The sequence below is a fragment of the Monodelphis domestica genome, chromosome 5, assembly GCF_027887165.1.
Source record: "Monodelphis domestica isolate mMonDom1 chromosome 5, mMonDom1.pri, whole genome shotgun sequence".
Lineage (NCBI taxonomy): Eukaryota > Metazoa > Chordata > Mammalia > Didelphimorphia > Didelphidae > Monodelphis > Monodelphis domestica.
The window spans coordinates 283,500,606-283,572,694 of record NC_077231.1 but is presented as its reverse complement, the minus strand read 5'-3'; the positions used below and the strand labels follow the sequence as shown (position 1 = coordinate 283,572,694).

General features: G+C 42.8%; 1 protein-coding gene across 1 annotated transcript; it reads left to right on the top strand.

The window, feature by feature from the left end:
* Positions 1-17,523: 17,523 nt before the first annotated feature.
* SLC6A20 (solute carrier family 6 member 20) lies at positions 17,524-69,160 on the top strand. Its single transcript, XM_016426425.2, has 11 exons — positions 17,524-17,957; positions 31,894-32,034; positions 37,219-37,310; positions 46,658-46,885; positions 50,504-50,614; positions 52,052-52,293; positions 53,947-54,109; positions 55,364-55,568; positions 57,285-57,444; positions 61,928-62,093; positions 63,985-69,160. Exons 1-11 carry the CDS (start codon positions 17,828-17,830, stop codon positions 64,129-64,131), a joined length of 1,785 nt encoding a protein of 594 aa, XP_016281911.1. The 5' UTR covers positions 17,524-17,827; the 3' UTR covers positions 64,132-69,160.
* Positions 69,161-72,089: the final 2,929 nt, after the last annotated feature.

Sequence of the window (72,089 nt, the reverse complement as noted above, 5' to 3'; positions counted from 1 at the left end):
TTCTGCCTCATGTGAATCTTAAAACTGCTCAGACTCTACTTCAGAAGATTTGATTAAGCTATTCCCTATTTTTAATAATGGAGGTACTTGGTCAGGAATGTATTGAGAACTTTTAAAATTACTCCATCCTATTCAGACAGTGCCTTAGGGGAAGATAAAGTTGAAAACTCCTGATTGAACAATGAAAAGTCCCTAACTCATACTTATAGTGAAGCTAAAACCTTAAACTAGGTCTATTTTTAGATCTAATACAAAAGGGTGCTAAGTACCTATAAAGGTTAAATTAATCACAAAAAGGTCAAGCAACTTACAAAAAGCAAGCTTAACAAAAGAGGTGTGAAGTACTCAGAGTGATTTAATCTAACCAGAGAAGGTGAGAACAAAAGAAGATGAGAACTAAGAATGGGCAGTCCTGGGAAAAAACATCTACTGTGATTGGTAGACATGAAAATTTAGGGGAGGCGACATAAGAGAAAATTTCTTTAAAAGCAGAATTCAGTTCAGTTTGGAGTTAGTTCAGTTTGGTAGTTGGAGTTCGGAGAGTTTTTGGATTGGAAGTTAGTTGGAGTTGGAGTTCTGAGGTTTGGAGCTTGCTTGAAGACGATCTTGTGGTGAGTGATAAAGATTGACTCGCTCTCCCTTAGGCTCAGGCCTAGGCCATTTGGCCTAGGCCCTTTCTACTATTCTCTCTCTCTCTCTCTCTCTCTCTCTCTCTCTCTCTCTCTCTCTCTCTCTCTCTCTCTCTCTCTCTCTCTCTCTCTCTCTCCTTCCCTTAATTCCTTCATTTGTATTAATTAAAATCTCCATAAAACCCAGCTGACTTGGGTATTTTCATATTTGGGAAGTTTCCCATGGCGACCACTTAAATTTAGATTTTAATCAAGACACTAAAAATTATCTTTACAGTTTGGCCGAAACTTTTACAGTTTTGGCAATTCACAATCTTGGCAAACCACATTTTCACGGTTACACTTGGAATACACAGTACTGATTCTAAGACAGGAGGTTTTTTTTTTTTTTTCTGGACAGCCAGATGATAGCATTTTGTTATCAGCACATTATTGAATCAGAGGGAAAGGCTAAGGGGCTGGTGAGGGCAGAAAGTAATTCCAGAGGATGAAACTCTAAGGTTCAGACAAAGACCTAGGACATAGCAGAGGAGAGGAGCAAGCTTGGGGTTTCTGAAATACTCAAGCCCCCAAACGCTGGAGTTGGGCATACCTGAAAAATGATGAAACGTGGCCACATAATATATATTTTTGCTATTATTGTGAGTGCATATATATTTAAATAGATAGGGTAATAGCTAACATTTATATAACCCCTGCTATGTCTTAGACACTGTGCTGAGGACTTTACAAATATGATCTCATCTGAGTTTCACAACAACCCTGTGAAGTACGTTCTATTATTATTAACCCAATTTTATAGGTGGGGGAACAGAAGTTAAGAGACTTGTCTAAGGTCAACCATCTAGTTTCAGAGGCTAAGTTTGAACTCAGGTCTTCCTGACTCTGAGTTCATGTTCTATCAGCTATACCACCTCACCTATCTTTCTTCTGAGGAGATGCTTAATAGATGTTCAATGATGGTCCAAGACAACTCTGAAGTTACTCAGGATGAAAAGTGCCATCTCCCTCCAGAGAGAGAATCAAAGGAATCTCAATGCAAAGTCAAGCATGCCATTGTTCATTTTATTTTCTTCCTGAGTTTTCCTTTGATATGAGTCTTCCTTCGTATGATGAATATGGAAATATGTTTTCATGATCCCATGCATGTACAACCTAGATTAAATAGCTTACCATCTCCAGGGAGGGATGGAGGAAGAGAATGTAGAACTCAAAGTGTTAGAAAAATGTACATGTAATTGGGAAAATTAAAATAATAAATATTAATTTAAATTAACATTTAATTAAATTAATATATTAAATAAAATTAAAATTAGATATCATGGAACTAAAAAAATAAAATAAAATATCATTCAACTAAAAAGTGTTGAAAGGAGGAATGTACAAATCCCAGGTTTCTGAGGGAGGCTGTTCCTAAAGTCAAAGGCATCGTTTTCTCAATTGATGGAGAGACCCACTCTGTTCCCCCTCATGTTTAAGCGCTTCTTCCTGTTTGTTGGTAAGCCTTCTTGTGGGCTAGATTGCTCTTGGAATAAAGTCCTTCATGCCCTGGAGGTTAGTGATGATGCATCGGGATCCTTTCTGGAAAGAAGTCAGCCCTAGTATCCAGCACTGACAATTGACCAACCCCCAACCAAAGGTAGCCTTGGCCACTCCTTGGCCATTCCTCCCCGCCATGTTCTCTTTGGACTCTCATCATTTATCATCAGACCTCTATAAGGAGAAGGTCTATTCTAATTGTCAGAGAAACTCTGGTAAACAGGGCAAGGGGTGGGAGGGATATCTGTTGTATTTTAATTTAATATCCACGATTTTTTATTTTTTTGTTTGAGATTGTATTTTTATAAAAATCCAAGATATTGATTTTGTTCGAGAAAAGATCTTCAAGGAAGAAGCTTGCTAACTCCTAAATCCAGAGAATGAACTCTTGCAGAAAGATGCCAAAAAATTCTATACTACATCAAGAAGATCAAGAATGAACTTTGGATATGGTTGATTGAACTGAAGTTTGATAGAACATTTATTGTAAATGTACACTTTTATGCCAAAAGGGGCTGCCCCTAATTTGGCTTTCTGTCAATGCGCCTAGCAAAACATTGGTTTTTCTTTCTTTCTTTTCTATTCCTCCCTCACTACTCTAATTTCCTCTTAGAAAAGTGAATATTGTATATATCTACAGTTAGAAGTGCATTTAGGACTATAAGATGATTATGTTAAATGATCAATGGGGAGACTAGTCTCCCAATGATCATGGGGGGGGGATTGTGAATCTTAAAAATTCTCAGACCCTACTTCAGAACACTTGGTTAAGACCATTCCCTATTTTAAACAATGAAGGGACTTAGTCAGGAATGTGAGAACTCTACTCCACCCATACTTAAGCATACTTTAGGGGAAGATAAAGTTGTAAACTCTTTACTGAACAATGAAAAGTACTTAACTCATACTTATAGTGAGGCAAAATCACTTAAGCTAAATCTACTTTTAGATCTAATACAAAAAGGTGTTAAGTACCTATGAAGGTCAGGCAACTTGCAAACTTGCAAGGGGCAAAGAGGTGTGAACTCACGCAGAAGTTTTAGTCTACCCAGAGAAGTTGAAAACTAAAGGTGTGAATTAAGAAAGTCCTTTGGAAAAATGTCTACTGTGATTGTTAGATGTGAGAATTTAGGGAAGTGACATAGGAGAAAATTCTCTTTAAAAGGAGCTCAAAAGAGGTCTCCAAAAAGATTCAGTTTGCCAAAGCTGAATTGGAGCTCAGACTTGGGTCTCTCTGAACACTAGAATCTTGCTTGGGACAAATCTTGTGGTGAGTGGATTAAAGACTGACTGATCTCTCTCTTAGGGCTTGAGCCTAGGCTGGCCTAGGCTAACCTGGGCTGGCTTAGCCCTTTTCTCATTATTTCCTCTTACTCTCTCTCTCTCTCTTTCATTAATTCCTTATTTGTATTAATTAAAATCTCCATAAAATCCCAGCTGACTTGGATATATTTCATATTTGGGAATTTTTCCCTGGCTACCACTTTATTTTTTATTTAACTCAAGAAAATGTCTTGAAACCATATTTCCACGGTCACAGTTTAAGTCAACCACTCTTTTATCTGTAACAGTTTATACCTCCACTCTTTTAAATGCCATACTGTGCAAAGGTCACCAGGCAGAAATGACTGTGTTTGCTGCATGACTATCATCTTGGGGGATTTGACTCTCACCCCCTGAAAGGAGGATCAGATCTTCCATCTATTAACTACATCAATGAGAAAGAAATACATGTGAATCATCTCTTGGGCTCCCTTCTTTGGTGGAGCCTTTCGGCTCACAAAGCTCTTTCCTCTCACTACGAATGTCTGAATTATTAGCCCTGCTGCTCTCTATCATTATAGCCACAAAGCTAATGATGAATGAATGAAATAAAATGTATTAGACATTTGCCATGGGCTAATCCCAGTTTGATGTGAGAGGGAGGCAGCAGGTGACACAATGGTTAGAGTGGACCTAGAGTCAGAAAGACCTGAGTTGAGTTAACCTTTGTCTGCCTCAGTTTCCTCAACTGTAAAATGGGGATATTCAATCATAGCATTTACTTCCCAGGGGTGTGGTGATGATCAAATGAGATAGTAATTGTAAAGTGCTTAAAAGAGTGCCTGGCACACAGTAGGCACTATTTAATTGCTAGAATGTATTACTAGGGAAAACGAGGGGGCTTCACTAAACTAGACATCAGTCTCCCAAAGCAAGAATTCTGGAGCTGAAAGTGTTAAGACCTCAGGGGCATGGTCTCTGGTCTCTGGTCATACTTATCCATCCTTTCTCTGAACTCCACAATACTTAGTCAATCAACAATCATCTATGAAGGCAGAGGATAGAAGTGTTACACTCAGACCGAGGCTCAGCCCTGTCTGCTGATCTCGTCTGGGGTTCCATGAGGTACTATTCACTCCTTCATTCCTCTCTGGGCTTTGCTCTTCACTCTGGATTTCTTTCTCCACCATTTCTCACCCTGGAAGACTCTTCTGTCCCTTTAGCTTTATTCTTACTGGTCAGTTCCTCCCAGAACCCCCATGCCTAAACCAGCCATGTTTATACCTTCATTCCTCTCTCAAACTCAATTCCAACTCTGAACTTCTTTCTCCAGCAAGTTCTTGCTTGGATGCCTTTTCCTCCCTCCCTGTAAAAAAATAAATAAAATATCATTCAGCTAAAAAATGTGGAAAAGAGGAATGCACGAGTTCCAGGTTTCAGAGGGAGGCTGTTCCTAAAGCCAAAGGCATTGTTTTCTCAATTGATGGAGAGACCCACTCTGTTCCCCCTCATGTTTAAGGGCTTCTTCCTGTTTGTTGGCAAGCCTTCTTGTGGGCTAGATTGCTCTTGGAAGAAAGTCCTTTGTGCCTGTCAGATTCCTTTTTGTGTTATTGTCCTCCATTAGAATGTTAGCTCCTTTGAGGATAGGGATTGTCTTTTTTTCTCCCTCTTGTACACTATTTGTATTCAAACACTACTATTCAATGAATGCTTGACTATTTTCTCCCACCTTGAGGTTGGTTAGCATAGAAAAGAAACCTGTAGATGTGGTAAAGACTAAACATCTCCTAGCCCCTTGGTAAAGGGGAACCATAAGTTATACTACAATGCTGTGTGAAATTAAGAGAGGCATGTTCAAATCCTGGCTGATACCACATTGAACCTCAGTTTCATCAGCTGTAAAATGGAAGGAATGATATTTATACTACCTGTCTCCTAAGATTGTTGTTGTTGCATAAAGCACTTTATCAAGTTTATAGCACAATATAATAAAACATGACTTTGTTATTAATATTCTATCTCCCACCTCCATATCTTTGCACAGTCTGTTCCCCTTGCCTAGAACAAGCCTCTTCTTCTCTGCCATTTAGAATCCCTTGCCTCCCGATAAAAGACTCTCTGCCCTTTGATCCAGCCATAGCACTGCTTGGTTTGTACCCCAAAGAGACAATCAGTAAAAAGACAAGTACAAGAATATTCATAGCTGCGCTCTGTGGTGGCCAAAAATTGGAAAATGAGGGGATGCTCTTCAATTGGGGAATGGCTGAACAAATTGTGGTATCTGATTGTTATGGGATATTATTGTGCTAAAAGGAATGATAAAGTGGAGGAATTCCATGGAGACTGGAACAACCTCCAGGAAGTGATGCAGAGTGAGAGGAGCAGAACCAGGAGAACACTGTGCACAGAGACTGATACACTGTGGTACAATCGAACATAATGGACTTCTCCATTAGTGGCAATGCAGTGATCCTGAACAATCTGCAGAGATCTAGGAGAAAAAACACTATCCACAAGCAGAAGATAAACTGTGGGAGTAAAAACACAGGAAAAACAACTGCTTGACTACAGGGGTTAAGGGGATATGATTGAGGAGAGACTCTAAATGAACACTCTAATGCAAATACCAACAACATGAAATGGGTTCAAATCAAGGACACGTGTGATACCCAGTGGAATCTCGAGTTGGCTACGGGAGAGGTGGGGAGGGGGGAGGAAAAGAAAATGATCATTGTTTCCAATGAATAATGTTTGAAAATGACCAAATAAAATAATGTTAAAAAAAAAAAGAATCCCTTGCCTCCTACAGTGCTTATCTTGAGCTCTCCTTCCTAAATGGTACCTCTCTTGGCACCCCTAGATGCTACCCCCCCACCCAATGAACTTGCCTTTGTTGTTGCTAATCCTTCATTTTTGAAGAGGATTGCAAGGATGATGTCTAGTCTTTCTCTTGAACTGGATTGAAGTGAGCCAGAGTTTCACAAAGCCATCAGCCTCATTCCCTCTTCCAGAGTCAGCAAAGTTCAGTGGTGGGACAAAAGTCAGGATACTTGGTGATGGCCCAGACTGCAGCAGGTGACATGGGTGCCTTTGATGTCTGACCAAGCACTGAGCACTCCACGGCACTTGATTTAGCCACCATCATAGCACTGGAACAAATTGTTCTCATTCTCCCATTATGCTGGAGAAAGGCTTTACGTGCTCAGGGTGGACATCCCCCTAACTCACCTGTTGGGTACTCTCAACCTGGTTTAACCTGTCTGCCAGAACAACTTTACTGGGACGTGGCCACTGCATATGGGATGGTCAGGGAAGACAGGGAATATGAACATCTCTGGCTCGATGGCAGGCCAAGCATTGTTCAGGTCTGCTTGTCCATCTTTGTTGTCTACCTGCCACTCAAATCCCAGTTGTGACTCCATCAGTTAACATATGTACTTTGTATATATTTTTATGTATATGTGTCATTTTCCCCAATGGAATCAAGCTCCTTAAAGTCAAGATAATTTTGTCTTTGTATCTCAAGGATATAACACAATAGCGGGCATATGGTAGGTGCATAATAAATACCTATTGAAATTGCATCCAATAATTTAAGAGAGCATTTAAGCCCATGAGTGTATTTTCTCTTCCTTCCTTCCTTCCTTCCTTCCTTCCTTCCTTCCTTCCTTCCTTCCTTCCTTCCTTCCTTCCTTCCTTCCTTCCTTCCTTCCTTCCTTCCTCCCTCCCTCCCTCCCTCCCTCTCTTCCTCTCTTCCTCTCTTTCTCTCTTTCTCTCTCTCTTTCTTTCTTTCTTTCTTTCTTTCTTTCTTTCTTTCTTTCTTTCTTTCTTTCTTTCTTCTTCTTTCTTTCTTTCTTTCTCTCTCTCTTTCTTTCTCTCCCTCTCTTTCTTTCTCTCTTTCTTTCTCTCCTTCTTTCTTTCTTTCTCTCCCTCTCTTTCTTTCTTTCTTTCTTTCTTTCTTTCTTTCTTTCTTTCTTTCTTTCTTTCTTTCTTTCTTTCTTTCTTTCTTTCTTTCTTTCTTTCTTTCTTTCTTTCTTTCTTTCTTTCTTTCTTTCTTTCTTTCTTTCTTTCTTTCTTTCTTTCTTTCTCTCTTTCTCTCTCTCTTTCTTTCTTTCTTTCTTTCTTTCTCTCTTTCTTTCTCTCTCTCTTTCTTTCTCTCTCTCTTTCTTTCTTTCTTTCTTTCTTTCTTTCTTTCTTTCTTTCTTTCTTTCTCTCTCTCTTTCTTTCTCTCCCTCTCTTTCTTTCTCTCTTTCTTTCTCTCCTTCTTTCTTTCTTTCTCTCCCTCTCTTTCTTTCTTTCTTTCTTTCTTTCTTTCTTTCTTTCTTTCTTTCTTTCTTTCTTTCTTTCTTTCTTTCTTTCTTTCTTTCTTTCTTTCTTTCTTTCTTTCTTTCTTTCTTTCTTTCTTTCTTTCTTTCTTTCTTTCTTTCTTTCTTTCTTTCTTTCTTTCTTTCTCTCTCTCTTTCTCTCTCTCTCTCTCTCTCTCTCTCTTTCTTTCTTTCTTTCTTTCTTTCTTTCTTTCTTTCTTTCTTTCTTTCTTTCTTTCTTTCTCTCTTTCTTTCTCTCTCTCTCTCTTTCTTTCTTTCTTTCTTTCTTTCTTTCTCTCTCTCTTTCTTTCTCTCTCTCTCTCTCTCTCTCTTTCTTTCTTTCTTTCTTTCTTTCTTTCTTTCTTTCTTTCTTTCTTTCTTTCTTTCTTTCTTTCTTTCTTTCTTTCTTTCTTTCTTTCTTAGTATCCATGTGGATTCTAAGACAAAAGAGTGGTAAGGGCTTGGTAATTGGGGTTAAGTGACTTGCCCAAGGTCATACAGCTGGGAAGTATCTGACATCAGGTCCTCCTGACTTCAAGCCTGGTGCTTTATCCATTATGCTACCTAGTTGCCCACCTTGAAGCCCATTCGTATTTTTTAGGAAAGATGATGCTTATAGTATCTATGGGCTATCTCTGCCTTAGGACTTGTATTCTGAAGTAGATATGAGGGTATTGGGGAGCACAAATTGATGATATCAAGAAAGGCTTTCTGAGTGTCCATGTGGGACTTTTGCCAGAGACAGCACACACACACACACACACACACACACACACACACACACACACACACACACACACACCTTACCTCAATAAGACTGAATGGGGGCTCAAGATGAGAACATTGCAACTAGTAAAACTAAGCAGATTTCCTCCAAAATTATACTAATTGCATTAAACCTGACATTGTCTCCAGGGTTAACCATCCCAGTGATCCTTCTATAGAAGGGCCCTAGTTTGTTGATGTCCCCTTCAGTACTGGTGACACACAATCATGGCAACTTACCATCTTGTCAGCTTTGTGGGACCGCATGCTCCATTGTAGACTTATGTGGAGATTCAAGTCTTCCAGAATCCCTATGTCCTTTCCATATAAACTAGTGTTACAGTTTACAGTTAGGACTGAAAGGGAATTAGAGGCTGCCAGTGTAGACACGCCTCCTCCCTTCTCCATCAATGCCGTGTGTTTACCAAACTAAAGGATAGGAGTTTAGACTTGGTCTTCTTATTTCACTTTCTATCACAATCTTTTCAGATGCTGATTCTGTAAGCCAATATATTTGCTAACCCTTCCAGTCTACTGGCTGCTGTCCATCTGGTAAATATGCCTTACTCCAGTCACTGACAAAAAGGGGAGGAAATGTTGGGAGAGAAAGTCAAGAAATCACTTTAAAAGAAATAATCAAAATTGTAAAATGCACTTTTAAAAAATGGTCCTCCAGAGATGTGTGTGTGTGATCAGAGGGAGAGGAAGAAGTGGAGATAGATTTTATCCCACCTGCTCATCTCGCTAAGGTCATTTGTCCTTTCCCCCTCTATGAATGTGAATCTGGATGGACCAAAATTGAGCATAACCATCCAGAACTGTCATTAATCACTAAACCAGTTCATTCTCCAAGATCTCCCCCTAGAGGCCAGTTTCCAACATATCTTCTTGTCTAGCTCATCTGTGATGGAGCTCAGAACAGATGCAGAAATGGTGAATTGGAGGGTCCAGAGATGTGGAATCCAGGGTGGGGTGGGGGGAAATGAAACAACTGGATAGGAGATGGGGCTGGAATCTGGGACGTGGCATGCCCCTAACTGCCCCAGTGTAACGATAACTTTGGTTGGGCACAAATATTACCTTCTAAAAGTCTTTTATTGGGCATCAAAAGCTCTTGACAACCTGGTTTCCACCTACCTTTCCACCCGTATTATGACCTTTCCTATACCCTCTGGTCCAGCTAAACTGATCTCCTTGCAGTTCCTCACACCTGAAATCCCATCCTGCATCTTGGTTAGAATGCTCTAATTCCTTACAACTGCCTCTTAGAATTCCTAGTCTCTTGGCTTTCCTAATAGAAGGATTAAGAGGACAGTAGGGGGAATGGAAGGAGAGAGAGGGAAATGGGGAGAGTGAAGAGATTCTTCTTCCCTTCTCTTTTCTGGGAGACAGGTAGCCACATCTTGTCCCCCTGACAAAGGGAATTTGTCTCCTCAGAGAAAAGTTCTGGGAGATGGAGGACAAGAACTGGAGAAATTAGCTTTGGTAAGATGACCCGCCACCTCCTCTTTGGTCCCAGCTATTGTTGAGAGGCAGGATGGATTCTTCTACTTCTGGTCTCCTTAGGGATACCCACTGTCACTTCCCTATCAAGGAGAGATGTTCCTTGGGTTAGGCAGTTTGGGTCACTGGGATCCTGAGCTAATCTTCACCTTTTGGGGAGAGATGTTATTCTCCCCAAATCTTTTATCCCCTTTCCTCATATCAGAAACTAGCTAGACCTAATTCTAAAGTAGTAAACAATTTATTTGGGTTCACATAGGGAAGAAGAGGTTGGTGTGTCAGGCAAGGAAAGTGGGGGAGCAGGAAACCCTAACACTTGTCCCCTCTGGCAGACTGCCTCCCCAATTTCTCAGGGTTCAGGGCTGAGTGCCTTGACCCCTCTTCCGGCCAGCTGCTGATTGATCCCTATTCCTCAGCTAACTAGTTTTTAATTCAGGAGTCCAGGAATAGGTCAGGGAGAGAGAGAAATCTCAGAGAAAGATCTGTATGGCTCTAGCCAGATCCAAAACCCCCCTTGAGAATTCACGCAGCTATTCTTGAAGTCTTAGTGGAGATATTTTTGGGTCCTAGAAAGAATAACAGGTACCAAAGGGATGGGCTCTTTCTCAACTTCCAGGAAAACCACCTTCCTCCTTCACCTTCCAGGCTGGAAGACCCTTGATAGTTGGCTTCAGAGTTCTAACCCCTTTGGAACTCCCAGGCTTCTCTCTCTGCCCCTCCTCCATTGCTCTTCAGCTGATCTCTCCTTCAGTCTGGCTTCTCATTGCAACCCCCTCTTTCTTACATTACTCTTTCTCCCCCAATTTACACTGCAATTAGTAGGTCGTATCTCCATAGGAAAGATGGCTACCTTTAGTTCTAAGAATAAATCTGTAGATAACTACTTTTAATGCTATAAGCTCATGAGTTCCCATGAGCTTGTATCCCATTAAAGACCCTGTAGTATGCTCATTTAGCTCTTAGATACTCAACATGTATGAGAAGAAAGGGAGCTACAAAGCATTTTCTTTCCCCTTCCCTTCTAACCAAGAGCTTATTCTTCCAGCCTTCCCATAGAATCCATGGAGAGAAGGGAGGAACAAATTTCAGACACAAAATGGTACCCGTAGAGGGATCGCCTGGACATGGTTCTCAGGACAGAAGGGTCTCAAGAAGACTTTCTTCAACAAAGAAGACTCAATTTGGAGAGTGGTCTTGGCGATGAATGAATTGCTCTGCTGCTTAGCTAGGCTACCTCCTGGAAGGGCACAGCATCTCTTCTGCTAGACTCCATGGGCATATTGTTTGATGATCAAGCTGCAGTCTTCACCTCCTCTAGCTCGACTAGATATTACTGTACTCTTTCTTTTCTTTCTATGAACCCTTACCTTTTGTCTTAAAATCTTTGTTGCTTACCTTTCTTGTATTTGTGTTGCATCTGGGATTTTTGAAAAGCAATAATATTTTCAGGTCAGTTTTCTTTATAGAAATATTTCAAACATCTTCCTTTAAACCCTCACCCTCTGTCTTAGAATCCATAGGAATTATAGGTTCTAAGTCAGAAGGGCTTTTTACCCACTGTGTTCCCTACATGCCCCAACTATACCCTGTCCACTGTGGTATTATAGTGTATCTTCATAAAGAGAAAGTCTGTTAGTCTAGGATCAACAGAGCCATATTTAAATCCCTCAGGGCCTCATCTCTGTGGCTCCCACATCCCAGGAAGGGTTCTGGTCTCTCTCATTTGATGCTTCCTCCTGGTTCAGAGTCAGATCCCGTTAGTGGCGGACTCCACTCTTTCTAATATTGACCAGGCAGTTAAGATTTCCCTCCTTTATGGTAGGGTCTCAGGAGCTAGGGCCAATTCCTTGTCTTTACTATCCCATTCATAAAAAGCCTCCTTTCCAAGCTTCACTGATACCTGGAAGGGCCTCACCTTCAGGTTTTGTTGTCTCTGTCTGCTCCTTTGACCTTTGAATCTGCTAAAGCTCAAATTGGGGCTCAACTTAAGCACTCTATTCAACATGAGATGATTCCTCCGTTACTAGTGCCTCTTCTCCCCACCATGCATATATTTTATTATTGATTATATCTGATATTGTATTTATATGTGTAAGAAACAGTATGGCAGAATGAAGACCAATGACTGAGTCTGCCTTGGAACCAATATATAGTATTGATTCTAAGGGGGGAGGTAAGAGTTTAAAAAAAAACTAAGTGACTTAGTGGATAGAGTGCCAGATGAGAGGTTCAAATCCAACCTCAGACTCTTCCTAGCTGTGTGTCCCGGGGCAAATCACTTAACCCCAATTTTCTGCCTTGGAACTAATATTTAGTATAGATTCCAAGACAGAAGGGAAGGGCTTAAAAAGAAAAAAAGACCATAAAGAAGATGGTCAGAGAATCCAGACTGAAGTGAAACATGGGTAGGGCTGAGATTGGAGCTGGTAAGATGACTTCTGAATCTCTATTTTTTTGTTCCCTGATTGGATCAATTGCATCCGCCATCTATTTTATGGCAAAATATGTTACTGCATTGAATACTGCCAAATGACAAATTAAGCCACTGAATGACTTCATTCAGACTCCAGGGATGAGAAGAAAGGTTTCATCCTGGACTATCTGGATTATCATGGAATGTCTAGCTTTGACCTTGGCTTCTTACTCCCACCAACTGCCTCTGATGCTAAGATCATCCTCTCTTCTCCACATGGAGAAAAGAATGGACTGTTGTGGATGAGGAATGCCAGATAGCTTGAATAATGTGTAGAGTATGTAGTAGAGTATTGTGACATCTATTGGTGCCAGATGATGAAGGGCTTTGAATGTCAAATAATAGAAATAAGTAAATTAAAAATAAATATTTCAAATAATGAAATAGTATTTCATCCTAGAGGCAATAAAAAGCCATTGAAGCTTCTAGAGTAGGATAGTAACATGGTTGAACCTATACTTTAAGAATATCAGTTTGCTGGTTGTGTGGAAGATTGGCTGGAAGATTGTATGCAGGGGGACCAAATGAGACGCTATTCAAAAAATCCAAAGGTCTAAGCTAGGGTGGTGAATGTTAGTGGTGAATGGAAAGGAGGAGGAGGAATGTAAGGGATGCTGTGGAGGTAGAAAGTAAATCATGGCAATTGCTAGGGTAAATATCCAGAGAAACAGATGTGTTGGGTGGGATTTTGGGAAGAATGGTTCTTTGACTGTTATTCAAAATTAGTGTGAGATCAAATTACTATCATAGACAAGAAAGAGGTGAGAGGGAAGAGGAGGAAGCAAGGGAGGGAGGAAGAGAATTTAGAACTCAAATTTTCAGAAAATAAATGTTAAAAATTGTTTTTGCATGTAATTGGGGAAATATTGTATTTTTTAAAAAACTAGAGGATGAACAGCTGGCATGGACATGCCAAAAACCATGTCCTATAATTCCTTATAGCATCATCTTATATAGAAAGAGCACCAATTCTAGAGTAAGAGGACCTGGGTTCAGATTCTACCCTTGCAACTTATTGCCTGAATGACCTTGGGCAAGTAATTCACTTCTCTTTACCTCAGTTTCCTCCTTTGCAAAATGATGGAGTCAAACTAGATGTCCTCTGAAATTTCCTTCTGGCTTTTGATCTGTGATCTTCTGGCCTTTGTGCCTGCTAAAAAGTGTTCTGGTAATGGTATATTAAAAACCAAACACTATTGTTATGATTAAATTTTTTTGAGATTGATTGTGGTTAAGAAATATCAGTTTATTGGTTATATAAGTTTATTGATTAAGTCAGCATCATAACCATTAAAGTGACATAGGTCATTGGCCATCTCAATGACCAGAGACCCTGAAGCTTGGTCAGGAAGATCAATAAATACACTTTTAGGAACTCATTATTGAGCCCCTCTCTTGAACATCCCAAGACATCTGTAAATGGTGAATAGCTAATGAGGAGACGGTCCATTAAACTATCCATATCTCCCTATTGCCATATCATGGGAATCACATACACAGGAAAAGAACCCTTTTTCTCTTCATTTATTAACCACTCTTGTTAAAAAGAAAGACATTCTTTGGGATTCCTAAGCACAAAGAAAAGGCAAAAAAGCAGTAGACTGCATGGAAAGTCTGACCCAGAATTCAAGCACAGGAATAGACAGAAATTCTCACTGATCCATATATAGAAATGTATATAATCTATAAAAAATAAATTCTCACACTATGTAGTGTGTAAAAGAAGAGGGATCTGGACACATCATGGCTAATAGTGCCACTCCTTGGGATGACACATCCCAGATCCTGCAAAGCTCAGCTCATGGGCCACCTCCTACAAGAGGTCTTGTGTGTGTGTGTGTGTGTGTGTGTGTGTGTTCATTTCTTTTCAATTAACAAGCATTTTTTTACTCCTCCCACCTCCTTCCCATCACTGAAAGAAAAATAAAATCCTTGTAATAAGCATACACAGGGAAGCAAAATCAAGTGGCCCATTGGCCAAGTCCAAGAACATATGTTTGGAACTGCATTTGAAGTCTATCTATCTGGAGGCTGTTTGAGTCTGTTCTGATGTCCTCTTCATCCCCACTCACAGAGGGCTTCTCAGTACTGGAATTACCTTGCATTGTTTGCATATGCAAGTGTACAGGTAAGTTTCCATGCCCCTTGAAGAGAAGGACTACTTTTTTTTTGTCTTTGGTCTTTAACGCCCCAAAGATAGTCTTTGACCTAGTAGACACTTAACACAATGCTGACTGATTGATACATCAAAAGGATCAGATGAATTACTCCTTTAAAAACTCCAGTGATTCTTATCTGTTGATCCAGTGACTAACCTTGTACCCTAGAACTACAATTCCCAGCACCCCACTCTTCTCCTCACGTTATGTGCTGATGTAGGGAGGATATAAATTTGGTATAGCTCTGCCTCTTGCTCTCTTCTCTTCCTGTTGTGGCTTTGGTGGAGCAGGCAAGAAAATTTAGTCACGTGGTCTTATTTGTACTTCTAGTGATTATTAATAAACTTTATAAAATATAATCCTTGGAGTTACTGGACATTAATTTAAATCTTACAACTTAGACCAGAGACAGAATTCAAATGATTCACCACTTAACTGTTACCTTTGACTCATGGCTACTATAAATAGGATACTTTGAGTTACATTAGATTAGATAATGCATTTATTAAGTTTACTAGCTGAATTTAGAGAATATACATTCAAGGGGAAAAAAAGGGTGCTGGATATTTTCCATGCCCCAGAATTATATATAGTAGGAGCAAAGGCAATGTCTCACCTTCTGTATCTCTGCTAGAAATTAGACAATCCAGATAAACTTGGCTTTTTAGACTGGAATCTGCTTGTCTATCCTTTATGAGGTCTGTTTACCCTAGTTATTATACATTATTGCTGTGTTGGCAAACCTATGGCACGCATGCCAGAGGGAGCTGCTCTTTTTCCCCTCTCTGCTGCACCTGAGGACATTCTTCACTTCACCTGTTCCTCTGCCCAGCAGTTCAATGGGAGCACTTCCTCCCTCCCCTGTCTGGGATAAGGGGGTGGCTCATATGTGCTATGAGGGTGTAGCTTGGGCACTCAGTCTCTAAAAGGTTTGCCATCCCTGCATTAGTGCTTACTAGTTCTGTCCTTTAAGGAAATCCTTGTATGAGGGTTGGGGTTTTCCCCCTTGTTTTTAATTTGGAAGGAGGTAATAAGGGGAGGAATGGGGTGATTATTGCAATGCCCCATTCTGCCCTTCCCCCAAAAAGGAGAAGAGTCAGGCCATTGAAATATTTTAATTTTTTATTTTTTTAAACTCATACTTTCTATCTGATGTTGATGGTTCCAAGGCAATAAGGGTTAAGCAACCAGGGTTAAATGACTTGCCCAGGTCACACAGCTAGGAAGTGTCTGAGGCCAGATTTGAACCTAGAATCTCCCATTCCTAGGCCTGACTCTCTATCCACTAAGCCACCTAGATGCCCCTTTTGAAACATTTTAAACAAGTGCTCAGAGAAGCACAGAAGTTCAGAAGAAGCATAGATAAGAGGGACAGTTTTGAAAGTAATGGACTGAATTTATTACCTATTGTCTTTTTTCCTCATCTGAAAAATAAAGCAATTGTAAGAAATGATCAGTATGAGAAATTTTTAAAGCATGTAATATGGTACAAGGTTTTCTAAAAATTCACTTTTTGTCATCTGCTTTGCATAAGGATCTATTCATTTTTATAGGTGTTGTTAAATTAGAAATTAAAAAAAAAACAATAGCTTGAGTATGAAAACCTCAATTCATAAACCAGGAAGTAAAAATTCACATGACAAAAGTGACTTCAGCAGCAGCTGCCTACATTTACATCAAATTTTATTTCCAGGTCACTGGAAGCATCAGATTTGTAAGGTGGAGGGGACTTGGATGCCACACTGAGCAATCTCCTCTCTGGAAACAAGAGAATGAGCTGTCGTAGAAGAGATACTGGCTAGCTTTGGAGATAGAAAACTAGGTTTGAATTTGTAGTTCTCCTACTTGGTAATGGGTAGATAATAAACTGGTAATTAACCTGTTCTTTGAGGATGTCCCCAAAGTCTTAGTGCAGCTTTAAGCTCTGGACATTTTGTATAGCACTTTGTAATCTGAAAAGAGCTTACTTATTTCATTTGAACAATGCAATGAATCTGAGGTCTAGAGGAAAAGTACAATCTCCCCACCCCTTTTGCAGATGTGAAAACTGAGGCTCAGGAGAGTTAAAATAAGTTGTCTGTAGTCACATAACTACTAAAATGTCAGAGACACGTAGTGTACCCAGATCTCCAGGACACTAGGTCGAATACTCTAGCCACCATGCCTTCTACCCATGAGTGCTCAAACAAATTGCTTATCTCTTCTCTTTGGACTTCAGTTTCCTCATTTGTAAAATAAGTGGCTTGGACAATGGGATCTCTAAATTTCATTCTAACTTGAGATCCTGTGAAGCTTCATCCCTAGAAAGAGGAAGTGATAGAGGCATGAAAATGGTTAAGCCTTTTAAAAAGTGCTATAGAAATGCTAATTATCATTATTATCATGTATTCGTTATTACTATTATTCTGACCAAATAGGGTTGCTGTAAGGGAAGTACTTTGTAAACCTTAATAGCTATTGGAAGAAGTTCTGGGCTTGTCTCCTTTTCCTTTGGTGCTGGGTGCCATCTGGCCTTCAGTTTCCGCATCTCTAAAATGGGTGCAATAGTCCCTGGATTCTTGGCACTCTGCTCCTCCCGCGGAAGGGACATGTCTCCCCAAAAGCCCTTTCCGTGCCATGAAATGCCATAGAAATGCAAGCCCCAAGAGAGGGCACAGCTGCCTGCTCTCCTTTGGGCCAGGGAGCGGGAGCCTGGAAGGAGAAGGAACTTCCCAGAGCTGCATTTCCTCTTGCCTATCTGCATTGCCTTCTGGCCCCAGTTAAAGAGGCCAATGAACAAGCCAAACTCCAAGTGGAAGGTTTTTTCTGGGACAAAGTTGGGGCGGCGGGGGTGGGGGTAAGGGTAGAGGGGTAAAGAAAACTAGCCCTTCCGCCCAAGTGTCCCTTTTATAGCATTGGCGGAGCGGCCCGGGTGGGGTGCGGGTCTATAATCTATTTACCAGCATTCCTACTACAGTGTGTGCCCGTTAATAAGATTAGTAATTAAAATGCTTGATAACAATTGGCAAGTGTGCTTCCCTCTCTCTGTAGTGGGCTGGGCTCGCGGCAGTCTCTGGCTGGGCTGGAAGAGCTCTTGAGATAACAACGAAGGCACACAGACAGGCTCCCAGGAACCCAGGCACCCGCCGACACCACCGCTTGGGAGTCTCTGGGAAGCCTCGGGAGCCCATAGGCAGTGCGCTGGGAGCCGCGATGGTGGAAATGGAGAAAGCCAGACCTGTGTGGAACAACCCCTTACAGTTTGTGTTCGCCTGTATTTCCTATGCAGTGGGACTAGGGAACGTCTGGAGGTTTCCCTATTTGTGTCAAATGTACGGAGGGGGTAAGTAAGTGCGATTTTCGCTACTCCGTTCTCCGTTGGAAGGATCCAGAAATATTCAGCCTAGTCTTCTTTCTGCATCTCTGGGCTGGATTGTCCCTACTGCTGTTCTGTAGTCCCAGAAGAAGTATTACTCCTCCGCCCCCCTTCCCGATAGCTCGAGGTCCTTCTCGCCTTTCCCGTTTGTCCTTTAAGGTCCCCAAATAAACTTAGAGCAAAGAAGCGCTCGCCTACGTTCCCATTCCTTGCAGCTAAACTATGAGCAAGAGAAAGGAGGAAAAGGGAGTCTGAACTAGCTTCTCCCAATGCAACGGACATTCCCCCAAGCTCCCCACTGGAAGGACCAAGTGCCTGGTATTTGGGAGCCGGGGCTGCCGCAGTCGGGACTTGGGGATATCTATAGCTATAGCTATATCTATATATATCGTCTCTCTCTATCGATTTAAGGAGCTGATTGAATAGGGAGCCGATATTTCAATGACGACGATCCTGGAGGAACCCTTACTCTCCCGAGTATAGCCTTAGCTGCTAAGTTGCCTTGTCTGTTTTGAAACTTGGCCCCCAGCCTCCAGGACCCTGGCCAGCGGGCACTACAGCCTGCTGCCGATCTGGGGAAAGGAAAAGAAATTGCCCTGATCGCAATCCAGTTTTTTTTTCCAATTCAGTAGAGGCTGGGAGTTTGGGGGCGCTTTGGAGGTCTAGAACACTGAGAAGACCGAGATTCTCGGGCTCCTGGCCTCCATCTCCCCTCTTCTCCTTGCCCTGGTGTAACTCGAGAAGCCAGTGCACCTGCTCCCCTGTGAGGGACTGTTGTCGTGTTCAGCTATTTCATTGAACAACTCATCTTAAACCGGAACATTTTTCAGAATGAAGGCAAGGAATCGAAAACGCAACTCTATACTTTTAGATTTTAAAATCCCGATAAAAGCAGATATTTAGGAGATCGTAGGGCATATTGGACAGGATGCTAGATTTGAAGTTAAAAGGCATGGGTTCAAAACCTCCCTTTGACACTGATCATCTGTGTGGCCTTGGGCAAGTCATAAATGCCCCTGATCCTCAATCTTCTCATCTGAAAAGTGAGAATTTGGACCAGATTGGGGATTCTTAATCTGGGGGCCATAGGCTCTTAGTTTCAGGGCATCTGTGAACTCAGATGGGAAAGAATTACATCTTTGTTTTCATTTCCCTTTGTTTTCCTTTGTAATCCTGTGTGTTTTGTTTTATTTTATGCTGTTTAAGAATAGCATAAGAAGAACTCCATTGGCTGGGCTAGACTGCCAAAAAGATCCAGGAGTTAAACAAGATCTGGAAATCCTAAACTAGATGAGCTCTGAGGTCCCTTCCAGTCTACATCTATGACCCTGTGATTCGCTGCCAAGATATGTAGACCCAGGGTCCCAGAATACCAAAAGCTCTTAAGATCCCATCTCAAAATCAGATTTCCCCTCCCTTCTGGTCTTACTCTCCACCTCTCCCACATCACCAAGATGGCTAAACAGCCACATGATGTGGTTATTAGAACCAACAGGATGTGACAAACTACCTCCTTTTTCCCTAAACGTTCTGTTCCTGGAATCTGTGGGTGAATGAGCCCAGGGAGATATGGCCCCATTGGCCCATATTCATGAGGCACTGCAGTAAAATTCTGATTAAGGATGGAAATGTTACCAAGGAAAATTCAAGACCTTGTGGCCCCTGAGAAAGCACCCAAGATAGTTTGGTTTTCACATCCTGCAAAGTATTTCACCATCGTTGATTTGCAGGTGAAGGTAATCTAAACCTAGGGAAATAGTCCAAGGATCAATCTCAACTCGTAAATGAAAGGGGATTACCTGGCCTTTGTGAAAGCAATTAGTTCTCACATAGCTTTGAAAGGAGATTAATATAGAATTGATGAACTTGTACCACTAAATAGGGAGTTAGGAGATCTAGATTTGAATCCTGACCCACATGCTGTGTGACTTTAGGTAAATCATCCAACTTCTCTGTGTCTTTTTAAAAATCAGCTATAGAATGAAAGAGGCACACTAGTTCTCCAACATACCTTCCAGCTCAAATACTCTTCATTCTGGAGGGAGGAGGGGAGGGAACTGAAGAAGTAGGATCACTCCTCAGTACAAAGTCTAAGGCTCTGTCATCCAGCACCTTCTAAGATGTTAACTTTTTATCATGCATAATTTTTAGCTATCCTTCAAGCACCACTCCCTCCATCAGCCTTATCTGATCCTCCCTGGACACACCCCACTTCAGTCTTGAACTCTTGCTCTCTAGTCTCTCTTCTGTCTCTGATTTCTCTATAGTGATCATATTTTTTTTTAAACCCTTACCTTCTGTCTTAGAATCAATACTGTGTATTGGTTCCAAGGCAGAAGAGTGGTAAGGGCTGGGCAATGGGGGTCAAGTGACTTGCCCAGAGTCACACAGCTGGGAAGTGTCTGAGGCCAGATTTGAACCTAGGACCTCCCATCTCTAGGCCTGACTCTCAATCCACTGAGCTACCCAGCTGCCCCCTAGTGATCATATTCTAATGTGTATCACCTGCCTTTGTTTACATCCGCCTATTAGAAGGAAAACTCCTAGAAGGCCAGGACCTTGCCTGGATTCATCTCGGTATCTCCAGCACTTAGCACAATGTGCTGTGTATTTGCTGTGGTTGTTGTTGAGTCACTTCAGTTGTGTTAATTCTTTGTGAGCCCATTCTGGGTTTTCCCAGCAGAGATACTGGAGTGGTCTACCATTTCCTTCTCCAGTTCATTTTATGGATGAGGAAACTGAGACAAACAGGGTTCAGTGACCAATGTTCAATGGCCTTGAATTTGCTGGCTTCACTATAAGATCTAAAGTTGTTGCCAGGTTTACATGGATCCAATTATTTCCCCCCTTTGCATATAAATCTCTTCCACTTCCTATTTTTAACTAAAATGAAGGTAATAATTCTTGCAGTACCTATGGTACAGTGAAAAGAGTAATGGTTCTAGAGTCAGAGATCCTGGGTTCAAATTCCATTTGTGATGCTTATTATTTGTGTGATGTGAGTTGCTTCACATGCCTGAGCCTCAATTTTCTCATTTTTAAAATGGGAGGGTGGGAATAGATGACCTCTGGGGTCTCTCCTAATCCTGGATCTATGATCTCATGAAGCTTGACTTCCCTCATAGATGTGAGTCATCATAATTGTTATTCCTGGTCTTCCTACCATGTAATTAAATAATGATCAAATAGTTCCTTTGCCTCCAGAAGTAGCCACAGGATAAATAGGAAACTGGATTTTGAAGTTCGGAAGAGCTGGGTGAAATTTTTCCTTCAGACACATAGTAGCTGGATGATGTTCAGCATGTCTTCTAACCCCTCAGAGTCTTGGTTTCCTCAATGTGAAAGAATCGTCATATGTTCCTGGACAGTCTATGCTATAAGGATGTTTTGAGGATCAAATGAGAAAATATATGTAAAATGCTTTGTGAACAAACCATAAAGAATCATATAAATTGGATAGAGCAGGGGGTTTTAAACTGGAGTCCATGGATACATTTGGGGAGCTGGCAATTTGTTTTAAAATATTTTAACAATTGCATTTCAATATAGTTTCCTTTGAAATCCTTTGTATTTTGCTTTATGCATTTAAAAATATTAAAGGGTCTGTAGGCTTCACAGGGGCAGCTAGGTGGTTCAGTGGATAGAGAGGACATTGGGCTTGGAATCAGGAAGACTGGTTTTCCTGAGTTCAGATCTAGAGTCAGACACTTACTAACTGTGTGATCCTGGGCAAGTCACTTAAGCCCATTGGTTTCAATTTCCTCATGTGAACAAAGAGCTGGAGAAAGAAATGGCAGATCACTCCAATGCCTCTACCCAGAATACTCCAAATGGGGTCACAGAGAGATGGACACCCCTGAAAAATGCCTGAATGACCAAAAACTTCTTCATGAGTCTGCTGAAGGCATCCATGACCAAAAAAAAAAAAAATTAAGGACCCCCAGAACTAGGTCTGGATCTATAACTTCCCTGATGTGAGGAACTTCTCTCTCTGATAATACAGGTTAGTGTTTCTCTGCTCTCTCTGCTCTCAGAGAGCTGCCCAGATCACCAACAGGTTCAGGGCTCATACATCAGATTGGATTTGAACCTAGAACTTCCTAGTTCCAAGATTTGCTCTTCCCACAGCATCAGGTTGCCTAAGTAATGATGAGCTATTATCATTACTACAGCTTCACACCCAGAGAATAAATAACCCCACTTTCCCCCCAAAAGCATGTGTGAGTCCACCAGAAGAGAGATTGATCGGGGGACCTTGAAGGTCCTGGCAAGAAGCTGCCTTCCCCCATTACTGCCCTCCAAACAAAGGACTTGTTTATGAACCCCACAGCCAGGACATAATTCCCAGAATAACATGGATTAGAGCTCAGAGTCCATTTTGGGGGCTTTCCATGTCTTACTGTGAAGACTGTTCCTTTGCAGCCCTTCTGAGAGCCTAGCACAGTGGAAGGAATGTTAATTCGGAAGATTAAACTCCAAATAAAGAACATCAGTGTGACCCCAAGTAATCAACTGGCCAGGGCTTCAGCAAATCCCTTTTTGGTCAGGTCAGCAGGTCCCCAGGGCCTCTGCAGAGGACATTTCCCAAGGAAGCCATGCTGGAGCTGTCCATGCCGGAGCTGGTTCTGGCCGCTTTACCACTTCTCTGCAGGAGGTAGGGGATGAGGGATGTCTCTAACCCTCTAGACCAGAGGGTTTTAACCTGGGGGCTCTGGGGAGATTTCAGGGCACCATGAAGAGATGGGGGGAATGGTGTATTTATTGGCAACCGCTTTTGGTTTCCTTCATAATCTAATGATTTTTATTTTAGGACTTTAAAACATTGTACTGAAGGGGTCCCATGGTGCACACCCTCAGAGGAAGCACTATAGGACTGAGGGCTAGAAGAATCCTGATGTTCATCCAGACCAACCCCTTCATTTTAAAGATGGGGAAACTGAGGCTCAGAGATCAAAAGTGATTTTCTTTGCACCAAGCAGTCAGACTCTTACTCTATCTCGTCTGCCTCCCAATCCTATACTTTTTCTACCCTATGTGATGAAGCATGCCTTTACGGATGAGTGAATATAGTATATATGCTCTTGTCTCTGAGGATGTGGCCTACAGTTTGATCTATAAAAATGCACAAAGGGCAATTAGGTAGCACAGTGGATAGAACACCAAGCCTGGAGTCAGAAAGATCTGAGTTCAAATCTGGCCTCAGACACTTCCTAGTTGTGTGACCCTGGGCAAGTCACTTAACCCCAATTGCCTAGCCCTTATTGCTCTACTGTCTTAGAATTGAAACTAAGACAGAAGGTAATGGCTTTAAAAAAGAAAATGTGTGTGTGTGTGTGTGTGTGTGAGGGGGGAAGTGGGGGGAGAAAACAGAGAGGTGATGGAACATAGAGACCTGGGACATAGCAGGTGCTTTATAGTGGAGAGAATTATTATTATTATTATTATTGCTGTTGTTGTTAGTCCTTTTGCTACCAATAAAGGATGGATGAGCCCTATGTCTCTCTCTCTCTTCTCTGTCTTTTTTCTATCTCTCTTTCTCTGCCTCTCTCTCCCCTTTCTTCTCCCCTTCTCTCTCTGACTGTTTTTCTCTATATGTCTCTTTCTCTCTGACTCTGTCTCTAATTCTGTCTTTCCTCCTCCCTATGCTGGGTAGATCACTGGACCTGAAGTTAGGAAAGTTCAAAGTTGCCAAGTTCAACCCTGCCCTCAAACACTTACTAGCTGTATGACTCTGGGCAAGTCACTTAACCTCTGCCTGCCTCATTTTCCTCATCTGTAAAGTGAGGATAATAAAAGCACCTGTATCTCAAGGTTGTTGGGAAGAACAAATGAAAGGAGAATTGTCAAGTGCCAAGCAGGTGCCCTGTAGTGGAGAGCATCATTGTTACTGCTGTTGTTGTTCGTCCTCTTGCTACTAGTAAAGGGTGGGTGACCACTTGTAGTGCCGAAGAGGCTTTAAGTCCCTGAGGGGTTGGGTTAGATCATGGCATCTCTCTGAAGCTCCTTCAATTGAGATAGTGTGAGCCCAGAAGAGAAATATTGCTGTGGGTTAATTTGTGACAACTTCCTGGTGGAAAATCCTGAAGGAAGTGTTAGTACACACTTGTGTACATACAGCCTTACTGTTACATCAGAGGGAATGAGGTCTCTAGCTACCTCTAAATAGATAGTGTAGGTAGTACTAGGTGGAGTGTTGGACTCATAGAAAGGAAGACCTGAATTTTAATCCAAGGAAGACCTGAATTTTAATCCTGCCATCAGGCACATGTGTCTCTGGGCCAGTCAATTAAATGACCTGTGCCTCAGTTTCCTCATTGTAAAATAAGAGAGTTGAACTCTCCAAGATCCCTTCCATCTCTAAATCTATGGTCATCTTGACCACCTGTGACTAAAGAGAAAGACTTCCTAGAGAAGCCCATGATGGAGAAGGGAGAATGAGGTGGGAATGTAGGAGGGGTATCAATCTTGACTTTTCTGGTGATTTCTGTCTCTAGACGTGGTGTTCTATGGAATTTAATATCAGATTGACATGTGAAGGTCCCTGAAGCATCCTTTGGGTCATTCTGTGGTTTGAAATCTGTGGAGGGGGGCAGTGAGATAGCACAGTGGACAGAGAGACAGGCCTAGAGATGGGAAGACCTGGGTTCAAATTTGGCCTCAGACACTTCCTAGCTGTGTGACCTTGGGCAAGTCACTTACCTCCAATTTACTAGCCCTTGCCCCTCCTCTGTCTTAGAATTGATACTAAGATAAGAAGTAAGTTAAAAAAGAAAAAGAAGTCTATGGCAGGGATCTAAATCTGGTTTAGAGTCAGTGACTCAGTTTATCCACATAGACTGACCCTGCACTCATCCTTTCACCACAGCACACACACACAATCACACACTGGTTCTGAATAATTCAACCCATTCTCAGAATCACCTCTAGGGCTGTGCAGGCTGGGTCCAGTCAGAATCTGGGGGCTCTCCTACCCCCACTTCGAACTCCGTGAAATCTAGTTAATGTGAACACCTTGAAGGAGGCAAGAAAGGGAGGGGATGTCACAAAAGAGTGACAAGCAGTCTGGCAGAAATGGAGGAAGGGAATGGGGGATTCTTCACCCCACCATGAATGCTATCTTCTCCCTGGAGCTGTTGCTGCCTTCCTTTGTCACTCCACCTGCCTGCCCTCCCCTCCTGTAGTAGTAAGGGGTCCCTCAAAGCAGGAAGCCCATGGGGACTGATGCTGGTGCAATAAGCCACCAAGTTGGGAGTCAGAAGGTCTTCAAATCTGGGCTTTGCCATTATCTAGCTCGGGACCCGGGGCAAATTGCTTCCTTCTCCGAGGATCAGTTTCCTCAACTGTAAAAAATATAAGGGGTAAAAAATTTCTACTGCATCTATCTCAAAGGGTTGGTGGGAGAAAGAGTTCTGTTCAGCTTTAGAGCATTAGAGAAAGAGGAGGCGTCATCGGTCACCCTCCAGGGACAGTTCTATCTGGACCAAACTAATTACAGTAAGGGATGCTACCTCAGCCCCGAAGAGGATCTTACTATCTCATAAAGAGAATGGAGTTTCCACCTGAATTCTGCCACTGGCAGCCCTCTATTGGACATGGATCCCTGGATCCAGCCTCAGTTCCAGCACCATCTCTTTCCTGAGGACTAGGGTATTCTTTTTGTCATTATTACCACCCCCTTTCCCTGCCCCAAATCACCAAGTTCTTAATCAAAGGATCATAGACTCTGATCTAGTCCAACCCTGTCATTTTACAGATGAGGAAACTTGATACCACAGTGAAATGGTTTGTGTCTAAGGCCACACAGAGAGGAAGTGCTAGACAGAATTTGAATCCAAGACCTCTGATTTCAAACTCAATATTCTTTCCATTGCACCTCGCTGACTTTATTTTCATGTACCCTGTATTTCCTTATCTATGAAGATGCTTGATTCCCCAAGCAGAATCTAAATTTCCTTGACAGCAAGGACTGGTTCGCTTTGGTATTTATATCCCCAGTGCCTGACACATAGGAAGAAGCACTGAATAAATGCTTAAGTCACTGATTAATTTGTGTTAGCCCTTGGAAGGAAAGATGGTATTCTCAAAATGGGATAGAGGGATGTTGCATATACTCAGAATCCAATAATCCCACAGTTCATTTGGGCACTAAGAGGCATGTCCTGACTGCCGGGACTTTTAAAGGAATGGGAATGGGGAGAACTAAACTAAGGTGAGGTGACTGGGGCTTTGACTCAGGGCACTAAAAATTAAAGTCTTTCAGTAACATAAAAATAATAGAACTTGGCATCTAATTGTTGTTCAGGCATTTTTTTTCAGTCCCATCCAACTCTTCATGATCCCATTTGGGGTTTTCTCAATAAAAATAGTAGAGTGGTTGGCCATTTCCTTCTCCAGATCATTTTACCATTGAGGAACTGAGGCAAAAAGGATTAAGCGACTTGCTTAGGGTCACACAGTTTATAAGTGCATGAGGCTAGATTTAAAGATGAGTCTTTCTTTCTCCAAGCCCAGGGACTCCTCTAATTAGCTGCCCTCTAATCAGCAAAATTAGTTAAAACCATAAACTCCATGAGCTTTTTTTCTACTGACAGCTATTTCCCCCAGGGGTTGCACCCCACCTGAGCTCCTCAACAGCCCTGCTATGTCCCCACCCCGTTGTGATTTGTGCCTCTTGTTCCAGGCACAAAAAGTACTAGTTGCAGCTTTCAGCATGGGGTAACAGTGACCTGTAACCTCTGGACACTCCCTGGTGGCAGACAGCTTTGGAAGCCAGCCATGTGCTTGGTGGACATTGTCCAGCTCTTCATGTCCCCCCACCCCCTCCTCAGTTGCTAGCTGAGAGACTCTCACTTTCATTTCCTTGGCCCCAGTCTCCTTTCCTGGCCTGGGGCAAAAGTTCCATCAAGCCTGTTGGAATCAAAACCAAAATGTTTCTGTGAACGTAAGAACAAGCCTCCTGTCAACCACCACCTGGCACCCGCAGCATGGTGGGTTCATGGGGTCAGGACATGCCACTGGCCTTTCCACTTTCACCCTCTCTCCCTTCCTGTGCCCAGGCTCAGCTGCCATCTCTGGGGTCATCTCCTTCACAAAGTCATCTTTTCACCTACGAATTCCTCTTTAAACTATTGTGCGAATGTGCCCCGGGAAGGACACAAGAACCAGCCCAACTGCAAATAAAAGGCACATAATAAAAGCCATTTAGAAGAAATAACTCTTGACAACAATCTAAAGGGAGAGGAAATGCCAGTGTGAACCCAAGTATATGTAAATCATATTATTTTTTACTAGATCTGTGATCTCATCTGTATTAGGACTTCCCAGAGAGGAAAGTACATCTATTGATGCACATCTATGCCCCCTCTGTTGTTGTTCGGTCATGTCCAACTTTTCATGACTCCTTTTGAGCTCTTCTCAGCAAAGATCCTAGAGTAGTTTGCCATTGTCTTCTCAAGCTCATTTTACAGATGAAGAAACTGAGGCCAATAGGGTGAAGTGACTTGCTTAGGACCACATAGAGAGCAAAGGTCTAAGGCTGCATATGAACTCCAGTCTTCCTGACTCCAGTCCCAGAATTCTATTCTTTTCCAACTAACTGTAGAATAAAATTTTGATGACTATTTTCTGATATTTTGCTTTTCAGATTCTCTCCCTCCCTTCCCCCTTCTCCAGGTGGCAAATAGTCTGATATAGGTTATACCAGTGCTTTCCCATTTCCCATTTCCATATTCCTCATGCTGTGAAAAAAGACACATAACACACAAACAATAAAAAAAAAAAGACCTCATGAATGAAATAAAGTAGAGCATGCTTTGATCTGCAGTCAGATTCTAGCAATTCCTTATTTGACCCTGGGCAGCATCTTTTATCATGAATCCCTTGGGATTATTTTGGAACCTTGCTTAGCTGATAATAGTTTAATCTTTTACAGTTGATCATCATATAATATTTCTGTTATTGTATGCAGTGTTCTCCCAGTTTGGCTCACTTTACTTTACATCATTTCATAAGTGTTTCCAGGTTTTTCTGAATTCATCCTGTTTGTCATTTTTTTATGGTGCAATGGTATTCCATTACAACCACATGCCACAGCTTGTTCAGCCATTCCCCAACTGATGGATATACCCTCAGTTTCCAATTCTTTGCCACTACAAAATAAAAAAAAGCTGCTAAAAAGATGTTTGTACACAAAGATCCGTTTCCCTTATCTCTGATCTCTTTACGGTATAGACAAGTAGTAAGCATTGCTAAGGCAAAGGGTATGCAAAGTTCTGGCATGGTTCCATAATGCTCCTTAGAATGGTTGTATCAGTTCACAGTTCCACCAATGGTAAATTAGTGTCCCAACTTTTTCACATCCCCTCCAACATTTATCATTTTCCTTTTTCTAGCCATGTTAGCCAATCTGCTAGGTATTAAATAGTATTTAAGAGTTGTTTTAATTTGCATTTCTCTAGTCAATAGTGATTTGGAGCATTTTTTCATTTGACTATGTATAGTTTTCATTTCTTCATCTGAGAACTGCCTGTTCATATCCTTGGATCATTTATCAATTGGAGAATGCTTTGTATTCTTGTAAACTTGACTCAATTGTGTTTATATTTGAGAAATGAGACCTTTTTGTAAGAGATATTTGCTAAAACAATGTTTTCCTCAATTTGTTGTTTCCCTTCGAATCTCAGTTGCATTGATTTTGTTTGTACAAAACCTTTCAAAATTATCCATTTCATTTTTTTGTGATGCTTTCTCTGTCCTGTATCCATAAGTCTGACAAGTAAACTTTTTCATGTTCCTCTAATTTGTTTTTGGTGTCACCCATTATGTCTAGATCAGGCATCCATTTTAACTTTCTTTTTTTATGGTGTGAGATGTTGACCTATGCCTAGTTTCTGCTATACTATTTCCCAGTTTCCCAAGTAGTTTTTGTCAAATAGTGAGTTCTTCTCCCCCAAAGGTTGGATCTTTGGGTTTATTGAACACTAAGTTACTATGATCATTAACCACTGTATGTTGATGATCTAACCCATTCCATTGATCTATCACTCTATTTCTTAGCCAGTACTAGATTGTTTTGATGATTACCACTTCATAATATAGTTTAAGATCTCTATCCTTTTAAAGAATTGGCTATGGCACTGAGAAGTTAGATCATTTGCTGGTTTAATAATAAAATTATAACTTAATTTAAAATAATCAGAGATTCTATGTGAACTAAAATCTAATTCCAAAGACAAGTCTCTAACCACCAGGAAATTCTGTCATTACTTTATGTTCTTTAATAAAAGGGAATATTTTAGAAGAAAACCCATTACTTCCATGCCTGAAGGATTGAGAAGTTTGGTTGCTCAAATGGCACATCTCTTAAGGTCTATACAGCTCACCTGATGGCAACAAGCCCATTGTGATTATATAGCAGGTTGCATGCTGTATTATTTGCAAAACTATTTGATGACAACATACACTGGTGGTCCTCAGACTTTTTGATCTCAAGACTCCTTTATGATCTTAAAGATTATTGAGCACCCCAAAGAGTTTTTGTTTTGATGGGCTATTATCTGGCAATATTTATCATATTTGAAATTATAACCAATTAAATTTGGAAAATTTTATTAATTAATTTTTAATAATAGTAAACCAACTACATGGTAACATAAACGATTTTTTAATGGAAAATGGACACATTTTCTAGAGCAAAGATGATGAAAAGAGTGGCATTGTCTTACATGTTTTTAGAAGTATCTTTAATGTTTAGTTTAATAGGCAACTGGATTCTCATATATACCTCTGTATTCAATCTGTTTTGAAATGGAGTTTCATGTTTGAAGAAAGCTGGACCTCACATAGATGTGTAGTTGAAAAAGGGAGAAAGCAAAGAATATATTAGTATCATTATAAACATATCTATTAGTATATTTTTGCTGTTATTCAGTCATTTCAGTTGTGTTCCACTCTCCATGACCCCATGGGGTTTTCTTGGCAAAGATACTGGAGTTATTTGCCATTTCATTCTCCAGCTCATATTACAGATGTGGAAACTGAGGCAAAAAGGGTTAAGTGATTTGCCTAGCTTCACCCAGCTAGTAAGTGTCTGAGACTGAATTTGAATTCAGGAAGATGAGTCTTCCTGACTCTAGGTCTGGCACTCTATTCACTCTGCCACCTATCTGCCATATTAGTTCGTATAATATGTAGTTGAAAAAGAAAGAAGGCAAATGGTATATTAGTATTATGAGTTTTGACCTTGCAGACTCTATGAAAGGGCTTTGGAGATCCCAAAGGATTCAGGGACTGAACTAAGGTTAGGGGCAGCTAAGTGATTCAATGGATAGAAAGCCAAGCCTGGAGAGGGGAGACCCTGAATTTAAATCAGATGCTTCTTAGCTGTGTGATCCTGGGTAACTCACTTAACCCCACTTGCTTATTCTTCTCAATTCTTGATCAATCAGTTGACTCTAAGACAAGGTAAGGGTTAAAAAAACCCTGAGACTATCCACACTACTGCACCCAGAGTAACACTGGTACTCGGTCATAACTAGAATATTTTCATGTAGGACAAAAATAGGTGAGGGGTGGAGAGTGCTCAGAGGATAGTCTGACGTGTATACGTTTTGGAGAGCTGACCATCTGACTCTTCTGTTCAAAACCTTGGGAAGGAAGTAGAAGAAGAGAGCAGGTAGAAAGTAGAGGAGTCAGGATTTGAACCCACGTTCTCTGACCACAGAGCTAGTGCTCTTTCTATTATATACCATATCACTCCAGCGTGGATTGACCCATCTACTTTCTCCCTGGGTCCCACTTTGTGACTGTGGACACACATTTGTGAAACGGTTTATTAGTTGAGGACAATTAATTGGTCAACAATCTGTAAACATTTATTAAGCATCTACTCTATGCCAAGCACTGGGCTAAGTACTGAGAAGAGAAAGAAGGGCAAAGGCAAAGTTTCTGCCCTCAAAAAGCTTAATTCTAATTGGGGAGATGACATGTCAACATCCATGTACTAACAAGACCTATACAGGGTAAATGGGAGGTAACCTCAGGGGAAAGGCTCCAACATGAAGGGAGATGAGCAAAGGCTTCTGGTAGAAAGTGGAATATGAGTGGAAGGAAACCAGGAGGCAGAGGTGAGGGGGTGGAACATTCCAAACATGGGGGGAGAACAGAGTTGGGCTAAAGAATGCTGCTAGGGTTCCAAATGCTCCCTTTTAAGACTCTCCAAGCTCATAAGAACCTTTCTAACCTTCTCAAGAACCCAATGGCCTGCCTCTCATCCTACTCTCTTTTTCTATATTATTCCCCTCCATTCGGGTCCAAACACATTTGGTCCTTTCTCATCTCCACGCCTTTACTCAAGCTGTTCCTTTGGGGTGTCCTCATCCCCCCATTTCTGCTAGTTGAAAACCTACCCAGCTCAAACACCACCTACGATGCTGCCCCTCTCTCTTCTAACCCGAAGGGATTCCACCTGTTTTGACCTCTCATCCCACTGTACTCTTCTTTATTTATTTTGAGGGTCCATGAGGGTTTCTGACCCTATCGTGCCTGCCACGAGACTATAAGTCCGTTGAAGACAAGGACTCCATCATCTTCATCTTTGTATCTTCTTCAGTGCCTAGTAGACTCCCATGGGGTCGCTGCTCCATAGGTGTCCACTGAATTGAGCAAGCAAGAAGCTGAAATGCTCAGCAACTAAATTCACAGGGCCATAGCCTAGAGGGGGAAGAAACCCCGGTGACTGTTTAATGGTCTAGTCCCCTTGTTGGACAAATGAGAAAACAGAAGCCCCCAGAGAGGGGAGGGGGCTTAGCAGAGCTGGCATTTGTAAGTAGCCTCTCTGACTCCACCGCCAGCGTTCTCTCCAAACTGAATGGCAAAGATGATTTCTGCTTATTTTCTCCTGCAGGTGGATTTCTGATTCCTTATATCATCATGCTGGTGGTTGAAGGAATGCCCCTCCTCTACCTAGAACTGGCAGTGGGCCAGCGGATGCGGCAGGGGAGTATTGGAGCATGGAACACAATAAGCCCCTATCTTCGAGGAGTTGGTAGGTCCCTCGTTCTGGCCTTCTTATCTTGTTCACCCCATCATGGCAGGTGTAGGTCCCCAGTGGGGAGCACCATCTTCTATCCAATGTAGAACACTGAGTTCTGTGTTCATCGCTGTATCTGTTAACACTAGAAGACTTCAAAAGAAAAGCTTGGGTACAATAGAGGTCAGGGAGAGATAAGAATGGATGAGAAAGGAAGAGATGGGTCCGAGGAACAAGAACAGGCTGGTTATCTGCAGAATTGCTGAACTGGTATTTGATTATGGATATTAGATACCATATAGATATTAGATAATTAATATGAGAATTTAGATAGTAAGTGAGAATATTGGGGGTGGGAGAAAAGGCATGATTTAATTGGTAAACTCAGCCTCCCAATGCACCTGCTCTGTGACTTATAGCCATAGAGGGTTGCCTGTGTCACTAAAGAGTTAAGTAACGTGCTTGGATTAACAAACTAGCATATGTCAGAGGCAAAATTTGAACCCATGTTTCACACTGGAATCAGCTCTTATCATTAGGAAAGACAGAAACTGGCATTTGTTAAGCCCCTACTGTTGTTCAGGCACTGTGCTAAGCACTTGACAAATATTTCATTTGATCCTCACAACAACCATGGGAAGTAGGTGCTATTATTACCCCCATTTTGCCATTAAGGAAACTGAGGCAGGCAGAAGTGAAGTAACTTGGTCAAGGCCAAGCAGACAGTAAGTGTCTGAGGTTGGATTTGAACTCTGATCTGACTGGTGCTCTACACATTGTACCCTCTAGAGACCTCTATACTATGTTGCTAATAATACATTTCTCATAACTTTCCTGAGATGCAGGTAATACAAGTATTATTATCACAATCTTACAGAGGAGGAAACGGAGACTCTGTGAGATCAATCAGTGTGCTTAAGATTGCCCAGCTATTGTGACCTGAAAAGAATAAGATTAATCTTGCATTATTTATGGTTGATCCTATTTACAATGAATTGATTTTGTCCTGTAACTGCTCAAGTCATGGTTCTTTGTCCCTGATCTCCAGACTTCAGGTGGTTCATAAGGGGTTAAGTTTAGAAATCCAGCTCCTCTGCTAATCACTGATTTGGTCTTGCCTCAAGGAATTTTGCTAACTTTGGGGAATGTGGGAGAAAGAGAGGAAGTCAGACCTAGATTCTTCATGCACCAAGCTAACCTTCAAGGATGTCTGGGTTGTGGTCTCATCGTCTGGTCGCTGTTTTTTACATGGGTACCAACATTGAGCTCTTCTTAGGCTCACGAGAGAAGAAGAGGGGTTGTTTCTAGACCCCGTTACCAAACTTCCAGCCAATCACGTTGTTCCCTGAGTTTCTGCTCTGTAATCAGTCATGCTGCCCTTACTTCCATTATGTCATCTACTCTTCTCTGGTCTGTACTCTCCAAAACCTTTTAAAAGGGAGCTGTCCATCTCTTCACGATCTTTGGCATGAACGGAGGCAAGCTACTGACCCATTTATTGACAGGGAACATATCCCTGCTAAAAATGTTGTCTTGCTTGGAGATCTGCCTCAGTTTACTCTTTTTGTTAAAATTCTATTGAAATAGACTTGAATCCAAATCTCTTGATTATAGCTCTTGTTCTTCTTCCATTTTATTACTCCACTTCAGCAACATTGCTGCAATGGAAAAAGAATACTGGATCTGGAATTGGAGGGCCTGAGTTCAAATCTCAACTCTGCCACTTTCTAGTCACATCATCTCTCCAGACCCCAATTTCCTCATCTCTAAAGTGAGGGGTTTGGACTAATTGGCCTTGGAGTTCATTCAAGCCCTATATTTAGGACCCTATGATTCCTTTCAGCTCTACTTCTAGAATCCAATGTTCCTATGAATGCCCTCCTAGGAACTAAAGCTAACAGACAGAAACAGGTCATAGTCAAATTCTAGCTATCTTGGCCAAAGAAATCTGCCTCCATGTTGCAGGCAAAGCAAGACCTCTTCCCTTCTTCCTTTGCTGTTATAGATGCCACTGAATGGCCTCTCCTGCAACCTACCTCTCTTCTATACTGCCACCATCTTGCATAACCAGCTCATGGTCCACAGATAAAGTGGCAGTGGAGTATTTTAGGTGGATCTATAATTTATTAGTATAGAAACAAGGTGATCCCAAGTCAGTCTGGATGGACTTGCCCAGGCAATGGGGAGAGTCACCAAAATGCCCTCTGAAACCAGGCTGCCTTTCACCATTAGTGGCCAAAGTCAATATTCTATTTACCCTGAGTTCCAAAAGGGAGGATAAAAATTGAGAGTGATGCACACGGACATATGTGTCTGCTGCAGATTCAATCCATCTCCCTGGTGTTGATGCCTGGGAGATGAAAGTGACTCTGCTGTGAATGACTGTTAATTTTTAACACCTCAGATGTGTTGTTTTTCAGGCCACATTCAGTAGTAGATAATTATTAATAATAATCACTGGAATTTATGTAGAACTTTACATTTTGCAAAGCACTTTGCAAATATTATTTCATTTTAATCCTCACAACAACCTTGTGAGGTAAGGCACTATTATTATCACCATTTTACAGTTAGTAAGTGTGCTTTAGAAATAAAATGGAAGAAGAACAAGAGCTATAATCAAAACTTCCTGGTTTTAGGGCCAGCATTCTAGCCATTGTACCACCTAGCAGTCCACTTAAAGAAATCAGTTAAGTGCTTTGATAGGAATCCTTAATTACAATCTTAAATCTGCATCTTGGCCACTTCCATCTATTACTCTAAGGCAGTGATGGCGAACCTTTTAGAGATGGATGCCCAAACTGCAACCTTCATACCACATGTGAGCACCCTCCTTACCCCAGACAGGGAAGGGAGAAAGCATTCACATTGGACTTATGGGCAGAGGGGTGGGTGATGGGAGAAATGTCCTCAAGTATGCATGGAGAGGGGAAAGGGAGCGGCCCCCTTGGGCACACTCCAGCACACGTGGCACAGGTTTGCCAACACAATTCTAAGGTCAGTTCTTTGGAGCAAAGTAGAGTAAGTCAATTCCCTCTGTCTGTAAACTCAGATACATGAAGATCATTCTGGTACCCTCCAGATGTTGCTTTGTTGCTTTCTCCACGTCTCTGATCCCTTCCACCAGACCCTATATCTCATATTCTCCAGGTTTTCCCCATCCTAGTTACTCTCTTCTAGACACATTCCAGCATAACTGTGCTCTTCTTAAAATATGACACTGTCAGTGGAACACAACATTCCAGATGTTATCAGTCTTGAACACAGAGCAGTGGGATGATCCCCTCCCTCACTGGAGACATCACCCCATGATGTCATTGGTCCTTTTCAAAAATAGACAATAAACAGCATTGGAGACACTAAGATTTCATGACTGTAGTTTTAGACTGCATTGACTTTTTTTGGCTGCCCCACTAGATGCCTCTGGTTTTGTTGTCATGTTTGTTCTTTCTCCCACAAATTAGACAAGCATGCAATTTCTTGCCTTTATCCAAGTCATAGGTAAAAATGTTGACTAAAATGGGACCAAAAGAGGCAGCTAGATGACTCAGTGGAAAGAGTGCCAGGCCTGGAATTGGGAGGACATGGGTTCGAATCTGGCCTCAGACACTTACTCGTAGTGAGACCCTAGGCAAGTTATTTCCCCTAATTTACCTAGCCTTTGCTGCCCTTCTGTTGTAAAGTTGTTACTAAGATAAAAAAGTAAGGGTTTAAAAATGGGACCAAAGAAAGATCCCTGGAGAACTCTACTAGAGACCTCAATGGAAAACCACTAATTATCACTCTTTAGACTCAAAATCCAAATCTACCTAACTGCTCTATCATTCAGCCCACTTCTTTCTATCTTGTCCACAAGAATATGAGATGACACTGTCGAATGGTTTGCTGAAATTCTGGTATACTTGGGTCCAGTGTTCCCTTAACTTACCAGTTCAGCAACCCAACCAAAAAATGAATAACAACAATAATATCTAACATTTATGTTGAGCTTTAAGGCTTAGAAGAGCTTTACATCTGTTAACTCATGTAATCCTTATAACAATTCAGTAAAGATTATAATTATACCCATTTTACAGATGAGTTGATTGAGCACAGAAATGACTGTGGCCCGACTTCTTCCTGATGAAGAAGCTATGTTGACTCTTAGTGATCTTTGGCTTTCTTTCTAAAAGCTCACACATTATTCCTTGAATAATATATTCAAGAAGGAGAAGGAGAATAAGCCACAATCAACAAATATTTATTAAGTGCCTGCTGGGTTGCTCTGTCTAAGGCACCATATAAAGCACTTAAGGGGGGGGTGTAGAGAAAGACAAGACAGAGTCTCTGTCTTAGGAAAGCTTATGATCTATTTGGGAGGATGGGACATAATACAGTGGCAAGAGTGCTAGCTCTGGAGTCAGAGGGTCTGAGTTTAAATTCTGCCTCTTGTGCTCAGGACCTATATGACTTTGAGCAAGTCACTTAACCTCATTGGGCCTCAGTTTCCTGACCTATAAAAGGGGGGGGTTATATTAGATAACCTCTGTTGACTCTTCCTGCTCTAGAACTATATGGTATAATATACACTACACAACAGGAACACAAGGAGGGGGTTTCTAGTCCAGTGAATAGAGCACCAGACTTAGAGGTGGAAAGATCTGGGTTCAAATCTGGCTCCAGACATTTCCTAGATGGGTGGCCTGGCCAAGTCATAACCCCAATTGCCTAGCTCTTGCACTTTTATCTTAAAGTTGACACTAAGACAGAAGATAAAAGTTATAAAAAATGAACATAAGGTATTATGCAAACATCACTGAGACAGGAGGTTCTGGGTTCAAATTTGGCCTTAGACACTTCCTAGTTGTGTGACCCTGGACAAGTCACTTTACCCCCATTGCCTGGCCCTTACCTCTCTTCTGCCTTGAAACCAATACACAGTATTGATTCCAAGATGGAAGGTAAGGGTTTAATAAATAAATAAAATAAGCAAATGAATGAATACATGAACAAGGGAAGGAACAAATAAATGAATAAATAAAAAGAATTCATAGGGTATGTTTGGAGAAACAGGGAAGAGACCCTCTTTGGCTGAAGCCAGTCCTTCATGCAGGATCAGGCTGTGGAAGCTCGTGGTGGCCCTGAGCCTTGCAGCGAAGAACTAGTTGTCATCATGAGTGCAGAAAACCATCAATGACTGGTCCTTGGTCTTGCTTTCAGGCATTGCCAGCGTGGTCGTCTCCTTCTTCCTCTCCATGTACTACAATGTGATTAATGCCTGGGCCTTTTGGTACCTCTTCCATTCATTCCAGGTAACTAGGGAGACTCTGGCTGTCACACCAGGGCTGGGGAGAGAGTCACAAGGAGGCTGAAATTGGGATCTGTATTGCCTCGTGGGGAATCGGGGCACTGGAAGATGAGCCGGATAACATTCATCTGGACAACAGGCTGAGAGCAAAGCAGGATGGAATGAGGGGAAGTGGCTGGGGTGGGAAACTAGGGAGAAGCATCCCCACTGGGGGATGGCTGTGTCCAGTGGAAGTCCCTTCACCCACTTACATTTGCATCTTCCCTATAACTCCTGGGGGTTCATTGTTGTAAAATCATTGCATATGGCTTCATAAAGGAGATTTTAAATAAGAGAGAACAGGGATGAGTCACTATGAGAAGATCTATGGAAAATAGAGTGAAATTCCCACCCCCCAAAGCAGGTGATGACTTGGTCTCTCCTACACTTTCTTCTCAGGGTCCTTCCCTGTTCTCTGACTGTTTGGGTAAGATGGGCTTCTTATCTCTTCTGTTCCCTTCCAGAGTGGAAAGCCCATCCTCAGGGACAGTATCTTCCCTTTCTGTGGGCTCCCTTCTGGACATGAATTTCCATCTCCCCGAAGGCTTTCCTTTCTTGGGCTGATTCTGTTTTTTTGACTTCACTGTCCTGAAACTGATGTCTTCAGTTTAATGATTCAACTCAAACAAGGGATTTGATAAGAATTTCCTATAGTAACAATAACTTGTTGTTTAGTCTTTTAATCATGGCCAACTCTTGGTGAACCCATTTGGGGTTCTCTTGGCAAAGAGACTGGAGTGGTTTGACATTCGTTCCTCAGTGGATTAAGGTAAACAGAAGTTAAGTGACTTGCCTAGGGTCACACAGCTAATGAGTATCTGAGGGCAGATTTGAACTCTGGTCTTCCTGACTCCAGGCCTACCACTCTATCCACTGAGCTAGGTAGCTCCTAATAGTAATAACATACATATCTATATACATATATAATATACATTTATATAATATTGTAAAGTTGGTGCAGTGTTTTGCATATATTCTCTCACTTGAACCTCACAATAACTGGGGCATGGGTATTATTATCCCCATTTTACGAAGGAGGAAACTAAAACGTAGAGGTTATGTGATTTACTCATGGTCATACATTACCTAAGTATAATAGGGAAGATTCAAACCCAGGTCTTCCTAACTCCAAGTCCAGCAAAAAGGCACTTCAATAGCCTCCTCCCTTTTCTATTATCTTCTTCTCACTGAGCAAGGAAACAGAGAAGAGGAAGTACACTCTGATAGTCATTTGGGAGGAAGAAAACTATGTCCCCTTTCCTCTAAGCATGTTCTAGTGACAAAATGGAACAGCCTTTGGGTTTAGTGGGATTTGGGCAATTGTAGATTCATGGCCAGAAATCTTTGCATGTATCTTCTGATGTCAAGAAATACTCATGTGCTCGATTCAAATAGTGCACACTCATAATTTAAACATTTATCCCCTTGACAAGGAAGAAGGAAGGAAGGAAGGAAGGAAGGAAGGAAGGAAGGAAGGAAGGAAGGAAGGAAGGAAGGAAGGAAGGAAGGAAGGAAGGAAGGAAGGAAGGAAGGAAGGAAGGAAGGAAGGAAGGAAGGAAGGAAGGAAGGAAGGAAGGAAGGAAGGAAGGAAGGAAGGAAGGAAGGAAGGAAGGAAGGAGGAAGGAAGGAAGGAAGGAAGGAGGAAGGAAGGAAGGAGGAAGGAAGGAAGGAAGGAAGGGAGGGAGGGAGAGAGGGAGGAAGGAATGAAGGGAGGGAGGGAGGTCATAGGAACATTATAGCCAAAACCTGGAGCTTCTAAATCATAGAAAAAAAATGCTGCAAGCAGAGAAAATTAAAGAATTTAAGTACTGTGAAGCCATAATCAGCATCATACATAATTTAGCAGTCACTTCTCTAAAGGTTCAGAGAGCTTGAAAGGAAATATTGTAGAAGGCAAAGGCAAGAAAATATAAACTTACAACCAAGTATAAGTTATTCAGCAAAAATGAATACAATACAAAAGGGTCAGGAATGAATCTTTAATAATATAGAAGAGTTACAAGCATTACTGGTGGGGGGAAAAAAAGACCAGAGCTGTATAGGAACTTGGAAGTGCAAACACAAGAGTCAAGAGAAACTCGAATAAGCAGTTATAAAGGACAGAGCATGAATAAATTGTTTGTATTTTAATATAGGGAGAAGGTACATCTATCCCCTTAGAAATGTATCATCATCAGAGATCTCAGAGGATATCTAATTAAACAGAGCCTAAGAGTGGTTCTGTTATGTTTTGATGATTTTTTAAAAAGAATGGAAAGGGAAGGGAGGAGGAATGCAATGTGTGGGGAAGGAAGAAGAGAGGAAGGATGGGGGAAATTATCTCATATAATTGAGGTCTACAAGGAAAAGTCTATATACTGAGGAATAAGAAGTGAGAGGAGTAGGTGACACTTGAACTTTAATCTAAGCTGGTCAAGGAAGGGAAATATACACTCACACATTTAGGGATAGAAATACATTTCACTCGATAGGGAAACAGAAGGAAAAGGAGTAAACGGGAATAGAAAAAATAAGAGAGACTAGATTAAGGGAAATATATGTCCTAAGAAAAACAAAATCTAACAGACAAAGTTGATAAAAAAAGAAAATACTTTCTGGGGGGGTTTTAGGAAAACAAGTACATTAACATACTGGTTGGTGTTTTTTTTATCTATACCTTCGTTCTTGGAATCAATAATACTGTGTATTGATTCTAAAGCAGAAGAGCCATAGGAGTTAGGCAATGGGGGTTAAGTGACTTGTCCAGACCAAATGTCTGAGATCAGATTTGAATCCAAGACCTTCTATCTCCAGGTCTTACTCTTTATCTGAGTCACCTGGCTGCCCTCCAATAACACCCTGTTGATGGAACTATGAACTGGTCTAGCCATTCTCAAAAACAATTCAAAACTTTGCCCCCAAAGCAATTAAATTGTGATATCTTTTGACCCTTTGACCCAATGACATCTCCAGTAGATCTATACCCCAAAGAGATCAAACACAAGGGACCTTTGCATGTAGGAATATTTATAACAGCTCATTTTACAGTAGCAAAGAATTAGAAATCAATGGGATACCTGCCAAATTTCAGCCACTGAGGAATGGTTGAATATGTTAAAGTAAATGACTGTTGGAATATTATCATGCTATAAGAAACAATGAAGAAGATGCTTTCAAAGAAACCTGAGAAGACTTCTATGAACTGATGCAAAGTGAAGTGAACAGAATCAGGAGAATGGTGTTTACAAAAACCACAATATTGTAAAATGAATGATTGTTTGTTCACTATATTTTTGATGTTATAGTGAAGTCTTAGAGGGAGCTTATAGAGAAGGAAACAAAGTGTTGAGTGAAAAAGACAAACAACTTTAAAGACTGGGGAATTCTGATCGATGCAATGACCAATCCCACTCCAGAAGACTCATGATGAAATCTGCTGCCTACTCATCTAATGTTATTGCTTGTTTGCCCTTCATACCCAAAGAGGACCAATGACACGATGTTGAGGGTCAGGGTATAGCATGTTCAATCTGATAGAGAGGTAATGGAATTAGAGGGGCAGATTAAATATATCTATTTTTGGAAATGACCAATGTTTAAATTTGTTTTGCTTGACAATACATCTTCATAACATGTTTTGGATTTTTTCTGGGAAAGCAAAGAAAATGGAAGGGAGAAAAGATCGCTATTCATTGATTGAAAAAAAAAATCTAAGCCAAGAAAACGAAAAGGATCATGGCAATTGTATTCTAAGGCCACAAGTATCCTGTGGTCTGAATGATACTAACACTGAGCCTTGAGGTTTCCCTGTTTATCCATTTTCCCTGTCAAGAAACCAGTGCCAGTGTCTTCCAACTGCCACTATGCTAAGAAAGGGGCATGACTAAATGGAGCTTAATTGGCATGCCAGTTTCCATTATCCTTCAGTAAATGAATTGAGGTGCTTCTCTCCTGTTGTATTGAGGAGACGGAGAAATTAGAGTTAGTCCAAATTAATATGATTAGTGAATCTAGAGAAGTGATGAGAGTTCTTGCTTGTGCTACCTAGAACTAATGACCACATTTTACGCAATTATAACTCCAAACAGTGTGGATTTAAAGACGTGAGGACACTTCGTGAGATTCATTAGGAATTAACTAGTGCTCCAGAGAGACCTTCCTTGTTTTGCTTTGGCCTGCAGTTTTATTAAATTCCTGTTGTTCTGACTTCCTGAATCATCTGCTTTGATCTCCCACTGTTTACTTGCTTTGTCCAAAGGGGGCTTCCCAAATGTTCTTTGATGGCCATGAGTGTGAGTTTCAGCTAGTTCTCTCTACTTCAGGATTGTTATTAGAATTAGTTTGTGTGTTTTCCTTGACAAGAACTATTGAGAGTCAGCGTGGTGTAGAGCAGAGGTGCTTGACCTTTTCTGCATCATGTACCCCTGGTGAAGTCAGTGGGTTCCTTCTCAGAATAATATTTGTCAATGTATAGGATTACAAAGCAAACGAGTCCTTTGGAAACATAGCTACAAAAATATTTTTTAAAACCAAATTCTGGACCCCCGATTAAGAACCTCTGAAGTGGAGAGTGTCCTGAGCCTCAAGAGGGCTGGGGTGTAGTCCTGACTCCATGCCTTACTAACCACGGAAGACTGGGCAAGTCACTTTTACCTCTCTGAACCTCAGTTTCCTCATCTGAGAAAGGAGAACAGCAATTCTAGATCCCCACAGTTGCTGAGGATCACTTTGCTCATCTTAAAGCTCCCTACCAATGTGGGCTAATGTTATACTCAGGGCTGCTCCAAGAACACTATTTGAATGTCTGCCCTGGGGGTAGGGGAGGAAAAAGCAAAGGAATCTGGAAGTTCTGCCTCACCAGTTTGGACATTGACAGAAGAAAGTGATGGGTTTTACCCTCTAACACCCTGGGGCACAGGGAGGTGGGAACACTCTAGAGCAGCAGGAAGAATCAGTCCCAGTCAAGGGAAAGTCAGGGGATTTGTGCCCTGCTACAAGACACAGCAGAAGAGAGCTGAAGAGACGCTGAGCCTGGGACACTGCGTGTTATTAACTCCCTTTAAAAATTTCCAGAAGGCTCCGAGGACTTACGCGAACTCCTTCTGGTATATGTACCTTCACAACTCTCTCCAGAGAATGAGTGGAGACACTAGCATTGGCTACTCTTTAGAAAACCCATGGACAGGGGGCAGCTGGGTAGCTCAGTGCATTGAGAGTCGGGCCTAGAGACGAGAGGTCCTAGGTTCAAATCTGGCCTCAGCCACTTCCCAGCTGGGTGACCCTGGGCAAGTCACTTGACCCCCATGGCCTAGCCCTTACCACTCTTCTGCCTTGGAGCCAATACACAGTATTGACTCCAAGACAGAAGGTAAGGGTTTAAAAAAAAAAAAGAAAACCCATGGACAGTGAGGTGACTTAGTGGGTAGAGACCTGGATCCTGGATGTCCTAGGTTCAAATCTGACCTCAGACATTTCCTAGCTGAATGACTCTGGACAAGTCACTTAAATCCAATGACCTAGCCCCTGCCATTGTTCTGCCTTAGAACTGATCCTTAGCATCAATTCTAAGACAGACGGTAAGGCTTTTTAAAAAGGAAGAAGAGAAATGAAAACCCAGAAGATATATACCTGCACAAGAGCCTCCCTCCTCGTTCTTCCCTGTGGAGTAAAGGCAGTGGTGTCCTTGAACCCGCTCCAGCATCTCCCTAATGATCACCAAAGAAATCAGAAAATCTACCATTGATGTTTGCTTTATTGTTTTGGTCACTGTCTAGACTTAAGAAAGCAATGGAGAAAAGGGTAATAATGCAGATTAAATGTGTCATGCACAATTTAATTTTTTCTCCCCCAGAAAGCTAATTGCTAAACATTTACCAGTACACCCTTGGGTGGGGATGACCCTAAGTCCTCCAGAGCACTACAGAATGCCTATTCTGAAAGGTTCTTCCATGCTGTGAACAGTGATGTGCCTTCCATCATCCTAGAGGCGGCACATCGGAACTCGAGGAGCCCCTGGAATGGGTTTTGTTTCATGCTTTTAGCCATAAAACCCCCTCAAAGCACTAAGGTACAAAGAGCGTGTGTCCACATTTTGCGGAGGCTGGGAGGAGGGAAAAGACAGCTTCTTGAAGCATTCAAGTTGAATATTGGTTGGGAGTTGGAGTGGCGTTTGGGATTTGATGGAAGAGAACTAACTACTCCCTCCTTCTGGCTCCCCCCCGTAAGTAGATGGAGCCACTCTTCTAGCTTTTCCTCTCAAGTGCCTCCTTTGACGAAGTCCTTATTCGGCCCCTGAGGACGGGCTCTTTGAGTTTTGGGGGTAAATGAAGGAAAGTTGGTCCCAGGTCACTGCCACAGAACAACTTCCTCCTACTTCTTCTTACCCAGCTCCCTTCCACCAGGAAAAAAAAAATACAGGCTTATCTTGTCAAGGATGGCACAAATTCTTTTTTCCCTTTTTTCTGCTTTTGAGAGGCTATTGCAATATGTATCAATAAAATGTCTTTTTCTTGGGGGCAGCTGGGTAGCTCAGTGGATTAAGAGTCAGCCCTAGAGACGGGAGGTCCTGGGTTCAAATCTGGCCTCAGCCACTTCCTAGCTGTGTGACCCTGGGCAAGTCACTTGACCCCCATTGCCTAGCCCTTACCACTCTTCTGCCTTGGAGCCAATACACAGTATTGACTCCAAGACGGAAGGTAAGGGTTTAAAAAAAAATGTCTTTTTCTTACCTTAAGTTCCCAGGTGAGAAAAATATCAGCCCTTAGTAAGGAAATCTTCTTCCCTAAGCATGAGTTCTTGGGCAACCATTGCCTCTTGCTCAACTGTTTTTTCTTCTCTCCCCCCTTCCCAAAGCACATCTACACAAAAATTATATTTTAGGGAAACTTGTTTCTTTTGAGAACACACAGTAAATACCAAAATAGAAGTCTTAAAGAAATGAGGGGCGTGCATTGAGAGCTAGACCTAGAGATTGAGGTCCTGGGTTCAAATTTGACCTCAGACATTTCCTGGCTGTGTGACCTTGAGCAAGTCATTTAATCCCCATTGTCTAGTCCTTAACACTCTTCCCTCTTGGAACCAATACTTAGAATTGGTTCCAAGACAGAAGGTAAGGATTTTTTTTTTTAAAGGAAGAACATGGAGACCATCTAGTCCAACTGCCTCACTGGGGACAGCTAGGTGACTCAGTGGATTGAGAACTAAGACGAGAGACTCAAAGTCTTGGGTTCAAATCTGGTCTCAGACACTTCCTGGCTGTGTGACCCTGGGCAAGCTACTTCCCCACCATTGCCTAGCCCTTATTGCTCTTCTGACTTGGACCCAATACACAGTATTGATTCTAAGATGGAAGTTAACAGTTAAAAAGAAGAAGAAATGAAAGATGGGATGTAGAGGCAGAATGAACTAAAGGACAAATGAGGAGGAGTTTCCTCAATTTTGTTCTCAGCACCACATCCCCACGGCCATTCCTCACTGGCTCCATGTGGCTCCACCTCGGTTAGCTGTGATCTTTCCCCAGTCACTCTTCTCTAGTTCTGGAGAGCAGCAGCAAAGGCAGCGGGGCCACTGAGGGTCTTATTCTCTCTTGTACTCTCTTTGCATCCTGCTCCCAAGCTCATTGCTCCTGGCACTTGTCTGAGGGCTTGCCAGGCTCTCCTTCCTTTAGGGTGAGGAGACAAAGGTATTGCCGTTCCTGGCACAGCCCCAGCTGTCTGCAGATCAGCTCAGCTATACCCCAACTCCCACCAAAAGACAAATCATAGCAAAAGACCTCAGCATCCCAGGCAATGCATGCTGGGTAATATAAGTCAACGGCGGGGACAGATGCTACAGCCTTTTTATGAGAGAAGCCTGGGAAATGTAGAAAATGAAGTCTACAAGCATTTAGTAAGCCCCTACTATGTGCCAAACCCAGTGCTATTATTGTCCCCATTTTTCAGATGAGAAAACTGAGGGTGAGAGAAATTAGGTGATTTGCCCAGAATCAAGGGTCCGCCACAGAATTTGAACTCAGGTTTTCCTGACTCTGGGCGCAGCACTCCATCCACTGGGCCAACCTGGCTTCCTCAATACACATATTTTTTAAAAAGAAAAGGGGGAAGGACACTGATCTCTTCTAGCAAGTAGATGTGTAATCCTGGACAAGTCGATGAGACTCCCTAGGGCTTGGTTTTCTTATTTTCCGTAACATCCTCTCTGGAAGGTCCCTTCCAGCTGTTAAAAAAAAGGCTCTTAATCCACGTGTGTAGAAAGCCTTCCCTTCCCGTGTACTTTCCCCTGTGCTGTGATTCCGAGTTATGCTGGGTCACGCACAAACAAGCGCTGAACCCTACCCTCTGGAGGAGGAATAAGGCATATTTGGACGAAAGGAAATGTTTAGAACGGCAGCTATGTCCAAGCACTTATCTCAGAACTGCAGTGACCGACAGCCCTTCGTACCAGCATCTCAAGTCCATTACATCCCGAGCCAGTCCAAAATCTAATCCCTGCTCCTTTTTTAAAAAATCCCGACTTTCTGACCTAGTAACAACTCCAGGAAAGAAAGGCAAGGGCTAGGCAATGGGGGTAAATGACTTGCCCAAGGTCACACAGCTAGGGAATATCTGAGAGCCGTTTTGAACCCAGGACCTCCTCTCTCTGCACCTGATGCTCTAACTATTTAGCTACCTAGATGTCCCTCCCCATTACTTTTTTTTTTTACAGATAAGATTAGTTAGGCCCTGCAGGGGCTTCTCTACCTTACGTTTGCAGTAGATGCTGTGGTCCTTTCTCCTCTACTTTACCACTCCTTGTAGTTTGACATTTCGGTCTGGTCCTCTCATCACTGATTGACATACTTTATCTTTCTCCTCCCAGAATACTTTGCTACTCCTCCTCCATCTCTGTCCCCATTTTCTTCTGAGCATGACTGGATTTTCCCTCTGACCTTCTGCCTCTGCTCCCAAGTCTGGTCTTCAGACAGAGTATCCACTTCCTCATCCTCCTTCCCTTTGAGCTTCCCTCTTGGTCTCAGCCCTGTGGGTGAGGCCGGTAGAGGGTGTAGTGGGTAGAGCACTAGGTCTAATGTCAGGAAGATCTGAGTTCAAATCGGAGTGACCCTGAGAACATCACTTCATCTCTGATGTCCTCAGTTTCCTCAACTTCAAAATGGAGATAATAACAGCACCTACCTCCCAGGGGTGTTTTGAGGACTGGATGAGAGAATCCTCGTAAAGCACTTAGTCTGGTGCCTGGCACACAGTAGGCACTACAGAGCTGTTTGTCTCCCTTCCCCATCTGTCCTTCATTCTTCTTTTACCCACACTTGGCATAATCATTGTTTTGATCCCAAAGGATCCCTTGCCATGGTCCAGCTGCCCACTGAATAGCAATCTCACCAGTTATGATGAAGAATGTGAGAAAGCCTCATCCACTCAGTACTTCTGGTACCGGAAAACCCTCAATATCTCGCCCTCCATTGAGGAGAATGGGGGCATCCAGTGGGAACAAGCCTTGTGCCTCATCCTCGCATGGCTGGTGGTGTATCTGTGTATTCTGAGAGGCACCGAGTCGACAGGCAAGGTAAGATCTCGGTGCTCGTTATAACGTGAAACTGGAAGAAAGGTGTGTAAAGGTCCCCTTGAGCTTAGGGGGAGGGACTACCACCCAGGAAAGAAAAAGCTTGGACTCACAAGTCCAAGGGCATGAGTTCAAATCCCTACAACCTATGTGACCAGGGACAAGTCCATGCAACTCTTTGGACCTCAGATTCCTCATCTGTAAAATGAGAACGTTGGACTAGATAGCCTTCGAGGGATCTTCCAGGTCCAGAATGGTGATACTCATCTTTCTAACCCGCCCTGGAAAAGTCCAAGGGGTGAGCTGGCACCAGGTCAAGATAGACTTGGTTGACTTAGTCCTCTGTCCCAAGTCCCTTGACCCGTCCAATAAGGCAGTCCAGAAGTGACTGAGAAAAAGGAGGGCCAGTTAAAAAATCACAAGGCCTCAGTTTCTCCCTCTGATCACACAACATTTAATGAAAAAACCCAAGATTGGTCATATTTGGGGGGGGGGCACTGGTGATCTGGCCAATCTATTATTTGGGGTCTATAAAGGCAGGAAGGGAAATACTGTGAGATGGTATGATTGCTGTCGACAAAGTTTCCTCCGAAATATCAATCCCTTCCTTTAACAATCTATCTTGGACCCATAATGTGAGTTAGCTATAGCAGAATAAATAGAGGCCTTGGAACCAGAAGGGCTGGATAAAAAGAAGTTCTGGGTTCATATTCTGTCTCTAATATTTACTAGTTATGTATGACTATGAGTAAGTCATTTAACCTACTTAAGTCTCAGTTTCTTCATCTATAAAATGGAGATAATAATACCTATATTACCTTTAAAAAAATTCATACCAGGGGCAGCTGGGTAGCTCAGTGGATTGAGAGCCAGGCCTAGAGATGGGAGGTCCTAGATTCAAATCTGGCCTCAGACACTTCCTAGCTCTGTGACCTGGGCAAGTCACTTGACCTCCACTGCCTAGCCCTTACCACTCTTCTACCTTGGACCCAATACACAGTATGGACTCCAAGACAGAAGGTAAGGGTTTAAAAAAAAAAATCCATACCTTCTGTCTTAGAATTGACACTAAGTGGGGGCAGCTGGGTGGTTCAGTGGATTGAGAGCCAGCTCCAGAGATCGGAGGTCCTGGGTTCAAATCTGGCCTTAGATACTTCCTAGCTGCGTGCCCCTGAGTGAGTCACTTTACCTCCATTGCCTAGCTCTTACCACTCCTTTGCCCTGGAACCAATATACAATATTGATTCTAAGACAGAAGGTAAAGGGTTAAAAAAATAATTGATACTAAGTATTGCTTATAAGGCAGAAGAGCGATAAGGGCTAGGAAATAGGGAAGTGCTATTCAAGACTTTCCTCTATTTATACCTGCCATCTGTTCCCTATATCCAAGTTTGTTGTTAGGTTGTTTTTTGGTCATGTCTGTCTCTTTGGGATCTCATTTGAGGTTTTTGGGGGCAAAGATACAGAAGTAATTTCCCATTTCCTTCTCCAGCTCATTTTACAAATGAGGAAACTGAGGCAAATGGGGGAAGTGACTTTCCCTGGGTCACACAGTTAGTAAGTGCCTGAAGCCAGATTTGAACTCATGAAGATGAGTCTGTCTGACTCCATACCTGGTCGCCACTGTGCCAGCTAGCTGTCCCTCCCTATCTAAATCAGTTCCCTATTCCTGGCAAAACATTTTCTCTAATCCCACAGAAATTCCATTTTCCTCACCATTGATATATAACCCATTCCAAGGCTTTTCACAGTTTTAAATTAATTTTCCATCTTCTCCCTGCCTCAAAGCATTCAGTTAGATTAGTCAGGCTAGATTTACTCTACAGAAAACTGTTTCCATCTCCAAAGAATTGGTGACCTTCTTTTTAATACCCTCCCCCTCTGTCGAAGAAGTAATGCTAAGTGCCAGGTCCAAGACAGAAGAATGGTAAGAGCTAGGCAACTGGGGTTAAGTGACTTGTCCAGGGTCACACAGCTGGGAAGTATCCAGCTAGTTGCCCCCTGCTGATGTTATTTTATGGAAGAGAGGCTGGTTGTGAGTTTCCAAAGTCTCTTTTTTAGGAATGCCCGTCCTCTGGCACTGCAGCATTCTGGCTACCAATTCTGCCATTTCACCCATGAATCCCTTAAAAACTCTCAGGCACAGAACATCTGGTCCTGGTACATCCAGGACCTCGCCTCTCCTTGGGGGGCTGCAGGCGGGTTTAATTGTCATGACCTTCAGCTAGCTTGGCCATAAAGCGAGGGCAAACAATCTAAGCGGAAAAACCCTGCAGGCTCCTTGGAAAGGTGATGCCCAGAGATACAAATGACAGGAGTGGTGTGTACACCTAATGGCACTGAGGTGGCACAGTGCTGGGACCGGAGTCAGGAAGACAAATTCAAATCCAGCTTCAGGTACCTGCTAGCTGGGAGAACTTGGACAAGTCATTTAATTTCTCTTTGTCTTGGCTTAATCAAGTAAATGAAGACCATAGTAGCACCTGCCTCCCAGAGTTGTGGAAGGAATCGAATGACAATATTTATAAGATGCTTAACACAGACCTGGCACATAGTAGGTGCTATATAAATGCTAGTTAGCTAGTAGAAGTAGTAGTAGCAGCAGCAGCAGCAGTAATAGTAGTGGTAGTAGTAGTAATGATAGTAATGATAGTCGTAGTAGTAGCCATTATAGTAGTAATAGTAGTGGCAGTAGTAGTAGTAGAAGCAGTAGCAGGAGTAGTGATTATAGTAGCAATAGGAGTAGCAATAGCAGTAGTAGTGGCGGTGGTAGTAGTAGCAATAGGAGTAGTAGAAGAAGAAAAAGAAGTAGCAGTGATAGGAGAGCAAGTAGTAGTAGTAGAAGCAGCAGCAGTAGCAGTAGTGCAGTAGTAGTAGTGATAGCAGCAGCAGCAGCAGCAGCAGCAGCAGCAGCAGTAGTAGTAGTAGTAGTAGTAGTAGTAGTTCAGGGTCATACCACTAAACTCACGCCACCCACAAACCTTGTTCTGCACATTCATCTGGGTATCACAGACTTTGAGAAAGAAAACCCAATTCTGGGCAACTGTTAACCTTCCCAGAAGTCTCCACGTCACAAATAATTGCATCAGTTATATTTGTTTCCAGTGTTACTTTTGCTGCTCCTCCAAAAGAATGACTCTTTTAACAAGTTATTGTGCTTGTTAGAATGTTACAGCTGTTAGCTGGACCAAAAGATCCTTTTAAGTAATAGAGCTTCCCTTATTCCTGAGTTTCTCATAGGACCATCCATTTCCAATTGGGCTTGGGTTCTAAACCCTACATTCTACAGATGAGGAAACTGAGGCAGAGGGCAATTGCCCAGCATCAATGAGCTAATTAAGTGTTTGAGATGAGTCTTGAACTCAAGTCTTGATGGCTCCAAGTTCAGTGTCCCATCCACTACCCTGTTCATTTTAGCCACTACTAAATGAAAATCACCCCAAACAGACCAGCACCCAGGGCTGCACCCACAATCTAAGTCCAGGGGAAATAGTCCCATGCTGACAAAAATTCCCCCTGGGGTCACCGGAGGCACAGCCGGGCTTCCTTTCCTCTTCTCAAATGGCTGAAGGTTTGGGGCTGGTAATAGAGAGGTTAACCAGGCTCGTCTGACTCCCATAGGTGGTCTATGTAACTGCATCCCTGCCTTACTGTGTTCTCATCATCTATCTGGTTCGGGGTCTCACCCTGCATGGAGCCATCAATGGTCTTGCGTACATGTTCACTCCCAAGGTAAGGCTAAACCTTTATCTTTCCTCGATTGCCCTTTCCTTAGCAGAGCCTCCCTGTAGCGTGGAGAATCCAAGGAGTAGGAGCCTCCTGGAGCTCCATTCTGCCCTGGAGGGCCTAGGAGAGTGGGGAGGGCGTAACAAGATTGTCTTCTGCAGTCCTGGGCCCGAAATCTCCCACTTGCTATGGGTTCTAGCTTTATGGTAGCTTGAAAGAGGAAGAAAGGAATGTGAGGGCGAGAGCATGGATCTCAGAATCAAAAGCCGCTTTCTAGCCATTTCAATGGCTAATTAACTGGTGTCTCTGGACCTTCATAACTTAGTCTTCTCAATGATCAAATAGAAAGAATAATATCTTCCCTTTCTGACTCAGTTTCCATATCTGCCAAAAGAGGGGATTGGACTTGATGGCCTCTGAGGTCTCTCCCAGCACTGAATCGCTTAGGTTCTCATCTTTAAGTGATCTCGAAAGAATAAAACAATGGAGATGTGAGGTATGAGTATCATTAGCATGATGACTCTGTGGAATGGAAAGAAGACTCCCTCTTCTCTCCTTTGCCCCACCACCCTTCTTTCTGTCCTTTCCCTGCTCCTTGAGCTCCATAGTGAAGCACACAGGTACTGGGGGAGGTCTTGTATCCAGGAACTGGTGGTGTATAGGACCACCCTCCATCCAATCAGTCACTGAGCCCCACCCATTCTCCTTCCACTCCATCTCTCACATCCAACCTCTTCTCTTATTTCTCACTGCTACTGCCCTCATTCAAGTCCTTCTCTCATCTCATCTGAACTGGTTGAAGAACTCCATAGTTGTTCTCTGCTTCCGAGCTCTTCTTTGCCACTCCATCTTCCACAACACTGCCAAAATAAACTTCCCAAGCATTGATCTGACTGTGGCATTCCCCTGCTCAAAAACTGTCCATGGCTCCCAGCTTCCTCTAGGAGAAAAATATAAATTCCCCAGCCTAGAACTGAAAGCTCTCCACAATTGGCCCCACCAACCTTTCCAAATTTCTAGCAGATAGTCTGAGCAACAAATCGAATTGTACATATGTGTTCCCTGAGCACAAGGATTGGTTTTTGGCCTTTCTTTAAATTCTCAGTGTTTTGTACTATGCCTGGTACAGAGCAAGCATTTTTTTCTGTCTTAAAATCGATATAAGTTTCAGTTCCAAGGCAGAAGAATGGTAAGGGTGAGACAACTGGGAGTTAAATGACTTGCCCAGGGTCACACAACTAGCAAGTCTCCAAGGCCTGATTTGAGCCCAGGACCTCTGAGGTCTGGGGCTGGTTCTCAATTCCCTGAGCCACCTAGCTGCCCCACATAGTAAACATATAATAACTGCTTGTTAACTCACTCCCATATTATAAACCCTGGTGCCAGAGTAGCCAATTTCTCTTTATCCTCTCATCAGCTTCCTCTCCACCTTTGACTTTTCAGATAGAACAGTTAGCGAACCCCCAAACCTGGATCAATGCAGCTACCCAGATCTTCTTCTCCCTTGGCCTCGGGTTTGGCAGCCTGATCGCCTTTGCCAGCTACAATGAGCCAAGCAACAATTGCCAGAAGCATGCCATCATTGTGTCTCTGATTAACAGTTCCACGTCCATCTTTGCCAGTATCGTCACATTCTCCATCTATGGTTTCAAGGCCACTTTCAACTACGAGAACTGCATCAATAAGTAAGAATGATGGGTAGGCCATAGGGTCATAGATAGAGAGGAAGAAGAGACCCTTGGGGCTATCTAATCTAATACTTTCATTTTACACATGGGGAAACTGAGGTCTAGAGTGCCTAAACTACTTGGATCATAGAATCATAAATTTAGAGATGAAAAGGCCATTGGATCTACCTTACCCATTTTAAAGATGAAAAAAACTGAGGGACAGAGAAGCGTCTTGCCCAGGGTCAGTATGGAAATTTAAATTGCCGAAGGTCACATGGTTAATAAGTAACAGATTCTGGATCCCAACCCAGGTTCCCTGACTCTCAATCCAATACTCTTTCCTTTACATCATTCTGTCTTAGATCTCCAACTAACGGTTCTCCAGGACAATGGTAAACTCTGCTCTAGACTTGCCTTTCCCTCTCCTTTTCTGCATTTCCATGGAGGCCTCTGGAGCCCTCTTCATTGTTAATCAATTCTAACATCATCAGATTTGGAGCTAGAAGGGACCTTTGGAGGTTCCTGGGTTCAGTCCCTTTATTTTAGAAGCCAGGAAACCAGAACATAGGACAAGTGCTTTGCTTAGCATCACCCTTAAATGACTCAGCTGGGATTTGAACTCCAGGCTTCCTGACACCAGATCCAGTGCCCTCTCCACCAAGCTAGGCTTCTTCCCAATCAATGTGTCAGGCATTGTGCTAGCTGAGGATACAAAGACAATACTGAAACAGAGCCTGCCCTCAGGGTGCTTTCATTGTATCAGTGAAGTCCTTGTCTTCTCCTTGATTTCCTTTATATTCTTTCCATCTTCTGGGGTTCGGTGAATCCCCCCCTTCTTCTGAAGAGGCCATGTCTCCTGGAATGACCTTCAGAGCTGGCTACTCTTTCTATTGCAGTCTTTGACGTACAAGAATTACTTGGCATAAGCCATGTGCCCCATGACCACTTTCAATCTTTCCCTCTGCCATCATCAATCAACAACTACCTCTTCTAAAGTTGACTCCACCATGTCTAGGTCCTTGGTGCTGACATCTAGAACCCTCTAGGTCACTTTCTCTCCTTTGCAATCAGTTTAGTACCTAACTCAATTTCTCCCATTCTAACTTCTATCTCCTTGGTCTTCCAGACCCTCAGTCTACTCTCCCTCCCAAACCTTCATCTTCTCTAGACCCTTTGCCCTTCTAAATGAATTATCCCCTGGAGCTGAAATTCCTAATTACATACTACCTCTTACACTTACTATCTGTATGACCTTGGCTAAGTCCTTTAACTCCCTGGATCCTCAGATATAAAATAAGGGGGTTAGATTAGGTAGCCTCTGGCCCTCCAGCCCCAAATCTCCAATCCAATAATCCTGTCACAGATCTGATTATATGGTGGCATCTGGGAGAGGGAGGGGATGGTGTCTCCTGACTCATTTAAAACAAAGTTCCTTCATTTTGAAGGTACTTATTGCCTAAACAATCCAATGATCAAATTGCAGGGAAGGGCATAAAATCACACATCTGCCTCCCCACTATGACAATGGAGAAGGCTGGTGACATGGGCACCAAAAGATCCTTTTCATCTTCCCAGGCTCTGTAGCCAAATTTTTTGCAGATACTAGATCATGGTGGGCTCCCAAAGGTTCTTAAATTGGCAACTAACACAATGAACTTGACTCCCCAGGGTGATCTTGCTGCTGACCAATACCTTTGATCTCGAAGATGGTTTTCTGACCCCAGGCAACCTGGAGGAGACGAAAGACTACCTGGCATCTGCCTACCCAACGGAATACAGTAAAATATTCCCAGACATTAAGAACTGTAGTTTGGAATCAGAACTAGACACCGTAAGTGTTGCTGGTCTGGCTTCTTTGTTGTCTTTTCCACGATGCCTATTGCCATAAGCCAGACTGGAACCCTCATAGACACCTATGAGAAAGGGAGAGCTCTCTCAATAATAAGCTAGAGATTGATCTTTTGTTTGTAAATCAAGAACAACTATAGGACCCAGCTCGGTGGTGCAGTGCATAGAGAGCCAGGCCAGGAGATGGAAAGCCCTGGATTCAAATGAGGCCTTAGATATTTCCTAGCTGTGGGATCCTGGGAAAGTTGCTTGACACCTGTTGCCTAGCTCTCACCTCTCTTCTGTCTTAGAACCAATACCTAACTTTGATTTTAAGACAAAAGGTGAAGTTTAAAAAAAAAAGACTAGAAATTTCCCGTTAACATTCTTCTTTTTAAAAATTATACATATATATATTTATATCTGTTTAATACCTGTATATGTCCCTGTCCTTTCTCTTCTCTGTCCAGCAAAGTGTCCTCTGTAACAAAGAATTAAAAAACAAAAAGGGGGAGAATAACCAATATCTCAAGTATGAAGGTGTATACAATGTTCCACAGTCATACACTCCCACCTCTGCAAAAGAGGGGGAAGGAAAATTCATTTTCTCATTTTTTTTGAGAGCCAAGTTTGACCATTATAATAACCAGCATTCAGATCTTTTTGTCTTGGTGGTGTCCTTTCCATTTCCATCTGCTTCCCTAGTTCTGCTTCCTTTACTTTGCATCAATTCATACAAATCTTGGGAGCTTCTCTGTCACTGTTTATGGGCCATTATATCAGGTACCACACATAGGTTAATATTATTCCCAGGGGAGAACAGAGCACTGGCTTATATTAGACCCAGACCATCAAACCCCTAGGATCAAGCCATGCTTCTACCTAACAGCTCTCAAGATCATCAATAAGTTTGAGCTTCTAACATCTCAAAATTCTATAAAGTGTCATTAATTCTCATTTTTTCACATGATGGGCTCACTTGAGCACAGAGCCATTGAGTGATGTTTGGAGATAAAAAGTGAAATAGGCACATAGCTCAAGGGACTCATTAAAAGGACAAAGTTGGTGAACTCTCGTGCCCAGCTGGCATGAGGGGGAAGGGAGAGCTGCTCCATTCCCCCTCTTCCCACATGAACTTGAAATCCTTCACCAACACTGCCCTAGGAACTCGGAGAAGCTCAGGCTCATCACCCCTGCCCACTGGAGTTATAAGAAGATTGGCACCTGATATAACATAGCATCTTCTTATTATTGGCAGGCTGTCCAGGGGACTGGACTGTCATTCATTGTCTACACTGAAGCCATTAAAAACATGGAGGTGTCCCAGCTGTGGTCGGTGCTATATTTTGTTATGCTGCTGATGCTGGGGATAGGAAGCATGTTGGGGAATACCGCTGCCATTCTCACTCCTCTGACAGACAGCAACACCATTTCAAGCCGCTTACCCAAGGAGGCAATCTCAGGTTGGCCTTTCATTGGGAACAGCGTACTAAGGGTGGGCAGCCCTGGGAGCTTAGACTATAAAGGATTGCCCAGGCAGGAAGTCCTCTAAAGTGCCCAATGGCCCTTCTCCCATTCCTTCTTAGATTACTTACTGAGTTGGGTTGAAGCTAACCAAACACAGACTTGTAGATCCAAACCAGAAGGTCTTTGGCCCAAATGATGATCAGATGCTCAAGTCCAAGGGCATCACACATGGACCTCATAACAACATAACAGTACAAAATCCTGTTTGGATTTGAAATCCCTCCAACATCGGACTCTCGTGTACCTTTCTAGTGGAATTCCTGCCTCTTCGGGCACTGTCCATGCCATTCCAAATGGCAGACTAGCCACGTGCCCATACGAGACCTTCCATTCCCCCAGAGGTCTTTGTTGAAAATGGACTCCATCTCCCCCTTCAAACTTTTGCCTCCTTCAAAGCCTAGCTCTGATGCTGCCACTCACAGCAGGCCCCCTTCCTTGAGTTGTCAGGGCTCCCTCCCTCAGGAAATTACTTTTTTCTACTTAGGTGTGTGTGTGTGTGTGGTGGTGGTAAGGGGGGTTATAGCTCCCTCTTCCAATAATAAATAAACTCCTTGAAGGCAGGTCCTACTTCAGCTTTAACCAGACACAAAGAAGGGATTGAATAAATGATTTCTATTGAACATCTCCAGGGTGGCACTTTGGAAAAAGCAAGACACGGGGTCAAAGAACTTGGCTTTAGTCCCTGGTTTGGCCACCACAGGACATTGGTCAAGTCAAGTCAAGTCAAGGCATTAATGAAGCAGTTCTGTGCCACTGGACCAAGTGCTGGGAATGCAAATATAAGCAGAAAGAAAGGGGGTCCCCACCATCAATTATTAAGCTTACATTAATTCATTAATTAAGCTTATAGTCTACAGGGGATAGTTGTGTGTGATGGGGAAGGTGAAGGGATTCAACAGGAGGGGATGATAGTGAAGAAAGTTCTGTGTAGAGTCAATAGTGCAGACTGGAGAAGAGTGAAACCATGGCTGCTCTGGGCATTCTCTTTACAATGAAGGTTCTGGGAGGGATGAGCCAAACAGAGGGAGAGATGGCAGAGCAGAGGGTACTTCAATATAAGATAATGTGCCTCCAGGGTGAAAGGGTCCTTGGTTTCTTTGACATGGCAGAGAAAATCCAAAAAAGTCAGATGTGTAGCTTGACAACTCTCTTCTCTCTGCCCATCCATTGCCCCATAAGTGGGTTGGCAAAGATGGCCCCTGAGATCCCTTCCAGTTGCAGAAGCATCAGAGCAAAGGAGCCAGAGCCTCCTTTCTGGTGGGGGTGAATCCTTGCAGCTGAGTTTTATCAATTCACCCAAGTGGCTGAAGGACCTTAGCCCAACAGGCCAATCTTCATACCCAGGGGTGCAAGGACTGATGGGATTGTGTCACCAATAACTCTTTGATGGATTCATAAGTTTCAACCTCTCTGCCTCTCCAAACATATTTACCCATAATTCTATTTGTCTAGTATGCAAATAGAGATAAAGGGAGAGAGATGGTTGGGGTGAAGGACCGCTATTGCCTCGATGTGTGTCATCAGCCAGCCCTTGGCTGGCCCACAGCTGATCTATCCCATAGGCCTGCTTTCCCTGGGTTCCTGATGCCCCCCAAAGGTCAGACTTATAGGAAGTAAGGAAGCTGCTCTTCTCTCCTCTACCACCACCCCAGGTCTTGTGTGCCTCATTAGCTGTGCCATTGGGCTGGTGTTCACCATGGAAGCTGGAAACTACTGGTTTGACATATTCAACGACTATGCTGCCACCCTCTCTCTGCTGCTCATTGTGCTGGTGGAAACAATTGCTATTTGTTATGTTTATGGCCTAAAAAGGTAAGAGGCAAATCCCTTCTAGGGACTAATCTGCTAATCTGGGTGCAAAGGAGGCACAAAGAACAAGAGCTGATTCACATGGTAGTGCCTGGGAGGGCAGGGTTGGGCAATAACCCCAAGTCTCTCCTAGCTCCAGGGCCCAACTTCTCTCTCTACATTCCACCTCTAAAACAACAGAATTTGGGACTCCTCCACATCTCATGGAGGAAGACAACAAGATCCTAATGGAAACTAACATTGCTTTTTGTTGTTGTTTAACCCTTATCTTCTGTCTTCGTAACAACTCTAAGACCAAAGGGCAAGAGTTGGGCAAACAGGGTTAAGTGACTGGCTCAGGGTCACACAGTTAGGAAGTGTCTGAGGCCAGGTTTGAACTCAGGTCCTTTCATCTCCCAGTCTGGATCTCTAAGTCCTGCACCATCTAGCTGACTCCTAACATTGCTTTTGTTAAACTTTATGTCCAAACCATTTCCTGTTCATTCACCTACTCTCCAAGTCCAATTGTGCATCTCCTCTGCCCTTCATTTACTTAGATTTTTAAACCATTATTGGAAATTCTATAAAATAGGGCTAAGGATAGCACCTACCTCCTGGGTCATTGTGGGGAGGAAATTAGATGATATTCATAAAGCACTTTTCAAACTGTAAAGTACCAGATAAATTCTAGCTATTGCTCCTGTTGTTATTGTAATTATTCAATCTGTTCAATCAACAAGAAGTTATTCAGCACCTACTATGTGCCACATGCTAGGGCTGCAGATGATAAAAGGGAGACCAGCACTTGCTTGCGAGGAACTTCTAATCATTCAGGCAAGACCACATACATACATACATACATTTAACAAAATCTGTGATTTCATTTGCCATTGTAGAGAGATTCTCGACTCTTCAGAACAGAGGTACCTGCTCTACAATTTATTATCTTGGAGGGCTGCCTGGGATGCTGAGAAATTAAGTGACTTTTCCATGTGTCAGAGGGAAGACTTGAATCCAGGACCCAGGTCTTCTTGACTCCTAGACCAGCCCTCTATCCACTATCCCACACTGCTTCAATATCTATCTAGCCATCTATTTATGTCATAGAGTTTCGATCATCTACCTATCTATCCATCCATAACCATCCATCTATAGAGGCATATATATAAATATTTATATAGTCAGCTTATTTATATAATATACAAATATATAGATACAGATCAGCCATCATTTGTGGTAAGGAGACCCAGAGAAGAGGCAGAGAGAGGCAGTGACATGGAAGTCAGTCGTTCTGGACTTATTTCCTGACTCAGCAGAGACAGACAGACAGACAGACAGACAGACAGACAGACAGACAGACAGAGAGATTGGAGGAGAGAAGGAGGCGGCTAGCATCTCGAAGTCTTTCATGCTGCAAAGTAGGCCAATTCCAGGTGGAATGCCAAGGACTATGTGGAGGTTTGTGTCTATGGCCAGGATGGGTTCCAGTTGGGGGAAATTTGTCAAGTTCAGGGTAACAAATGGCACTAGAGACCCTAGTTCTCCTGGCCCTGTGATCAAGGTCTCCTTGGGTCTGCCACAGCTTTTCTCCAGCAGGGAGGCTCTCCCTACTTTAACCCTACAACCCTGGGTGGCTGTCTAGGGAGGTACCATGCTTCTTTAAAGCATGTCTACCATTTGTGGTGAGGACACTCAGAGAAGAGGCAGAGAGGCAGTGAGGCGGATGTCAGGCATCCTGCACTTATTTCCTGACTCAGCAGAGGACACGTGTGCAGATTCCAGCTCTGCTAAAGGCCCGTGTGATCATAGACAAATTGTTTAACTTCTGAGGCTTCAGGAGTCCCATCTGTAAAATGAGGTGGTTGGACTAGATGACCTCAGAGGTCCTTCTAACGCAATCTATGATCTTATGATTCTGCCACTTACTAGCTGTTGATTCTGGTCAGGCCACTTAACCTCTGTTTGCCTCAATTTTCTCAACTGTAAAATGGAAATAACAACAGCACTTACCTCTCAGGGTTGTTGCAAGGATCAAATGAGAATATTTTAAAAATCATTTAGCACAATGCCTGGCACATAAGCACTATAAAAATGCTTATTCCTTCCCTTCTCATTTGTAGAATGGGCGATTTGTACTAGACTAAGATCCTTATGGGGGTAGATAGGTAGCTTAGTGGATTGAGAGCCAAGCCTAGAGACAGGAGGTCCTTGGTTCAAATTTGGCCTCAGATACTTCCTAGCTGTGTGACCCTGGGCAAGTCACTTAACCCCTATTGCCTAGCTCTTATAGCTCTTCTGCCTTAAAACCAAATACATATTATTGTTTCTAAGACAGAAAGTAAGGATTAAAAAAATGAGCCTTACCCCTTGTTAGTCTGGTGAAGGCTATGGAGCCTTTCTCAGAATGATATTTTTAAATGTAAAAAAGAAAATAATAAGATTTCAAAATTATTCTTATTTAAGATTCTAAAATAAAATTTCAAAATTATTATTTAAGATTCTAAAATAATAAGATTTCAAGATTATTCAAGATTCTAAAATAAGATTTCAAAATTATTCAAGATTCTAAAATAAGATTTCAAAATTATTGTTCAAAATTCTAAAATAATAAGATTTCAAAGTTATTATTCAAGATTCTAAAATAATAAGGTTTCAAAATTATTGTTCAAAATTCTAAAATAATAAGATTTCAAAGTTATTATTCAAGATTCTAAAATAATAAGATTTCAAAATTATTATTCTTCAAGATTTTAAAATAAGATTTCAAGTCTTCTTCAAAGTTCTAAAATAAGATTTCAAAATTAATATTATTATTTAAGATTCAAAATAATAAGATTTCAAAATTCTTCAAGGTTCTAAAATAATAAGATTTCAAAATTAGTATTCTTCAAGATTCTAAAATAATAAGATTTCAAAATTATTATTCTTCAAGATTTTAAAATAAGATTTCAGGTCTTCTTCAAAGTTCTAAAATAAGATTTCAAAATTAATATTATTATTTAAGATTCAAAATAATAAGATTTCAAAATTCTTCAAGGTTCTAAAATAATAAGATTTCAAAATTAGTATTCTTCAAGATTTTAAAATAAGATTTCAGGTCCTCTTCAAAGTTCTAAAATAAGATTTCAAAATTAATATTATTATTTAAGATTCAAAATAATAAGATTTCAAAATTCTTCAAGGTTCTAAAATAATAAGATTTCAAAATTAGTATTCTTCAAGATTTTAAAATAAGATTTCAGGTCCTCTTCAAAGTTCTAAAATAAGATTTCAAAATTAATATTATTATTTAAGATTCAAAATAATAAGATTTCAAAATTCTTCAAGGTTCTAAAATAATAAGATTTCAAAATTAGTATTCTTCAAGATTCTAAAATAATAAGATTTTAAAATTTTTCTTCAAGGTTCTAAAATAATAAGATTTCAAAATTATTGTTATTCAAGATTCTAAAATAATAAGATTTCAAAGGAAACCAATTCTACTGGGACAGCTTGGTAGTGCACTGGATAGAATACTTGTCCTGGGATCAGGAAAACAAGAGTTCAAATGCAGCCCCAGATATTCCGTGTGACTCTAGGCAAGTCATTTCACCGGTTTGCTTCAGTTTCTTCCTCTGCAATGGGGATAATAATAGCACCTACACCCCCGGATTGTGGCCAGGATCAAATGAGACCATTGCTAAGTGCTAAGCACATTGCTAAGTGCTAAGCACAGTAGTAAGTGCTATAGAAGTATCAGTTGTCCTTATTAAGTTGAAATGGAGATGTGTTTTCCGGCCATCCTTCTTGAAATTTGTTCACACCGCCAGGTAATACATCCCTGGTAAGGGGATTTCTGAGGTCTCTTCTACCAGGTCAGGACTCCGGGATTGGGTTGAATAGAAAATGGCCATTTCAAAAACGGCTCTTCATTCAGGGTTTCATCTCCTAATTTCCCCTCTCCCTGCTCCCTCCGAACTCCTACAAGCCAGAGCTCTTCTCAAGTAACAAAGTGAGCCCCTTCTCAGCCTGGCCCCTGGGGAATCTGCTTTGGAGAAGAGCGCGCAAAGGCTAATGGGTCCCTAAGGGGCGCCATTGTTCCTTCTCCACGTTCCCTTCCAAGCCTTGCCTTTCTGCCTGAGCTCCTCCAGAGAGCATTGGCCGAAACTCATCCTTGCCCTTGGGCAGCTCCCTCTTGAATGTCCCCAAGCAGGGTATTCCTCTATCTAGGTAATCGGGGTTAGTGATGCCGAGCCACGTTCTGGGTGCAGCCACCCCGGACGCCAAGCTGGGGCGGCACACGGTGCTTAAAAGTAGACAAGTGAGCGCACTTGGCCCCAGATCGTGGGAGACGTGTGTGAGGTACGCGGCTGCTGAAACGCTCGGTGGGATCTTCCACAGGAAGCAGGAAGCACTCTGGATGCCCCACGGGGCTCTCGCAGGGAGTGGCTCCCCTTCTCTTGGCTGGGCTGGTCCAGCCTGGAGCTCTCCCCAGCCCTTACTCTCCTTCTGTTGGGTTTTTTAATAGATTTGAGAATGACCTTCAAGTCATGACTGGATGCAAACCAAACTGGTACTGGAAGATCATCTGGGCGTTTGTGAGCCCCTTGCTTATCATTGGCCTGTTCATTTTTTACCTGACCGACTATATCCTGAAGGGCACCCTGCAGTACCAAGCCTGGGATGCCACACAGGTAATCCTCTCCTTCCACTCGGGCGGAAGATCAGTGAGCTCCTCCTCCACCCCCGCTGAATCCTGGAGAAGTCAAGGGGCTTGTCTTGAGGTCCCACTGAGGCAGGCAGAGCCTCGATGATTCTCCTCCTGTGGGGTTCCTTTTATATTACTGTCGTCCCTTATCATTGCATCTTTGGGGTGGCAACAGAATACTGTGCCCCCCCCCCCTCCAATACACACTGTATTATGCAGTAAGGTAACAGTGGATAGAGGGCCAGCCTGAAGTTGATAGGACCTGGCGTTAGACACTACCTAGCTGTGTGACCCTGGGCAAGTCACTTAACCCCAGTTACCTAGCTCTTGACACTCTTCTGTCATAGAATTGATACTAATTCAAAAGGTGAGGGTTTTTCAAAAACTAATACAGTGGGGAAGGGCTGGATCTGGGGGGAGGGATCCATGACCGCCAGTTTCTCCCTGGGGGTCTGTTTTTTCCTCTGGAAAATGAAGGGTTGGACCAGCAGGTCTCTAAAGGTCCCTCCAGTTTTAAGTCTGTGATGGTTAGCCCAGGATCAGGGGATGACTTGCTTTTAGCTTGGGGTTCCTTCTTCTTACTCAGTTACTAGGACCTGCGAGTGTTTCATTCTATTCAGAGACCCAAGACAAACAGCCTGTTGGGGGATGGGGGAGGGGGGTTCTAGGGCCCTTGAATTATGCAGCTTCAGCAAGAGCCAGCCTTCCAGGCTTCAAAGCCTGCCTAAATGCCTCTCCAGGACTCCAGGGCTCTTGGGCTGCAGAGCACTGCCACCTTCTGACCAGTGGGGATTTCTGCAAGGATTTTTCCAACAGAACTCTAACTGGGTTTGTCTGGCCAATTTCGGCGAGGATTCATTCCTTGAACGCTAATGTAATCATTCCATGATTACGCTATGGAATATGGTACCCCAGGCAAAACCTCCCGATGCCAAGGAGAGGAAAAGGGATTGGATCGCCCACTGCTGCTTGGGTGACGTTGGGCAACAGGACACTTTGTCCCGTATAATTCTGTTTCCTTCTCTGTAAAATGAAGAGAGCTGAGTTCGATGGCCTCTAAGGCACCATTCAGGTCTAGATGTATGAGCTGATGAGGTGGCCTTTCTCTACGATGCAACAGCTTGAGGAATCAAGATTCCGATTTGCTTGAGTAGGACCTGAGCAAGTGACATCATTGGGAACCGATGTCTTACTGTACTGAGAGCCCTAGAGGATCTGGTGCCGAGATCTGAGGATTACTGCTCAGAACCAGCAGAAGTATTCAGCAGGATACCATTGGGGAAACAGGCAGAATTTGGAGTCAAATCCTGAGGGCAACCCCCAGAGCTGCCACTCAGCACCCCTGTGTCCTTGCCACAATGACTTAACCTCTTGGTCCCTTTATAAAATGATGGAGATTGGCCCCTCAGTCTTTGCCAGCTTTAAAACTGGGTTCCTGAAATTAGCCTGAAATAGGAGGGTAGAAATACCTTTGAAGCAGAAGCAACAAGCATTTATCAAATGCCTACTATGTGCCACAAAACAAAGTCCAAAATGAAATAACGTCTGCCCTCAGGGAGCTTACACCGTGGGATGGTGAGGAGGAGGCAGAAGATAACATGTACGTAAAGGAGCACATGGACAATAAATGCATAATTCAAATGTTTAGGGGAGATGCTTCAGATCTTGGGCAAAGAAGGAGAGGCTTTTTGGAGAAGGTGTCCCTTGAGCTGAGTTCTGAAGGAAGCAGGGGCTTCTGAGAGGCCAACGTGATGTAGTAGTTTCTAGGCATGGGAAGGAGTCAGTTCCCAAGTATGTCCTCCAAGATGGCGGAAGGGTGGCAGTCACTCATCTCTTCACTACCTGCTTCCTGATCTCATTTTGTGTCTTGCTTTCAGGGTCAGCTGGTAACCAGAGATTATCCTAATTATGCCTTGGCAGTGATCGGCCTTCTTGTTGCCTCTTCCACTATGTGTATCCCCTTGGTGGCTCTGGGAACCTTCATCATGAACAGATGGAAAAAAGGAAAAACCGTTTCCGTGTGAGCAGCAGGACTCCTGAAGATGTCTTCTTGCAGCACTCGACATGAGTCCAGATGGCCATTTTTGTGTAGTTCTTATTTATAGATTTACTTTCTTGGGAGGCCTTTTTATTTTTTAAACATGCCAGTAGAACTCTGGAGAGCATCTCTCAGCTTTCAGTGCTTTTAAAGAGGAAATAGAACCACTTGGCTGAAGGATCACCATTTTAAGACCCCCCCCCCCCAACTCCGAGGCCCTCAGGACTTCCTCTTTGGCTCTTCCCAGCAAGGTTACTTAGGACTGACTTGTTAGCAAAAGCATCTAAAGGAAAGCAGGCTCCCTGTAAAGAAGGGATATGGAAGGGACTTCTCATCACTTGTGGCTGGGTATAATCACTCTCCTCCGATGTTTATATGGAATCCTTCCCTTTTTTTCCTGAGGAAGGGAGGGAGACTCATAGCCCTAGGGGAAAGTGTATTAGAAGAACCCTGGCTGTTTGATCACCTCAGCATGTTTAAGCATGGCCACCAGATCTACAGATGCTCAGGGGACAAAGTCTTAGAATATAAACAAATGGGTAGTGTTCATTCTGTAACTGGCATCCCTGTTCCCCTTTAAATATTTCTCTTGAAGATTGAAGATGAAGACTAGACCTATTGCCAGGATTTAAGGGACTTCCAGGTAAAGAAATCCCTCCTACCAATGCAGGTTGGCTCCTTGGCAAATGATAAGCTTTTAAGAACTGTCTAGAGAAGAAGTTAAGTGGCTTGAGGCCACATAGCCAGCATACGTCAGAGGTAGAAATTGAACCCAGGTCTTTATGGCTTTGAGTTTGGCTCCCTCCCTGTTATGCCATGGCTGCCTTTTTGAGGATTTGCCCTTCTGAATCTACCATTATTGACCACAGCAACAGCAAGGCCAGATGGAACACAAAGCCAGAAGAAGCCCACATGCGTCCATTGGGAGCATCTTTATACAGATTCTTCTGGTTCAATTCAGTCTTTTTCAGAGAAGAGGTGGGAGAACTGGCTCTGGTCACTTCCTGGACAAAGTGCTTCCCTACAACCCATAAGGCTGACTCTGCAAGCCATTGATAACCACAAGCCATAGAACCCAAGGTGGTCCCCACACATGATGAGGCAGTCACATGGTGTAGTACGGATGAGACAAATGGGCCAGCCATTGTGGCCTAGTTAACATAATAGAGTGTAAAATCATTATCCCCCATTATGTACTGAGCACCTCCTAAAATACAGTGAACCAAGAAAAGAAAGCATGCCTTTATCCGGACCATAGAACTGAGGAAGGGTTTCTGTGGGTAGGTTTTGTTAAAGATGTTGAAACTCTGGGAGAGACCAAAGAGAGACGACTTTATGAGAAACTTATTCAACATCTGCAGAGGTCGTAAGGAGTATCCAAATAGGAACAAACGTTGGTGGCTGCCCTCAAGGAGATTAAACTCAAGCAGGAGAGAGAAGATAGGCTCAAATAAATATAAGATAGAGAGGATGAGAATGCAGAAATCAGAAAAAAAATTCATAGAGGATTTAAACTGAGTAGGGATGAAGGATGAAGAGGGAGGCATTCCAGGAATAGGGAATTATATGAACAAATAAAAGCACAAACAGTGCAGTGAACAGTAATATAAACTATTTGTTGGGGAAGAGGGTGAGATAAACTCCAAAGGGGAGATTGGAGCCAGTTTGTGGAGGGCATTGAAAGCCAGGCTCAGAAATGTGGGCTGGAGTGTCCATTTAGCTGTTTTCTTTTTGATTCTCATGGGAAATTCTTCTGGAATAAGTAGAGGCATTAGAAAGTCAAGTCCTGACCTTTATTTTTGATAAATAAGTAGCTTTCTGCTCCTTGAACTACTCACCTCATTTAAACTCATAGTGCCAATGCTCTGATGGCACATAAAAGGCACATCTCACTTTAAAAATGCATGAACCAATCCTTTCCTGTGCCAGACTTTCCATCCTTTGGTTCTTGCCTTTATCCCTCATCAGGCTGTTACTTCAAGCATCAAAAGTTTCCAATTTTGGCTGGAGTGGCGGATGGCTTTGAACATGAGAGTAGAGTTTGATCCTGAAGCCACTGGAAGTCTTTCCAGCTTACCCACCTCTCATCCTGAAATTATGGCCTTTTTTCTTCCATCAGTTCTTATCAAGGGCTGGGCACAAGCTAAAGACTACAATGGAGTCCTAAACCACATCAAAACTCCAACACCTAAATGAGCATCACCCTTCAAAACTGTTGCCTTAGTTTTTGAAAATGTTATCTAATTTATTCTGAAGTAGCCCAGACACAAAACAAGAGGGCGAGGGTCAAGGTTAGACAAAATGACAACATTCTATGCCTTATAGTCATTGATATATAGCTGTAGGTTGAGAGAATCCCAGAAGCTCTAGTATCTGGACTAGAATTAAGGTCCTTCCTATCTCCTAGGTCTGGAAGCTTTAGATTCTATAGGCTGAGAAAACTGATTGGAGCCAGGGTGTCCTATTTGCAAAAGGAACTCAAGGTCCAGCATCCAAACACTCCACGCTAGCCTGGGAACCAGCACAAGGACAGCATTTGAGGCAGCTCAGGCCAACAGGGACATACATCTTGGGAATGGAGAGATGGCAGCGTAATATAGGAAGTTTGTTTACAGATGTGGGGAGAACATGAAGGCACAGACTTGGCCAGCATGTGAAGACTGGAGACAGATTCCATGATTAGAGGTTTCAGGGACTCTGGCTAGGGCAGGCTGGACTGAGAGGCATGGGAGTAGGGGAAGGAATTGTGTGCTGGGCTCATAGAAGAAAGATACTAAAATCCAAAGTGATGAAAGTAAACAAGATGAGTGAAAACTCCCTGCCCATCTTACTCCAAAGTAGTATGGAAATCACAAGTGGAATGGATGAGCAGGATGAGCCATGAGATGGACAAGATGGCGCCAGAGAAGCCCAAAACCTGAAGAAGAGGGCTTCATTTCCATCCCTAACTTCTGAGATCAATAGGCACTTTTTAGTCCTTTTCTTAACTGGATTCCCCTCTCAGAACTGCCTTCTTAGGGGATTTCTGTGTTTTCTCAGCCACACAAGAAGAGTAATGGAAGGAAGTCAAGAAACTTGGAGGCCCAGCTCAGCTGCTCTATAGAAATTCTAACTCTAAAGTGAGGAGGTTCGACTAGATTCTCTCTGGAGTGATTCCTACTCTCAAGTTCTAGGATAATTAGAATCATTTTTAGTTCCATGTTGTCTGTTTCTTTTTCTCTCTTCCCATCTCCCAACCTTAGCTGAGATTTCGATCCTTTGTTGACTAAGAATCTCCCCTAGAACATACTTAGACATTCTTTTCAAAGTGATGAGTCCAAAAATTCCTGAGAAAGTCCATTAGTACAAGTTATTCGGAAGTTTTCCCTTCCAATAGCCTCAGTTTCTTTGAATCTATCCTAAATTCTGTCTCCTGGGGCCAAACAGAGAAAATCCACACCTTCTTGTTCAGGTCGCTCCCTCAAGAATCTGAAGACAATTCTCATGTCCAAACTAAACACTCCTGGAGAACAGCTGGAGGTGGTGTTGGGAAGCCTGGGCTTTTAGTCTGTCTGACCCTGGGCAAGTCTCTTCATCTAAAATGGGAATAATAGTACCTCTCTCAAAGGGTTGTTAGGAGCTTCAAATGGATCATCTGAACAAAACACTTCATAAACTTTCAAATCTTGTCTGATTGTTTTCAGCTATTCTTGATACGGCCCTTACCATCATGGTCTTCCTCTTCTGGATGAGAGTTCCCCTCTCCCTTTACTCTCCATCTGTTTGGCCAACCCCTTCCTTCTTTGACATTGGGTTGGAACGACAAACTAGAGACCATGGTGGCAGTGCCCATAAGTGGCTGAGGCATTCTGGGGAGAGGAAGTGAAGGGGCCAAGCACTGGATGAGAGCTCTATGGCAGACAAGCCTGGCAAGAAAGACTGACATGATTTTGTTTTTATTCTACCTGTCCAAGTGCCTTGAACACAGTTGGCTGAGGACCATCAATGATGGCTGGGATTTAAATGCCAGAAGTTCAAAACTGGACAGAATTCTGAATATTATGGCTAGATCAGGGAGTTCCATAGGACCTTAAGAGGCCAGCTAGTCTAAAACAGACAGTCATTAGCAGAAGAGTTGGGATTTGACTGCAGGACTTTTTGATGCCAAATTTAGACTTTACCCCTGAAGTAATCGATTCTAGATTAAAAAAAAAAATACCTGGAGTTTAGGGGCAGCTGGGGAGCACAGTAGATAAGAGCATCCTACATGAAGGGTGGAGGACCTGGGTTCAAATGTGGTCTCAGACACTTCCCAGCTGTGACCCTGGCCAAGTCATTTAACCCTGATTGCCTAGCCCATGCTTCTTAGAAATAAAACTAAGACAGAAGGCAAGGGTTAAATAAAAAAAAAAGTCTGGTGTTTCAATGTAGTCATTTTATTTTAGCCATTTTTAACAGTTTCAAAAGAATGAGACTGAAGTAACAAAGAATCCTTAGGTTTTCCTCCAAAAACACTTGTTGCGAAGGCACTGGATAGCCCCTTCCATGCCACCGAAAGGTGGTCCATAATCAAGGTCATTCTAGGTGTTTCTATCACTGCAAGAAGAAAGTGTTTTCGGGGTGACACAGGATAAGGACGTAGGAAAAGAAGGGGCGGCACTGGTCAGACAGTCATGAGTTGCCCCTTACTACTGAGAGACCTTAGGCAAGTCACTTCAAACTTCTTAAGGTTCGTTTTCTCCTTTAGAAAATGGGGCTAATGAATACTTTTAGGCTGCTCACCTCACAGGGCTGTTGTGAGGACCACGGGAGAGAACGAACATGTTTGACAGTGCTTATAAATGTTTAAGTTCTCCTGTGAACGATCTTTTCCTTGTGCTGATCCCCCGGCACACAAGCCCTGGTCAGAAGCAGCCAGAGGGGATGTGCTGGTTTTTAACTTAGAGCTGGGAAACCTTGCAGAGAGCTTTCCTTATTTTGTGTTTGTTATTAACAAGTGACGTTGTAAATAAATCCAATATAAATGTGTTTTGAAATCCGTGCCCTCCACTGAGTGCTCTTGGGCGTCACTAGCCGCCTCCGTCTCCCTTTCCCCAACCTTTGTCTCTTCTGGCAATCACACTGGACAAAACCGTGCACTGAATCTGAAGATAACCGTCCATGGCCCGAGGGTTAAGGGCATGAGTAGACCATGGCGTGGTAAGGACGGAGGGTAGGGAAGCAGTTTACCTTGCTGGGTTTTTTTCAACCTTTACCTTCCTTCTTAGAATCAATAGTGCGTATTGGTTCCAAGACAGAAGAGTGGTGAGGGCTGAGCAGTGGGGGATTAAGTGACTTGCCCAGGGTCACACAGCTAAGAAGTGTCTGAGGTCATATTTGAACCCAGGACCTTTGGTCTCTCCATTCACTGAGCCACCCAGATGCGCCCTCCTTGCTGGGTTTTAAATGGCAAATGGCATGTTCTGAATTCATACACGTTTCCGAGGACCAGAAGGCCGATCCCAAGTCACTATTCTCTTTATGGGAACAATAATGGATTCCGACGCCCTCGGCAAATTCATTTCTGAACTGGTTAAAAGAAACCAAACCTAGCAAGTGTGTTGAATTATAAACCATTTTTACAAGACGCTTCATGGGGGAAATCCAGTTTATTATTGTTCCTACTTTAGACAGAAACGTAATTCACCATCTAATAGAGCCTACTAGTACGGGCTGGTGGGCACTGAGGGGCAACTGGGACATTGTGATCTTTGACCCACAACCATCCCATTTCCCATCCCTGACGCGAACAGGAGCCACGCCCCATATAACCATTTCCTTTCTTACCCACCTTTTTTTCGGCCATGTCCTAAGATGGTTTAAATTCCCACGTCTTTGAAGCTTTGGTCGTTGGCCAGGAAAGCGCTCAAACGAGCAGAAGCTGGGAAGCTCCGCCATCAAACCCGCCCTCTTTCTCCTAAACTTGGCTCTCCTTGTCCCCTCCCAATTCCCCGCCCCCTCCCTTTAGCGAGGTGCCTGCTGGGAGCCAGGAAGGGGCCCGGTCGTGGAGAGGCCATTTCCACGTGACCTCGTCTCACTTCCTAGCATTGACTGGGCCCGGAAGGGCTTCTTGACTTGACTGAAGGACGTCCGAGGCTCTATTTTGCACAGGAACTTCGTACTTTAAAAATGATTCAAGTTCCTCCACTGCCCTTAGATGTGCATTTCTAAGAGAGAATCCCGGCCAGGTTGCTCCTGCGTGATGAGGTGATGCCCTCTCAGGAGATGACCGGAACATGGGCTCTTCTTCGGCCACAGATCGTGGCCAAATAACAATTTGGCAAGGTAGGTTCTCAGACCGAGGAAATGTGGTTCCTCTCGAGGAGTCCTTTGAGGAGTCCAGGGTCGCCCCTGTACCGTGTGATAAGGCAAAAGAGAAGGACTTGGGCTCCGAGTGAGCTACTAGAAGAATCTGAGATCTGTGCTCAGCCTAAAAAGAAAAGTCGACGCCCTTCTACCTATTTTTCGCACACGTTGAAGAAGGATGCCATTTTGTTTAAGACACCACTATCAAATATTTTGAGAAAGAGATGGAAATGAGTTTGATCTGGAGTAGATGCTCTGCCCAGGAACCCTGCCCCTTCAGAACAGAGAGGGAAGATTGAGGCAGACATGGAACCTAAGACAGGAAGACATGGCACAGAAGACCAGAAAAATGATGGCAAAAAGATTCAAACCAAGGGGCAGCTGGGTGTCTCAGTGGATGGAGAACCAGGCCCAGAGACGGGAGGTCCCAGGTTCAAATTTGGCCTCTGACACTTCCCAGCTGTGTGACCCTGGGCAAGTCACTTGACCCCCATTGCCTAGCCCTTACCACTCCTCTGCCTTGGAACCAATAAATAATGCTGATTCCAAGACAGAAGGTAAAGGTTTTTGGGGGGAGGTTTTGAGGTTTTTTGGGGGGAGGGGAGGTTCAAACCACTTACTAATAATCTTCATTATTAAAATAATCTTGAATCATTTGAAGGGAGTAGTGAGATGGATTTAAATAATTCATTGAAAAACTGCTACTCTATCATGGGAAAATTCTTATTTAAAGGACATAAAAACTGACTAAAAGATGGGATTGGATCCCAACTGGGAAGCAGTGTTCTCAGCACCTCGACTGGCTTCCTGAAACAAATGCCCATACTTTTTTTAAAAATTCACTATTTTCCCAATGAGGCCTAAAGGCTGTGAGTCATGGAGCATCACTCAGAAGAATTAAAATTGTGGGTGACTGAAAGGACCAAAGAAATATCCCGGGTGGGTCAAAAATAAAGGCTCTGGAAAAGTATGCCCAAAGCTCAACTATGGATTTTATAATAACTTGTATTCATTTGTTGACTGAATCAAATTTACTGTTCATTCCAATGGGCCCTCCAGTATGGATATGTGTGTCTGTGTAGAAATCGAATCCTGCTCCTCGATGGTCTGAACTCAAACACAACAGCCCTTTTCACAGAGGGGAAAGTCCAAAGAGCCATTCCACCTGCAGCCATTCTCAGCTCCACTCCTCCAGGGAGGACCACCGCCACTCCTTCCAATTCCGACCCTGGGGCTGTGCCTCCTCCTGGCCATTTTCTACCTGGCTGCTCGTCCTCTCCATCTCTGCCTCCAGCTTTCCCCATCTCACTAAAGGAACCACAGTCAAACCTGCTGTGGCCTTTGAAAGGGTGCGTGATCAAAACCGGTTGCCCCTGGGGCAGCCAGATGGCACAGCGGTTAGAGCAGCGGGCTTGGAGACAGGAGGATCTGGGTTCATATCTGGCTTCCAACACATTGTGCTGAAGGGATCCTGTCCCCTCCCCCTCCATTTTTCAAATGCCAGCACAGAGTCTGTGAACATCAATAAAAGAAAGGGGGCAGGGCCCACCGGGGCCTTAGAACACGTGGTCTGAAAACTTAGAGTAGGGAAGAGATTTAAATCTAGGCTCATCCACCTTT

Excerpts from the sequence above, each read along its gene's own strand:
- SLC6A20 (XM_016426425.2), top strand. The coding sequence starts at position 17,828 with ATGGTGGAAATGGAGAAAGCCAGACCTGTGTGGAACAACCCCTTACAG. Across the intron at positions 46,886-50,503 it reads GCACCGAGTCGACAGGCAAG|GTGGTCTATGTAACTGCATC; the intron begins GTAAGATCTCGG and ends TGACTCCCATAG. Across the intron at positions 50,615-52,051 it reads CGTACATGTTCACTCCCAAG|ATAGAACAGTTAGCGAACCC; the intron begins GTAAGGCTAAAC and ends TTGACTTTTCAG.